The 60,107-nt window shown below is 41.6% G+C and overlaps 1 protein-coding gene across 1 annotated transcript; it reads right to left on the reverse strand.

Moving 5' to 3' along the window:
• Positions 1–4,678: 4,678 nt before the first annotated feature.
• Positions 4,679–45,580, reverse strand: LOC109905275 (neuronal membrane glycoprotein M6-a). The gene is made up of 7 exons (XM_020502558.2): positions 44,745–45,580; positions 20,757–20,949; positions 9,515–9,671; positions 8,871–9,024; positions 8,519–8,595; positions 8,182–8,247; positions 4,679–6,821 (listed from the first exon to the last, which is right to left on the reverse strand). The coding sequence occupies exons 1-7, from the start codon at positions 44,779–44,781 to the stop codon at positions 6,669–6,671; spliced, it is 837 nt and encodes a 278-aa protein (XP_020358147.1). The 5' UTR covers positions 44,782–45,580; the 3' UTR covers positions 4,679–6,668.
• Positions 45,581–60,107: the final 14,527 nt, after the last annotated feature.

Raw genomic sequence — 60,107 nt, forward strand, 5'->3', positions numbered from 1 at the left:
CAAACAGTCAAAACGTCAGTAGAGAGACAAAGTCGAGTCGCAATTCAGCAGCTTAGACACGAGACGTATGTGGCAGGGTCTATAGACAATCACGGACCACAAAGGGAAAACCAGCCGCGTCGCAGAGATCGACGTCTTGCTTCATGACAAGCTAAACACCTTCTTCTCCTGCTTTGAGGATAACACAGTGCCACCGACACGGCCCACTACAAAGGAATGTGGGCTCTCCTTCTCCGTGGCCGACGTGAGTAAGACATGTAAGTGTGTTAACCCTCGCAAGGCTGCCGGCCCAGACAGCATCCCTAGCCGTGTCCTCAGAGCATGCACAGACCAGCCGGTTGGTGTGTTTACGGACATATTCAATCTCTCCCTATCCCAGTCTGCTGTCCCCACTTGCTTCAAGACGACCACCATTGTTCCTATACCCATGAAAACAAAAGTAATTGAACTAAATGACTATCGCACCGTAGCACTCACTTCTGTCATCATGAAGTGCTTTGAGAGGCTAGCTAAGGATCACCTCCACCTTACCTGACAACCTAGACCCACTTCAATTTGCTTTCCACCCCAATAGATTCACAGACAATGCAATCGCCATCGCACTGCACACTGCCCTATCCCATCTGGATAAGAAGAATGCCTATGTAAGAATGCTGTTCATTGACTATAGCTCAGCATTCAACACCACTGTACCCTCCAAGCTCATCATTAAGCTTGGGGCCCTGGGTCTGAACCCTGCCCTGTACAATTGGGTCCTGGACATCCTGACAGGTCGCCCCCAGGTGGTGAACGTAGGAAACAACACCTCCACTTCGCTGATTCTCAATACAGGGGCCCCACAAGGGTGCGTGCTGAGCCCCCTCCTATACTCTCTGTTCACCTAAAGCTTTGTGGTCACGCACGCCTCCAACTCAATCATCAAGTTTGCAGACGACACAACAGTAGTAGGCCTGATTACAAACAATGACGAGACAGCCTACAGGGAGGAGGTGTTGTCCCTGGGAGAGTGGTGCCAGGGAAATAACCTCTCACTCGACATCAACAAAACAAAGGAGCTAATCTTGGACTTCAGGAAACAGCAGAGGTAGCAAACCCCTATCCACATCGACGGGACCACAGTGAAGAAGTTGGACAGCTTCAAGTTCCTCGGCGTACACATCCCTGATGATCTGAAATGGTCAACCCTATCATCCAGAAGGTGAGGTCAGTACAGGTGCACCAAAGCTGGGATTGAGAGTCTTCAAAACAGCTTCAATCTCAAGGCCATCAGACTGTTAAATAGCCGTCACTAGCTGGCTTCAACACGATTACTAATTAAGCTGAAGTAAAAACATTTTTTTATTAAAATAACAATAATGTGGCTATGTACACGGGGTAACGGTTTTTAGTCAATGTGCGGGGATGCAGGGTAGTCTGGGTAATTTGTACATGAACATGTACAGTTGAAGTCAGAAGTTTACATACACTTAGGTTGGAGTCATTAGAACTCATTTTTCAACCACTCCACAAATTCCTTGTTAACAAACTATAGTTTTGGCAAGTCGGTTAGGACATCTACTTTGTGCATGACACAAGTAATTTTTCAAACAATTGACAGATTTACAGACAGATTATTTCATTTATAACTGTATCACAATTCCAGTGAGTCAGAAGTTTACATACACTAAGTTGACTGTGCCCTTAAAACTTCTTAGGACTGAGATCCTGCTAACGGGATCGATAGGACAACAGCCAGTGAAAGTGCAGGGCGCCAAATTCAAAACAACAGAAATCCCATAATTACAATTCCTCAAAAATAGAAGTATTTCACATCATTTGAAAGAAACACTTCTTGTTAATCCCACCACAGTGTCCGATTTAAATTAGGCTTTACGGCAAAAGCACCACAAACGATTATGTTAGTTCTGAGCCAAGTCACAGAAAAACACAGCCCTTTTTCTAGCCAAAGAGAGGAGTCACAAAAAGCACAAATAGAGATTAAATTAATCACTAACCTTTGATGATCTTCATCAGATGACACTCGTTACACAATACATGTATGTTTTGTTCGATAAAGTTCATATTTATATCCAAAAATCTCAGTATACATTGGCGCGTTATGTTCAGTAGTTCCAAAAACATCCGGTGATTTTGCAGAGAGCCACATCAATTTACAGAAGTACTCATTATAAATGTTGATGAAAATATAAGTGTTATGCATGGAACTTTAGATACACGTCTCCTTAATGCAAGAGCTGTGTCAGATTTCAAAAAAGCTTTACGGAAAAAGCAAACCATGCTATAATTTGAGTATGGCGCTCAGAGACCAAACAAACCAAAACGATATCCACCATATTGTGCAGTCAACATTAGTCAGAAATAGCATTATAAATATTCACTTACCTTTGATGATCTTCAACATAATGCACTCCCAGGAATCCCAGTTCCACAATAAATGTTTTTTTTTTCCGATAATGTCCATCATTTATGTTCAAATAGCTACTTTTGTTAGCGCGTTTTGTAAACAAATCCAAAGTCATGAAGCGCATTCACTAGGAGCAGACGAAATGTCAAAAGGTTACGTTACAGTCCGTAGAAACATGTCAAACGATGTATAGAATCAATCTATAGTATGTTTTTAACGTAAATCTTCAATAATGTTCCCACCGGAGATTTCCTTTGTCTGTAGAAAAGCAATGGAACGTGAGCTACCTCTCATGTGAACGAGCGTCACGAGCTCAAAGCATTCTGCCAGACCTCTGACCTCTGACTCATTCGCCTCTCATTCACCCCCACTTTACAGTAGAAGCATCAAACTAGGTTCTAAGGACTGTTGACATCTAGTGGAAGTCGTAGGAAGTGCAACATGACCAATATCTCACTGTATCTTCAATAGGGAATGAGTTGAAAAACGACCAACCTTAGATTTCCCACTTCCTGGTTGGATTTTTTCTCAGGTTTTTGCCTGCCATATGAGTTCTGTTATACTCACAGCCATCATTCAAACCGTTTTAAAACTTCAGAGGGTTTTCTATCTAAATATACTAATAATATGCATATATTAGCTGGGACTGAGTAGCAGGCAGTTTACTCTGGGCACCTCTGGGCACCTTATTCAGCCAAGATACTCAATACTGCCCCGAGCCATAAGAAGTTTTAAACAGCTTGGAAAATTCCAGAAAACGATGTCATGGCTTTAGAAGCTTCTGGTAGGCTAATTGACATCATTTGAGTAAATTGGAGGTGTACCTGTGGATGTATTTCAAGGCCTTCCTTTAAACTCAGTGCCTCTTTGCTTGACATCATGGGAAAATCTAAAGAATTCAGCCAAGATCTCAGAAAAATAATTGTAGCCCTTCACAAGTCTGGTTCATCCTTGGGAGCAATTTCCAAATGGCTGAAGTTATCACCTTCATCTGTATAAACACCATGGGACCACGCAGCCATCATACCGCTCAGGAAGGAGACACTTTCTGCATCCTAGAGATTAACTTACTTTGGTGCAAAAAGTGCAAATCAATCCCAGAACAACAGCAACAGACCTGCTGAAGATGCTTGAGGAAACAGGTACAAAAGTATCTATATCCACAGTAAAACGAGTTCTATATAGACATAACCTGAAAGGCCGCTCAGCAAGGAAGAAACCACTGCTCCAAAACCGCCATAAAAAGCCAGACTATGGTTTGCATCTGCACATGGGGACAAAGATCATACTTTTTGGAGGAATTTCCTCTGGTCTGATGAAACAAAAATAAAACTGTTCGGCCATAAATACCATCATTATATTTGGAGGAAAAAGTGGGAGGCTTGCAAGCCAAAGAACTCCATCCCAACCGTGAAGCACAGGGGTGGCAGCATCATGTTGTGTGGGTGCTTTGCTGCAGGAGGTACTGGTACACTTCACAAAATAGCAAAGTAGCAGCAGTTTAAAAATAAACCGTCTGTAATTAAATCCGAGACATGTTACGTTTCGTATAGTATTAATTTGTTGATGTCCATCATCCATTTAGTATGATATGTTACAAATTATAATTTGCATGATATGTTACAAATTGCAATTTGTACAATATGTTACGGACATGGAAAATGCACAACATGTTAGAAATTTGAAAAACATATATGTTACAAATTCCAATTTGTTGTGGCTAACATTAGCTAGGTGGCTAGGTGGCTTATGATAATTTTAGGTAGCTGGTTAATGTTAGCTCTAGGGTTTAGCGTAAGTGGTTAGAGGTGAGGTTAGGGTTAGCTAAAAGTGTTAAGGTTAGGGTTAGGATTAGCTAACATGCTTTGTTTCAAAGAAGCTAAACAGTAGTAAGAGTTGCTAATTAGCTCAAATGCTAAAGTTGTCCTTGGCATTCACCTTATATGACCACCCTGCCCGAACGTCTGACAAATATTAACAAATGAAAAAATATTCAATAAGTAAAATATATTTAAAAATGTAGACTCCGTCTGTCACCAGGCCTCGACGAGTCTCCCCCTGGTGGCTTCTCTGTCACAATACATACCATTTTCTTTTTGTAGTTAGTCAGTGTTACACTGTACTGTGCTTACTGCATTAACACTAACTCTTACCCCAACCCAATTGGACATTGGAAATTACAATACTTGTTACATTGTACGTACATTAATAGTTACAGAGTATTACCAACACTGCAAAGTGTTAACAGGGAATAAACACACAAGACCCACAAAGTATTTATTAACAAGTACACAAGTCATTTTTATTTATGCAAGCACATTTTTCCAATTGAAATCCTGCTACTACTTAAGTAAGCATTCTTGTGAAAGTACAAAAGACTAATACGAGGATAAAGCCGACAACATTGTCAAGTCATTTACTGTAGAAGCAACGTTGGCACAAGAATCAGTTTAAGACATGGTTGATAGCTCATCACAAACTAAACAGAGACAACTCAAACAATACAGTCTAATATCAGTAGTATAATGCTGTTAGCGTGGGGGGGGGTAGTACTGCACATAAAGGGTTGACACGGCAAGACAGGCAAAGTGTAAATAAAATGACTTTTGAGTTAATAATTCTATACCATTAATGCATGTCCATGCCACGAAAAACATCTAAATTCACAGTCTTTACCTAACATTACAGTTATCCAACTCTGAGTTGAACATCAATGCGCTTACACCTAGAGAGAGCACAGAAATGGTCAAATAAGTTCCCAAAACTAGCTCTTAGAAATACTGATAAAACAAATATTGCCAGGCAATGAAATGGTAGGCCACCTTCGGAGTCCTATGGCATAAGCAAGACAATCAAACTTTTAACGTCATAAACAAAATAACTTACTGTTGTGACACACACTTTTCTGACGTCTGATGAATCCACCAAAAAGTGACATGTTACACCGACAACTTTTTTTAGCATCGAGATTTTTGTAAGACTGAGAGATCACTAGTGGATTCAACCACAGTAACTTATTTTAATTATCTTATGAATTGTCCTGAATTTGTAGTGCTAAACATATAAGTATGCATTTATATCTCAATATATACAGCGCAGAATCTGCAAAAACGTGTTTTATACTAGTATTTATAAAGTTCAACTTTATGAAATAAAAAAAAGAGGGTATGAGAACATATTTGCATGTGCTTGTGTGGCGTATGATTAAAGACAATCGAATCATTCCCAGTCCTTGGAACAGGGTTCTCCAACCCTGTTCCTTGTGAGCTACCCTCCTGTAGGTTTTTGTTCCAACCTCAGTTGTAACTAATCTGATGCAGCTGATCAACTAGCTAATTATTACAATCAAGTGTGCTAGATTAAGGTTGGAGTGAAAACCTACAGGATGTTAGCTCTCAGGGTTGGAGAGCCCTGCGTTACAGTAGATACACAGCTTTAAATTCGCAAGATGCCTCATATAGTAACAAAATAATAAATTGTTTATCATTTTGGGGACTAATTTCTTCCTTGATATTGACCTAAGTTTTTACTGATTAACAGGCTTGGCACAGCAAGAAAATAATATTTTTTGTTAATAAAAATTTGGTAACACTATCGTGTAACCGGAGTAAAATATTAAAAATAAATTAAAATACGATTCAAATTTCTTTCACTTCAAAGTTATGATTTAGATCCCTGGCAGTACTGGTATGTAAAGGCTTCAGGAGCTTTAAAAGTTCCCCTGTGTGATTGAAAATATTGAAGTCTTCAAAACTGATCACCCACCATTTACATAGTTCTTTAAAATCTAAATAGACACACAAACACGAGAAATGTGCTTGAAACCCTTTTAAGCCCCAACTAACCACCTCAAAAATGAAGAGAAATAAATAATACAAGAAGGAAAAATGATGACACTAGATAAAATACAAATAAAAGTTCTCCAAAGTAAAAACGTAAACGAAAAATACTGCTGCTAGCTACTTCTAATTCTACTACGTACTAAACTACCAAACACTATAAAAAACACAATAATACAGGTGATGATGATAATAATAATAATAATAATAATAATGCAGTCCATGAGAGTGATAATGGGGCTTGTCATCTGAAATGCTGTTTGGGGGGTTGTATGAGGGTCCCCCGGACCACTTTGTCATATGATGCACCAGTGACATCAGAGGGGGCGAGGACCCCGGGCGCCACCCACCCCCCTCTTCAGGGGATGGTGGAGAGGAGGGGAAGGGAGGGGGGCAGGGTGGCAGGGCCAGGCCTCACGCTGGCCTTATGTGTATGCATTGAGACGCTCCTTGGAGCGGGTGGAGTGGATGTCGTGGAGCTCCTGCTCTTCTTTGGACTTGATGTCCTCATACTTCTGCATCCTGCAAGCGTCCTTCACGTATGCCCAGTTGGCCGACAGCACCATCAGGTAGTGGATCTGAAACAGAGATAAGTCACCCATGAGTTCATTCAGGGAGAAAATAAAAAAATGTAGAAAATTATTGGTCTTTCAATTCTCCACTGACATTGATTTGGGAAAGAAGAATAGCTGCCACGAAATGGAAGAAAGTGTACCCTATTTCCACCATGTACTTAATTGGAAAACACACTTTTGGGTCCATTTCCCTTTCAAATGTGGAAAAGTCTTCACAAATGAATATAGCCCTCTAATCAAGCTCCATGCTCTAGCAGAAGAGAGATGTTCACATCATGACATCATCAGCAGAAATATAAAGTGCTATAATTGTGGCCCACATCTTTTTTTCAAGCTGAAAAAAAGAGTTACAATAGGTCTTCCCGAGGCGAAAAACAATGTTTTGATTAAATATTTTCTATTTTTGATGTACAATTGTGTAATTCCACTGACGTGCCAGCAGGTTGCAGGGTTTCCGTGGCAGCAAAGGATCCTTTGAGACACTGCCATTGTGAATGTATTGTGCTTAAACGACTGTGGTTGTTACATTGCCACACCTTTCGAATTGAATCATGGACATTATTAGCAGCCTGCTAATGGATTTAAATCTACACAAAGACCAACTGGTCTCGAAAGAATTCAAACAAAAGCTGCAGTCTCAGCTGTGAGGACTGGAATATTGAAAACACTACATCCATTCCGTTTCTCAACTCGTCTTAGTATTTTGTTTCATTAATCATTTAAATAATCATTGATCGGTGTCTGTATCTGTGTACCACCACTGTTTAATCTTGCCAGCAATTTGTTTAGTTAAATGTTGCGCTGCACTTTGCACCATCATCATTGACTAACGACCACATTCCCTCTCTTAGAAAATGGCCACTCACAAATGACTGAGTGATGTTTTCACCAAGCTCTGGACCTTTCTTCTCCCAGTTTCCATGACAACGCTGTGACATGCCTTGCATCTCTGAGAGAGCGAAAAATCTTCCCTCTCTACTCCGCCAAATACAGTCTCACTAGCCATTCCCACACGCATATAGCAAAACATAGATTTTTTACTGTAGCTATAGAAATGAACCCAGTTAACGCTTGTGTTTGACCTATTATTGTCATATATAAAATGGCCACGTCAAATCAAAACCGTGTACTTCCATTTGTAAGCCTATAGACTAGTTCAATAAAACAGACATATCTGATTCATATTTTCTCACATGAGGAACATGAGATATAATCTATACAGCGTCTTGTGCAGATGTCAGCGGTTCATACAAATGGCGTGGTCCATTAGATGTGATATTGCCCGCCAAATGGATATGAATCAACGCTGTAATGTCAGATGTATCAACAGAGATAGTACAAGTAGCTGGTTTTTGTGTCTCACCATAGCAATGACAGCTGCTCCAGCACCAGCCAGGGCACAAATGAACAGGTGGAATGTCATGTCCAGCTGTATTAAAGACAAAGGAGAGGAGATGTTAGTCAGGCTTCCCCGTGAAACTCACCTTTTACTTTGGGGTCAAATGAATTACTTGAAAAAGCAAAAGCAAAAAATGGGAATGTTTTAAAATGCATGGTTATTATGGCTTTCAAACGTCAATATTTCAATATGACTTGAGATGTTTTATTACTTTTGAAGCAAGAATCACATACTGCATAAACAAACATATACTGTACTCACATGGTATGTCAATGTTTGTCAAGTGTTTTATTTGATATACCTCATTTGATTCACACATCTTGTAAAACTTCTCAGAACCAGCGCATACAGTTTTCCCCTCCCCAATTGGCACAATACCTGAAAGGAGAGGAGAACAAAGGCCACTTAGATATTTGCACCTGTTATTTCCACTGCGGCAAATACAAGACCAAAATCAAACTAAACCATGAAGCAGTCCTTTACACATCATGCCCCCCACCAAAGCTATGTTTCCCCTTTTACAACCCATTTCTGTGCAACAGTAACAACACTTAGTAAATCTGTCCATTAGTAGCCCACCCCATGGACAATACTGTATGTAGGAAAAAATCCCAGAGAGAAGCATCAGACCAAGCTATATCCTGATTTTGTACCATACTGGCGCGGGTCCAAGCACAGAGTGGCTCCCTCCAAGATGGTGGTGTTTTGGCAAATGCTCCAGATGTTGAAGTACATGAAGACGGGGAGGGAGGTGAACGCTGTCACCCCAAGCCAAGCCAACATGAAGATGTACGTCAGCATGATGAACTGAGACAGATAGAGGAGACTCATCAGAATCCAGGTTGCATTTGTTATACCGTGCTCCAAAGCACGATTTAGGAACAACATTGTCGTCCCACCAATTTCCTATCAGGATTTATTGAGACAGAGTCTGTATCGGTGTTTCCCAAACATCACCTCAGGTACTACCCATTCCACTTACAGGTATTTGAGCTATTCCAGTACTAGCACACCTATAATTCAATTCATCATGGACTTGATGATTGGCCACTTGAAACAAGTGTGCCAGTACTGGAATAGAAAGTGGAATGGATGGGGCTACTCAAAAGACATTTGGGAAACATTATGCCCATTAACCTCTAAATTATGACAATAATTGTGATATATGGCAAAACAATTTTAAAAGCTACTTTGCCCCTAAGGGCCATCGCATTACATACAGGTCATTCATATAAAACATTACGAGATACTCTTGAATGTCAATAAACCTTTCATTCAGAGAACAGTTATCCCTTACCCAAGCACTGACGCAACGTCCACAGGTGGTGATCTTGAAGTCTCCATACAGGTCCTTGATGGCTCCGCTGGTAAAGAAGCCCTCCACCATCAACAGAATGCCATAGACAAAGAACGCTGAGGCGATGCCATAGATCACATACTTGATTATGTCAATCCTAGAGGGAAAAGGGCAAATGTGTACTTTTATTATACAGTAATTATACAAGTGACTTATTCTCCCCCACAATGAAATCGGGGAGGGGACAGTGGATCTGTTCTCACACGAGATATCTCAGACAACACTGGACTGATTTTGACAAAACTTGGGTGAATGACCTGGGTGTCTTGCCATAGAGATTCGTATTCTACAAAATTTCACTGATTGGAAAAAGATGGGTGCTATAGTACTCAACTGAAATTCCAAAATCACACTGATTGGCCCAAGGGAGGGCGCTATAGTAATCAACGGAAAAATCCAACTTTGAACAAGCATGTCTCCTGTCATGTTTGAGCTATTGTCATGGAAATGTTCATATACAATACCATTCAAAAGTTTGGACACACCTATTCATTCAAGGGTTTTCCTGTATTTGTACTATTTTCCACATTGTAGAAAAATTGTAAAGACATCAAATCTATGAAATAACACACATGGAATCAGTTTGTAACCCAAAAATTGTTAAGCAAATCAAAAGATATTTTAGATTTTTCAAAGTAGCCACCCTTTGCCTTGATGACCACTTTGCACACTCTAGGTATTCTCTCAACCAGCTTCACCTGGAATGCTTTTCCAACAGTCTTGAAGGAGTTCCCATATACGTGACCCATTTCAGGAAACTAGGCGTATGTCACGGGTCACTACTTCACAGGAAAGTCTTTTTTTTGTTTTGTTATCAAAATATATTTTGGGGTAGAAATGCCTTCTCGAAACGTGAACTTTCATGTGTTTAAAAACAAACTTGTATGCCATCTGTAAATACGAGTAAAATTGTTAACTTACAAGCCTAGTTGGTTAAAACACAGAAAAAGGGAGCAACCTTCCTGCTAGCCATGATTGGCTGAGATAAAGAGTGGGCTGGACATGCCGAGAGATGAGTTTGGATTGGTCTGCCATATAGCACGCTTCTGTCTATTTGAGCTGGTCAATATATGTAATTATTCCTGTCTAACGCAGTTTTTAGTGTATTGTGTAGTAAAACTTAACAAAAGACATCATTGCAATAGAATGTCACTGCAACAACTGTTTCAGAACACTCTCGTCTGCGGATGACTGCCTTGCCTGGTTCACCAATTACTTTGCAGACAGAGTTCAGTGTGTCAAATCGGAGGGCATGCTGTCCGGTCCTCTGGCAGTCTCTATGGGGGTGCCACAGGGTTCAATTCTCGGGCCGACTCTTTTCTCTGTGTATATCAATGATGTTGCTCTTGCTGCGGGCGATTCCCTGATCCACCTCTACGCAGACGACACCATTCTATATACTTTCGGCCCGTCCTTGGACACTGTGCTATCTAACCTCCAAACAAGCTTCAATGCCATACAACACTCCTTCCGTGGCCACCAACTGCTCTTAAACGCTAGTAAAACCAAATGCATGCTTTTCAACCGGTCGCTGCCTGCACCTGCATGCCCGACTAGCATCACCACCCTGGATGGTTCCGACCTAGAATATGTCTATAAGTACCTAGGTGTCTGGCTAGACTGCAAACTCTCCTTCCAGACTCATATCAAACATCTCCAATCGAAAATCAAATCAAGAGTCGGCTTTCTATTCCGCAACAAAGCCTCCTTCACTCACGCCGCCAAGCTTACCCTAGTAAAACTGACTATCCTACCGATCCTCGACTTCGGCGATGTCATCTACAAAATGGCTTTCAACACTCTACTCAGCAAACTGGATGCAGTCTATCACAGTGCCATCCGTTTTGTCACTAAAGCACCTTATACCACCCACCACTGCGACTTGTATGCTCTAGTCGGCTGGCCCTCGCTACATATTCGTCGCCAGACCCACTGGCTCCAGGTCATCTACAAGTCCATGCTAGGTAAAGCTCCGCCTTATCTCAGCTCACTGGTCACGATGGCAACACCCATCCGTAGCACGCGCTCCAGCAGGTGTATCTCACTGATCATCCCTAAAGCCAACACCTCATTTGGCCGCCTTTCGTTCCAGTACTCTGCTGCCTGTGACTGGAACGAATTGCAAAAATCGCTGAAGTTGGAGACTTTTATCTCCCTCACCAACTTCAAACATCAGCTATCTGAGCAGCTAACCGATCGCTGCAGCTGTACATAGTCTATTGGTAAATAGCCCACCCTTTTCACCTACCTCATCCCCATACTGTTTTTATTTATTTACTTTTCTGTTCTTCTGCACACCAATATCTCTACCTGTACATGACCATCTGATCATTTATCACTCCAGTGTTAATCTGCAAAATTGTAATTATTTGCCTACCTCCTCATGCCTTTTGCACACATTGTATATAGACCCCCCCTTTGTTTTCTACTGTGTTATTGACTTGTTAATTGTTTACTCCATGTGTAACTCTTTGTTGTATGCTCACACTGCTATGCTTTATCTTGGCCAGGTCGCAGTTGCAAATGAGAACTTGTTCTCAACTAGTCTACCTGGTTAAATAAAGGTGAAATAAAAAAATAAAAGTGTGCCAGAGTGCTGAATAACTGATGAATTTATGTTGGAATGTACAGTACCAGTCTGAAGTTTGCACACACCTACTCATTCACAGTTTTTTTTTTTTTAACCATCTTTTACCATTCAATCATGGTTGAATAATAGTGAAAAGATCAACACTATGAAATAACATGGAATCATGTAGTAACCCAAAAAGTGTTAACAAATCAAAATATACTTTATATTTAAGATTCTTCCACCCTTTGCCTTGATGACAGCTTTGCACTCTTGGAATTCTCTCAACCAGCATCACCTGGAATGCTTTCCCAACATTCTTCAAGGAGTTCCCACATATGATGAGCACTTGTTGGCTGCTTTTCCTTCACTTTGCGGTCCAACTCATCCCAAACCATCTCAATTGGGTTGACGTCGGGTGATTGTGGAGGCCAGGTCATCTGATGCAGCACTCCATCCCTCTTCGTCTTGGTCAAATAGCCCTTACACAGTCCTCACACAACATTGCACATTTGCATTCATTGTGTTACTCGTACTTTGACATATATAATAAATTCATTTCAAACTTCTTTTCATTATTGACTCAATAAGAAATCAAAAACCTTGGTTAATTGTTAAAACAATAGTATTGCTGACATAAGCCTAATTATTAACAGAAATGTGCATGAATTAGATATTCCCAACTCACTTTTTTTGCAAGTACTTGATAATAATTTAAAGTGAGTAATCAAACAGTCAAATAATTTCAAATGCCTTTAAAGCGTTTTACATGCCTTCTGTACAGACACCGTTTGCATAAGTGTAAATGATAGACAACAATGAATCAATTGTTCTCCTTTATTTAACCAGGCAGGCCAGTAGAGAACAAGTTCTCATTTACAACTGCGACCCGGCTAGGATAAAGCAAAGCAGTGCGACAAAAACAACACAGAGTTACATATAAACAAACGTACAGTCAATAACACAATAGAAAAATCTATGTACAGTGTGTGCAAATGTAGAAGAGTAGGGAGGTAAGGCAATAAACAGGCCACAGAGGTGAAATAATTACAATTTAGCATTAACACTGGAGTGATATATGTGCACATGATGATGTGCAAGTAGAGATACTTGGGTGCAAAAGAGCAAGAGGATAAATAACAATATGGGTATGAGGTAGTTGGGTGTGCTATTTACAGATTGGCTGTGTACAGGTACAGTGATCAGTAAGCTGCTCTGACAGCTGATGCTGAAAAACGTCTTAGGGCTGCAATCCCGTTAACGGGATCGATATGACAACAGCCAGTGAAAGTGCAGGGTGCCAAATTCAAAACAACAGAAATCTCATAATTAAAATTCCTCAAACATACATGTTACATCTTATACCTTTTTAAAGGTAATCGTGTTGTTAATCCCACCACAGTGTCCGATTTCAAATAGGCTTTACAGCGAAAGTTGACAAATATGTAGTGAGGGCTGGCACACGAGAGTATACAGTTCGCAGTGGTGGGTAGAATATGGGGCTTTGGTTACAAAACAGATGGCACTGTGATAGACTATATCCAGTTTGCTGATTAGAGGCAATTTTGTAAATGACATCGGATAGTCAGTTTTACGAGAGTATTATTGGCAGCATGAGTGAAGGAGGCTTTGTTGCGAAATAGGAAGCCGATTCTAGATTTAATTTTGGATTGGAGATGCTTAATGTGAGTCTGGAAGGAGAGTTTACAGTCTAACCAGACACCTAGGTATCTTCTTAAGGATAGCCCCCTTTTTTTATGCTGTCTTTCAAACCTACAAACAAGCTTCAATGCCATACAACACTCCTTCCGTGGCCTCCAACTGCTTTTAAATGCTTGTAAAACTAAATGCATGCTCTTCAACAGATTGTTGCACACACCCGCCCGCACGACTAGCATCACTACTCTGGACGGTTCTGACTTAGAATATGTGGACAACTACAAATACGTATTTAATTAAGGATCGGCATCCCATCAACGGGACAGTTGTAAATCATTCAGCGCATTATGTCAAGATCGCAAATTTTAGAGTAAGAACAAATGTCGGTACTCAGAAGTGTCTTATATCGGCTGAAAGCTTAAATTCTTGTTAATTTTAACTGCACTGTCCAATTTATGCTATTATTTGAGGAGAGCTCCTAATAATAAAACAGTTTTTTCACCGCAATAGGTTTGATAAATGTGTACTTACATTCTGAAATCTTGCTCTGAATTATCATCCAAAGGGTCCCAGAGATAACATGAAGTGTTGTTTTGTTAGATAAAATCCTTTTTCATATCCTAAATAGGTCCATATAGCATGCACTATCGATTTTGTATTTCCACTGCAAAGAAAGGAATCTGTGAAAATCTCATCCTAAACTTTGTTTCAACGAGTCAAATCAAATTTGTACCTATTCCTCAGAGATCCTAGAAGGTAACAAGACTTCACTATTTCATTAGGGGTGTAGTATATCATATAGGGACCATATTTGTTCAGAGAGCGACGCCTTCATGGCATGCCGATGACGGTTGCAGGCATCTCTTGAACGACTGTATCTTGGTCAAGTAAGCACCAATCGTGGTCTAACAAAGCTAGCTAGATAGCCAATGAGCTGGGCTTTATGGGAGTAAACTGTTTTTATGTTGTAAAATGTAGCTTCTTACCTTGTACGACACCATGCCTTTTCATTTTGGACAAAAAATATAAGGATATTCAGGGTTATGAAGTTATGAAACTGGTTGTTTTGCAAATTTTGAACTTATAATATGACTACTAATACTTGGAAAACTAAATCAAAGTCCAAGTATAAAGATTTGACGATATTCTTGCAGAAAAATGGAATATGAATGCGAATGTCTGCTAAACAATTTGCCCAAATGTACATGTGGACTTCACACTAAAAGTCTTGAGGATCAATCATACTCCAGGTTATCAATTTGAAACTTTGCACATACACTGCTGCCATCTTGTGGACACTATCGGAATTGTAACCAGGGTGATGGAAATAACAGTGACCTTTCTCTTGCATTTCAAAGATGGTGGTAAAAAAAACACCAGTTCATTTTTTCTTTGTATTTTCTTCTACCAGTTCTATTGTGTTATATTCTCCTACATTCATTTCACATTTACATAAACTTCAAAGTGTTTCATTTCAACTGGTACCAAGAATATGCATATCCTTGCTTCAGGGCCTGAGCTACAGGCAGTTAGATTTGGGTATGTAATTTAGACAAAAAAACTAACATTTTAAAGGGGGCTATCCCTAAGAAGTTTTTAATACAGTGTCCAAAGAATGGCCAGATGTATACAGAATGGTGTCGTCAGCGTAGAGGTGGATCAGACAATCACCAGCAGCAAGAGCGGCATCATTGATGTATACAGAGAAAAGAGTTGGCCCGAGAACTGAACCCTGTGGCACCCCCATTGAACCCTGTGGCACCCCCAGCTTTCAAATCTTTGGGGATCTCAGACTATATGAAAGAGAGGAGGAACAGGCTGGTAATAGGGGTTGCAACAATTTTGGCTGATCATTTTATAAAGAGAGGTTCCAGATTGTTTCCATGGTCGTTTGGGCACAGACATGGATAGTATGACAGAACTCTGCAGGCTATCTCTGCAGCAGATAACCCGAAGAATTTTATTAAGGCTTTACTCACTACCGGAGCTGTAATCCTTCTCAGAGGAATGGCCTCGGGGTATCTTGTAGCCATACACATTATCGTTAACAAAAACTGGTTACCCGATTTTGTCTTCGGTAACAGTCCGACACAATCAACCACCACATGCTCGAATGGTTCACCTATGACAGGTATGGGACAAAGAGGAGCGGGAGGAATAACCTGATTTGGTTTTCCTGTTATCTGACATGTGTGGCATGTCCGACAGAACTGAGCCACATCTTGTTTTAAACCCGGCCAAAAGAAATGTCGAAGGATCCGATCATACATTTTTGTGATTCCTAAATGACCAGACCACTGGTGATCATGAGCAAGGGATAACACATTTTGTCGAAAGGCTGTAGGAATCACTATTTGGTAAACAGCATTCCAATCTCCATCCGCGTCAACATGGGATTTCCATTTACGCATGAGGAGATTACCATCAATGAAGTAAGCCACGTTCTTCATCTTCACATCTTCCAATGAGACAACACTAGAAAAACATTTAGCAAGCTTGTCGTCAACCTTTTGGTTAGCAATCAGCTGCTCACGAGTGACTGGTAACTGTATTGCATCAGCAACAAGAATCTTTGATTCTTTCCTGGGCTGTTTGTCAGAGGTGATCAGCTTCTCAGAGGTATCACACAATCCATCTTCTTGATCAACCTCTTTGAACAGAACAGTGTTCGACAAATCTATCACGTCACCCTCTTATAGTGCCTGAGCACGAGTGACAGCACAAGCGGGGAACACATGTGGATAACTTTGTGCCAGCTCATTCGAGAGAGAGTGGTCACTTTTATCCAATACTTCCAATACGGGTACTACCTTTCCTCCGGCAATATCGTTACCCATTATAAAGGTCACACCTTTCACTGGCAACATAGGACGTACCCCCACTCTGAATATTCCACTGATTAACTCAGAGTGTACTTTCACAAAGTGCAATGGCACTGGGACAAAACCCATTTCAATACCCTGCACTAACACACTGGAACCACAGTATGTATCGTCAGATAAGGGCAACACATCAGACGTTATAAACGACTGCGCCGCACCAGTATCTCTAAGGATTTTAACCGGACGCTGAGACGCTTCGTCATTCGTTAGGGACACAAACCCCTCGAAAATGAATGGTTCATAACTGCGGTCGGGGACTGAGATTTTCAAACTGCAGTTACCCTGAGGCACCTGTTTTGTTGCAGACCTCTCAACCGTACGAATTAGAGCAACACCTGTTGGTGGCTTGGCACGAAGAGGCATCCCTTGTTTGCGTTTAAGCAGAAAGCAATCATTAATCATATGTCCTACTTTATGACAATAGAAACAGGGACGCTCATTCTTCTGGCGTGCTTGATATACTACTGCTGGCCGACTAGGGCTAAAGGTAGGAAACTCAGTGGCTCTACTCTCAGTTTGAGCCGAAAACACACTCTTGTGCGTCAACACAAACTCGTCTGCCAACACAGACGCTTCTGCCAGGGAGGATACTTTCTGTTCGTTTAGATAAACTACAATGCGTTCGGGTAAGCAATTTTTAAACTCTTCCAACAAGATTAACTCCCGGAGAGAGTTGAAATCATTTACCTTACTAGCAGCATGCCATTTATCAAACAGATTTCCCTTGTCTCTAGCAAATTCCACATAAGTCTTACTAGAAGACTTTCTATGAGACCTAAATCTCTGTCGATATGCCTCAGGCACAAGCTCATAGGCACGAAGAACAGTAGCTTTGACCACTTCATAATTCAAACTGTCCTCTAGAGGTAGCGCTGACAAAACCTCTTGGGCTTTACCAGTTAATTTACACTGAAGTAATAGACACCATACCTCTTCAGGCCATTTCAATGCTACGGCTATACGCTCAAATACACAAAAATAGGAGTCAACCTCTGACTCTCTGAACAAAGGTACTAAGGCAATCTGCCTACTAATGTCAAACGTGTTTGAGGACACAGCAGGTGAGGACGGTTCACAAACAGGCACAGTAGGAACGAAGGCTAGCCTTGCTGTCTCTGCCTCCAGCTTTTTCTGCCTCAATTTTATACATCTCCAACTGGAGAGTCTCTCGCCTAATTTGGGCTCTCTCTTCCACCTCCAGTTGGAACTGTGCTAAACGGACATCCCTCCTGGCATCACCATTTGACAGTGGGGAGAGTGGATCAAAACGGGACAATGTGGCTGGTGTTTTAGCCTCTCCCTCATTATCAGACACCAATGGGCTTACAGGAGCAGCAACATCCCCTACAGGGGTAGTACACTCAGGCAGCGGTAACACAAGCACCTGCTCTTCCAACAATACATTTAATACTAGCTGTTTAACCTCCGCCTTAACTAAACTATGCGGAATCGATACTGAATAATGGTCAGCCAAGGTCATTAAATCAACTCTACAACATTTGTCAAAAACCTCCCACGAAGGGTTATCCAAAAAGGATTTCAAATCAAAAGTAGTCATTTTACACTACTTCACAAGTGCCAAAGAAAATAGCAAACACTAATGCTACTTCAGCTATGACGCTCAACACTGAACTATACCACTACAACAATCTACATGAGCGGCATGGGTGTCAGTTATGACGTATCCCGGATGAGGCTCCACTTATGTTACGAATCCCTTTTGACCCGACAGTCTAGGGGGGATGATAATGAGACCCGTAACATAACTCATGCAAATTATAATTGTGACAAAGTAAAAGTGTGAACGAAATAACCAGGACAACTGAAATCTACCGTCAAACTCAAAGTTTATTTATAAACACACGGTAATGGGGGGAGCAGGAAAAGGGGCTGACCTGGACCCAAGGAAAGAAACAATAAATATACAAAAACACCCCTAAGCTAGACTAGCCTACTTTAACAACAGCTAACTAACTAACCAAAAATACAGTGGGTGGTCCGCCCAGTTCTAACTAGTGTATTTAACAAAGTTCACCTACGGGTAGTGTATGCCCATGGGCGACTTGTCTTGGTTTCCCCCTTTTCCAACCAGCAACAAACAAACACCATAACCAAAAACAATACTCACAGGTGATGACAAAGTGCTATGAGGTGCTCAAACAAAAGAGAGGTTAAGACACAAAGCGAGAGTGAAACACAGAGACCTACAGACATGGCATTTACAGAGAGATTGAGCTATAGAGCAAACAAATGATGGGGTTTTTAAACCATGGGGAAGGAACTGTGATAGGGTAGGAAATAGGAGGAGGTGTGTCTTCTGATTGATGATTGATTGTTGACTGATTGGGGAGTGATGATTTTCACCTGTGAGGGGAGAAGGAGAGAAAAGAAACACAGGATACACACACACACAGGATAACTGTATCCGTAACACCGATGATGCTGTGACGCACTGCCCCAGACAATGACGGACCCTCCACCTCCAAATCGATCCCACTCCAGAGTACAGACCTCTGTGTAACGCTCATTCCTTTGACGATAAACCCAAATCCGACCAACTCCCCTGGTGAAACAAAACCGCGACTCGTCAGTGAAGAGCACTTTTTGCCAGTCCTGTCTGGTCCAGCGATGGTGGGTTTGTGCCCATAGGCAACATTGTTACCGGTGATGTCTGGTGAAGACCTGCCTTACAACAGGCCTACAAGCCCTCAGACCAGCCTCAGTCCAGTCCTCAGTCCAGCCTATTGCGGACATTCTGAACACTGATGGAGGGATTGTGCATTCCTGGTGTAACTCGGGCAGTTGTTGTTGCCATCCTGTACCTGTCCCGCAGGTGTGATGTTAGGATGTACCGATCCTGTGCAGATGTTGTTACACATTGTCTGCCACTGCGAGGATGATCAGCTGTCCGTCCTGTCTCCCTGTAGCGCTGTCTCAGGCGTCTCACAGTACGGACATTGCAATGTATCGCCCTGACCACACCTGCAGTCCTCATGCCTCTTTGCAGCATGCCTAAGGCAAGTTCACGCAGATGAGCAGAGACCCTGGGCATCTTTCTTTTGGTGTTCTCAGATTCAGTAGAAAGGCCTCTTTAGTGTCCTAAATGTTCATAACTGTGACTTTAATTGCCTACCGTCTGTAAGCTGTTAGTCTTAAAGACCGTTCCACAGGTGCATGTTGATTAATTGTTTGTGGTTCATTGAAGCATAGGAAACAATGAAAATCTGTGAAGTTATTTGGATTTTTAGGAATTATCTTTGAAAGACAGGGTCCTGAAAAAGGATGTTTCTTGTTTGGCTGAATTTAGTTAGCTGGCTAGCTTCTGATGGGGGTTCCGGTTCTAAAGTATTAAAATAGCAGATCCGTACCACATTGGGTGAGGCGGGTTGCAGGAGAGTATATTCAGTCCGTAGATGGAAAGTGACATTAAAATACATGCATAAGAAATTAAAATATATATGAAGAAAACGATGTAAACACGGGACAGGACTGGACAAGACAAATACACACGTCTGACTGTTACCCCATCTTGGAAGTTATCAATGTAATGATGTCACAGTCAATTCATTGAGATCAACCATTATGTTACTATCAGTATAGTCCGACAAGACTACTATCAGTATAAATGTCTGCCCATAAAATCTAATCCTTTTTTATATAAATGCATCTCCCTTTCAAGCAGTATAGTCCATTCTCTAACAAACCGGCCATAGTCAGCTATCAACTTAAAATTTCTGGCAAAGAGAAACATTTTTTTTTTCTCTCTCTCTTTCATTAATCCATAAATCCACACAACATAATTTGGAATAATTGTCACTAATTTGAACAAGAAGGAGCGCTACATCATTCGTGGGCGGACATGTTTGTAGACTTGTTTGAGACAGTGTTCTTTTACCAGAATACAATGTTTGTCTTTTCTGCCCCGTCTGCAACTACTGTACATTTAGGTTCCTTAATGTAAGGTTCCTCAAAGTACATAGCAGCTACTTGGTATAGGAGTAACTTTCAGTTGGTACACAGCAGTACATCTTGAATGTTTCCAGTGTAGCTCCTAGGTGTGTAGCTTACTCACATGGTGAACACGTCCAAGGAATCCACGGGTCCCCGGACCACCTCAAAGTAGTTCTGCAGGATGGTGACGGTCCCGGAGAGGGCCTCGTGCCCGCAGCCGCAGAACAGTGCCACCCCAGCATACAGAAGGATGGTAGCGATGAGCGACGGGTACGGGATGCCACCCAGGCATTTGATGCAGCACTCCAGGCATCCTGAGCACACACAGAGACGTGAGACAGAGAAGGTCAGAAATCACTCATGAAAGATTAAAGAGAATTGTCACTATATACAGTACATCACAGCCATGGGAGAACAGAAGGTTGGAGAAAAACATTTGAGAGTATTTGTTGAGAGTGCTGGACAATAATCTTGATAGGAATCAATCAGACTAAGCTGGGGTCAGTTCAAGGCCTTTTATTGACCACGACAACAACTCAAATGTTGTTATGATAGTTGGTAAACATAGTAGTAGTTACCATAATCAATATAGTAACTGTTTTTAAACATAAAAATTATGTGACTGGGTGGCACACTTCATGGGGTTTCGACACAGGAGATTCTTCATCTAAGAACAATGTGGTACAGTATGGTATCTTTATACACAGTGGTCATCCTCTACACATTGGTGGTGAACTGCAGTCTAGGTCCAGAAATTGATATACAGGTTAGTATGAGGAATGAGATGAACTCAATGGAACCCCTACTGAACCCAGCAAAGCTCTGGTGCAGTTTACCCTTTCAGCCTGAGCCATAGGTGAAGTCTGACCTCTAGGCATTCAGGCCTTCCACTCTGTCTGGCCACACATCCCATGGGATCAGGGGAAATAGTTAATAGAGTTCTCCGTTCCTCAGTCTGTGTCTTTGTGTATGTGAATGGAATGGAATGGAAGGATGTATTTGACTGGATTATTGTGTTTCATATTAGGAAAGCATCACACACCCATTTAAATGTTCCTGTATGTTGGTGCTTGTGTACGTATCTGGACAGTGAGTTAATTCTATGAGTAATGGCTGCTATGCCAACATACTCTACAAATACATTTTGTACATGCATAGCTTTCTTTCAGGCTAATGCAATATGCATCAGGTTTGTCCCATTTCAATTTTATTAGTGAACCTCACTCTTTCACGGTCAGATATAAACGGATATTGAGTCAAATAGTATTTCCTCTCCTCCCACTGCACTCTGAAATATGCTCCCCAAATCAATGAACAGCGCTATTGAAATGCACAAATGTAATTTCACGCTCATATGACTGGAGCATTTCCTTCAGTGCATCTACATCACTTGATGAACTCTTCCCCATTCATCCTTATTCAATCCCCGCTCACGTTTCCCATTCAAAAAGAAAAAGTCTATAAACCAAGCCGAGTCCATTTTTATTGTAATTATCAAAGATACCAATCAATTGCATCTCCATCATCGCAGCCAGGCAATCATTTCCTCTATCACGCCTTGTGTTGAGCTTCCCTTTCTCTGTGATGCGAACGCAATAGCCCTCTTCTTCCTCCCTCCTCCACGCTCTGCTTATGTTTCTATACAGACTGTGAATGGAATACCAAGTAGTCTAGCTAGCTACCTCCGCCACAGCCTGCTAGGTTGGGGAGGGCTGAGCGTCTCAGACTGATCCTCATCCTAGGCTAGCCTATCTGCATCCTCGCAGTTGTAATCCAATGCCAGCCTGTATCGTCTTGTCGTCATGGCCGATTCACATCATTTCACAGCTATGACATCTCTATTTAGTGGCTCTCTTCACTTTATTGACTCATGTCATGTTCGTTAAAATGGTTTTATTAGGCTTTTGCATTATTCAGATATGTCACCCATAATTGGAGGACACATTTATTTGAGCTGGATTTTAAAAGGGTAATCTGAAACTTTGTTATGCTTTACACTAAGTTGTGTCTATTTATCATTACAAACCATTAGTATGTTAAACTACACAGGTTTAAAATAGGAACCTACGGTAAACATATATATAATATATATATATATATATAAAAAAACATCCTGTGGCGGACTGCAATAGCATCGAATAGTCCCCGTGATATGCAACTGTTCAGGGAAGTCCGGAACCAATACACGCAGTCAGTCAGGAAAGCTAAGGCCAGCTTCTTCAGGCAGAAGTTTGCATCCTGTAGCTCCAACTCCAAAAAGTTCTGGGACACCGTGAAGTCCATGGAGAACAAGAGCACCTCCTCCCAGCTGCCCACTGCACTGAGGCTAGGTAACACGGTCACCACTGATAAATCCATGATTATCGAAAACTTCAATAAGCATTTCTCAACGGCTGGCCATGCCTTCCGCCTGGCTACTTCAACCTCGGCCAACAGCTCCGCCCCCCCCCCCGCAGCTCCTCGCCCAAGCCTCTCCAGGTTCTCCTTTAACCAAATCCAGATAGCAGATGTTCTGAAAGAGCTGCAAAACCTGGACCCGTACAAATCAGCTGGGCTTGACAATCTGGACCCTCTATTTCTGAAACTATCTGCCACCATTGTCGCAACCCCTATTACCAGCCTGTTCAAACTCTCTTTCATATCGTCTGAGATCCCCAAGGATTGGAAAGCTGCCGCAGTCATCCCCCTCTTCAAAGGGGGAGACACCCTGGACCCAAACTGTTACAGACCTATATCCATCCTGCCCTGCCTATCTAAGGTCTTCGAAAGCCAAGTCAACAAACAGGTCACTGACCATCTCGAATCCCACCGTACCTTCTCCGCTGTGCAATCTGGTTTCCGAGCCGGTCATGGGTGCACCTCAGCCACACTCAAGGTACTCAACGATATCATAACCGCCATCGATAAAAGACAGTACTGTGCAGCCGTCTTCATCGACCTTGCCAAGGCTTTCGACTCTGTCAATCACCATATTCTTATCGGCAGACTCAGGAGCCTCGGTTTTTCGGATGACTGCCTTGCCTGGTTCACCAATTACTTTGCAGACAGAGTTCAGTGCGTCAAATCGGAGGGCATGCTGTCTGGTCCTCTGGCAGTCTCTATGGGGGTGCCACCACAGGGTTCAATTCTCGGGCCGACTCTTTTCTCTGTGTATATCAATGATGTTGCTCTTGCTGCGGGCGATTCCCTGATCCACCTCTACGCAGACGACACCATTCTATATACTTTCGGCCCGTCTTTGGACACTGTGCTATCTAACCTCCAAACAAGCTTCAATGCCATACAACACTCCTTCCGTGGCCTCCAACTGCTCTTAAACGCTAGTAAAACCAAATGCATGCTTTTCAACCGGTCGCTGCCTGCACCCGCATGCCCGACTAGCATCACCACCCTGGATGGTTCCGACCTAGAATATGTGGACGTCTATAAGTACCTAGGTGTCTGGCTAGACTGCAAACTCTCCTTCCAGACTCATATCAAACATCTCCAATCGAAAATCAAATCAAGAGTCGGCTTTCTATTCCGCAACAAAGCCTCCTTCACTCACGCCGCCAAGCTTACCCTAGTAAAACTGACTATCCTACCGATCCTCGACTTCGGCGATGTCATCTACAAAATGGCTTCCAACACTCTACTCAGCAAACTGGATGCACTTTATCACAGTGCCATCCGTTTTGTCACTAAAGCACCTTATACCACCCACCACTGCGACTTGTATGCTCTAGTCGGCTGGCCCTCGCTACATATTCGTCGCCAGACCCACTGGCTCCAGGTCATCTACAAGTCCATGCTAGGTAAAGCTCCGCCTTATCTCAGCTCACTGGTCACGATGGCAACACCCATCCGTAGCACGCGCTCCAGCAGGTGTATCTCACTGATCATCCCTATAGCCAACACCTCATTTGGCTGCCTTTCGTTCCAGTACTCTGCTGCCTGTGACTGGAACGAATTGCAAAAATCGCTGAAGTTGGAGACTTTTATCTCCCTCACCAACTTCAAACATCAGCTATCTGAGCAGCTAACCGATCGCTGCAGGTGTACATAGTCTATTGGTAAATAGCCCACCCTTTTTCACCTACCTCATCCCCATACTGTTTTTATTGATTTACTTTTTTGCTCTTTTTCACACCAATATCTCTACCTGTACATGACCATCTGATCATTCATCACTCCAGTGTTAATCTGCAAAATTGTAATTATTTGCCTACCTCCTCATGCCTTTTGCACACATTGTATATAGACTCCCCCTTTGTTTTCTACTGTGTTATTGACTTGTTAATTGTTTACTCCATGTGTAACTCTTTGTTGTCTGCTCACACTGCTATGCTTTATCTTGGCCAGGTCGCAGTTGCAAATGAGAACTTGTTCTCAACTAGCCTACCTGGTTAAATAGAGGTTAAATAAAATTTCAAAAAATATATATATAATATATATAATATATGTATTATATTATATTATATATTATGTATAATATATATATATATATATTGTAACAACCCTGGGTTTATATACTGTATATCTATATATATATATATATATATATATATATATATATATATATATATATATAAATGTTTGTCTTCTTTTCATAACTTAGATATTTTTTGGCATAGCTTGGCTTTCACACTTCCATTGCAGAAACGTTGAAAGAATTCACATTAGTGTTGATGTATACGCCTGCCATTGGAATCAATAATGAAACACCGTGGCTGCGTATGACTGGACAGAGTTAATAGGCGGTGGTGGGATTTATGGATCACTAGCCCCGACAAATACTGTTGTAATATCCCTGGGACCTGACAATGAAGACTAAAGCTATATGGGATCGTGTTGCCATGGCAACTGGGGCGGATATGGGTTGATCACACCAAACTCTGTCTCGAGGGATAGGGAATTCATGATTGGCAGGTAATTGAGGTTACGGTATGCTTTGTCAGTATAAAGGCAATTGATGGTATCATATAATGACAAGGATCGGTAGCAAATTCGCATTAGACCAATAGGCCAATAATAAACAGTATGTCATCAATATATTGTATAAATCATTTCAACGACCGTATGTATGACCAAAAGTTAATATGGCCATATTTGCATTACTCATTCAATATTTATAGGTGAAGGAGATACCATATCTTGGCATTAACACAGATTTCCATGGCACTTTTGTCTTCTAACAAGTTTTCAATCTCAACAACTCTCCACTGGAAAACAACAGCTACTCCTCCCATCATCACAGTCTAATTTCACAGCACTACATTGATCTTGAGCTCCCTGACTCAAATCTTTGTGTGTTGATGCTATGCTAGGGAAAATGACAAACTAGTGTGAATTGACTGAAAGAGCCACTGGACGCTTTCTTCATAATTGAGCAAGGCAGCACAGTAACAGCACAGCAGAGCGCCAGCCACTTCCATCCGTTATTCCACGGCGGCTGCATTGGTGTTACATTACCTGGGATGAGAAAGATCCCTGTTGAATGAGCTGCCACTGCGGTTCCAATTGATCGTGCTCACAGTGAAAGAGGATTAGGTGTGTTGTTGTTGGGTATCAACTGGCCAAGGTCAGTTTAGGTGCACTGTAAAAACGCTTCCCTGTAAAGCTAGAGCATTATAAATGCGCCAGAGTTGCCATCTTAATGCTGTAATTTTGCTTTACAGCGAATATGCTGTATTCTATTATACAGTACTATTTTCCTTAGTAAAAACATATTACAGCATCCCTGCTGTAAGTGTTTTGGGTATATGTTATGAAAAGGAGCATTCACTCTCTCTAGCGATGTATTTAGCAAGAAACCGAGGTTTGCTAGCCTACTGTAGGTACCAGTCTGTTTGTGCCATCATGACACTTCTTGCTACTCCTTGTCATGCCAAAACTGAGAGCAGCTACAGTGTTGCTTGAAGACAAGTTAAATTAACTGTTACATCTGTTTTTACAGATTGGCCAAAGGTGGATAACGGTTAACAATGACATATATTGTATTTTATAGCCTACTTAACTCATATTTATAAATCAAATCAAATCAAATTGTATTTGTCACATGCCGCAAGTTCAACAGGTACAGTGAAATGCTTACTTACAAGTCATAACCAACAATGCAGTTTAAAAAAATAACAATAATAAAAAATACCTAAAAATATAAAATAAAATAAGAATAAGAAATAAAAGTAAGAAATAGTTAAAGAGCAGCAGTAAAATAACAACAGCGATGCTAAATACAGGGGGTACCGGTACAGTCAATGTGCGGGGGCACCGGATAGTCGAGGTAATTGAGGTAATATGTACATGTAGATATAGTTATTAAAGTGACTATGCATACACAATAACAGAGAGTAGCAGCAGTGTTAAAGAGGCGGGGGGGCATAGCAAATAATCTAGGGGTCTGAAGAAGGTTTTATGACCCCTCACGCCCCTGGTAAATCTCAGGCCACAGACAAATTCCTTTGTCCTGTTACTATGGAGAACCAGCCTCAGAACATTAAACATGAAATAAAGGGACTTTGGAACCATGGTTTCCGTCCGCCACAATGGTGGTCATGACGACAGATGGAATATGAAAATGTATGTCATTTTTGTTTTGTTATTAAAGGTTAATAGATGACGTTATTACGAAAACATTGTAACGGGAAGAGTTTTCCTAGTATATGTTTGATGTTTATACATTGTACGTTGTGTGGAAAATTTCCAAATCAAAGGGAATGTTTTGGTAAAGATGAAATGTGAAGTTAGTTGTCTACAATTGGATTTGAGAAAAACCTAGACCTTGCTCTTAATTTGGTACGCCCAGAGAATTGCCCTAAAGGCGGTTACACCCACTTCTGACACGAGGGTATAAAACCTGTGAGTAAAGAATTTAGAGATAAGACTATATGTCCCAAGCTGCAGCCAAGGTCTAAAAAGTCAACGAACCCAGAACGAAACACAAGTCTGAAGACAAAGAAATATTTTTCTACCCAAGCTACGGATGAGTAGCTGTGTCTAAGCGGGGGAATTCAAGCCGGACTCCCTAGCATCCAATCCCAGGGAATCATGGTATCTAAACGGTTTCATTCCTATGCTGTGAGCTCTGAGCTACAGAGCTGTCTGTTCTCAGAAGACCCCTTCCAGAGTAAGGGTGAGGGAACAGACTCCTAAGCCAAAAGAACACTGACATCGTGAGGACGACCAGAAAGGTGCGCCGGAGAAGTGCTTCACCTGAACGGTCCACGCAGAGAATCCTCTGAGATCTTCCCCACGTAATTACATCATCATATTCTGACCCATAAGAGTGGCAGTTTGGGGCAAGGCTAGGATTAGAATAGCATAGCTGACAAATTCACCGCAATGTATATTTCTCTCATGTACTTACTTTTTCCTCTCTCTCTTTGAAATCCCCATTTTGGGTAACACGCGCCATAGTGTGTTTGCCCGTTATACTAAGTTCTCATCAATAGCCTATAATGTGTTTTGTCTATGTGTATCTTTTATTATCATTTTAGCTTTCTAGTAAATAAACTAAGATTGGGTCCGTGCAGATTTACGGACTATATGACATTCAGAACTAGATTGTAGAGGTAACTGGTTAATTAGAGGCTGTTGTAAAATCGATATTCTGATATTCTTTGAGTTAATTTGGGTAATAGAAACTCAATAAAAACTAGTTTTCCCATGGTGCCCCAGGTTAATGAGTTAATAATTGCTTGATTTAGTTAATCACGCAATTAGAAACTTTTAATCATTTGATGAGCAACAGTTGTCATATTAACTAATACAACGTCACGACAGGGGTGTGCTCAGTCCTCCTTTTCCTGTAGTCCACAATCAACTCCTTTGTCTTGATCACGTTGAGGGAGAGGTTGTTGTCCTCGCACCACACGGTCAGGTTTCTGACCTCCTCCCTATAGGCTGTATCATCGTTGTCGGTGATCAGCCCTACCACTGTTGTGTCATTGACAAACTTGATGATGGTGTTGGAGTCGTGCCTGGCCGTGCAGTCATGAGTGAACAGGGAGTACAGGAGGGGACTGAGCACGCATCCCTGACGGGCCCCCGTGTTGAGGATCAGCATGGCAGATGTGTTGTTACCTACCCTTACCACCTGGGTGCGGCCCGTCAGGAAGTCCAGGATCCAGTTGCAGAGGGAGGTGTTTAGTCCCAGAGTCCATAGCTTAGTGATGAGCTTTGAGGGCACTATGGTGTTGAACGCTGAGCTGTAGTCAATGAATAACATTCTCACATGGGTATTCCTTTTGCCCAGGTGGGAAAGGGCAGTGTGGACTGCAATAGAGATTGCATCATCTGTGGATCTGTTAGGGAAGTATGCAAATTGGAGTGGATCTAGAGTTTCTGGGATAATGATGTTGATGTGAGCCATGACCAGCCTGGAATCCTGGCGAAACTGCCATGTCATATTTCAACAACAAAGAAGTTAATGCCAACAACAAAATCTTTTTTTGTCCCTCTGACATCAATGCATGCGGATAGAACAGCAGCATATGTATGGGAGAGTGGTGGAAATAAAACAAATTGGCTACAAAGTGTAAATAGGATCATTTTGGCCATAAAGTCAGTCCCGTCAAAAACAAAGTTTGTAACAGTGCGTCCAAATGAGTAATTGAAGGTTGGGTTTGGATTATAATTATCTCAACAAATCATGCCCCTTTTCGCCAAGCTCCACAAAGGGGCATGTCCACGTCAACTTTGCTTCCCCGTTGACTGGGGATCTGTTGTTTCATCACCCCCAACCAACGCGTACAAAGGACCACTGCCGTTTGAGACTGAAAAGCCCTACATGGAGGATGAACAGCCAACAACTATGGTTGGAGCCTGTCATGATGCGGAATAGGTTGTTGGAGTTTGTTGGTCCCCAGTGGTGGTGAGTATACCAGCAGCTAGACCATAGATTGCTGGTCATGTATTTGGTCATTTTATACACCTGTCAGCAACGGGTGTAGCTGAAATAGCCAAATTCACTAATTTGTCCACATACTTTGGTATATATAGTTTATTTTTTACGAATTCTGCCAGTAACAGTAATGGCAACATTGACATTTAAAATAAATTTGACACCTGTCAGCAACGGGTGTAGCTGAAATAGCCAAATTCCCTAATTTGTCCACATACTTTTGTATATATAGTGTATTTTTTACGAATTCTGCCAGTAACAGTAATGGCAACATTGACATTTAAAATAAATTTGACCACATCATATGGAAAAGTTGTTTCATACTAATTATTTGCCTACTTGTCATCATATTTCCATGCCACTGCAACTTAGTGAAATTTAGACTAAACAGTCACCAGCATCTGAGGTGCAACCCATGTCTATGGCACAAATAAATATTGGATGCAGCTATGGTGGTACTAGCTTACTCATGTCTGACTACTATTCAACAGTGTACTAACTAGCAGCAACAAAACACAAACCAACCCAGGGCCATAGCAAAACATATCACAGTTGGTTGCATACTGTAACGTATTCACTGGCCTGAATCTAATTCAATCTGGAGCCAGTCAGTCTACATCTGGCATTATGGTCAGATTTGCCAAATGGAGGGTGAGGGAGAGCTTTGTATCCGTCTCTGTGTGTGGAGAAGTAGTGGTCTAGAGTTTTTTTCCTCTGCTTGCACATGTGACATGCTGGTAGAAATGAGGTAAAACGGATTTAAGTTTGCCTGCATTAAAGTCCACGGCCACAAGGAGCGCCGCTTCTGGATGAGCATTTTCTTGTTTGCTTATGGCCTTATACAGCTCGTTGAGTGCGGGCTTCGTGCCAGCATCGGTCTGTGGTGGTAAATAGATGGCTACGATTAATATAGATGAGAACTCTTTTGGTTGATAGTGTGCACGTTGGCCAATAATATGGAGGGTGGTGGTGGTTTACCTACTCGTTGGCAAATTCTTACAAGGCACTCCCCCTTTTTCTCCTTCTTTTCTTCACACAGGTGACTGGGATTTGGACCTTGTCTTGACATAGCAGTATATCCTTCGCATCTGACTCATTTAAGAAAAAATCTTTGTCCAGTTTGAGGTGAGTAATCTCTGTTCTGATGTCCAGAATATCTTTTCGGTCATAAGGGACAGTAGCAGCAACATTATGTACCAAATTAGTTACAAACAATGGGAAAAAACTAACAAAATAGCACAGTTGGTTTGGAGCCAATAAAAAATATGAGACACCACACAGGACGGTGTGACCACTCTGACATGTTTCCAAGGTAGCCCTATTACCACAAGATAAAATGCCGATAGCTATTGAATCGGCTGGGAATTACAATGAAAGATGAAATGTGGACATTGTTATATTAGCAGAACACTACTTCTATGGTATTATGTAAGGGTTGTTTATTCTACATGGATCTGTTACAACATTTGACAGTTATCAAAACACTTAGATTAGAATATCTACATAAATTCAGCAATTGCATTCTTCTCATATTACACTATAGGCTACTGACCTATTCAAAGCTTCCTTTGGCATCTCACCATACATCTGCCTGAAGTTATTGAACTAAACTTGCAGGAGGTTTGTTTGTTCTGCAGGCAAGGTTCTGACAGATGGGTGTGTCCTGGTGATGAAAAGGACACACCCAAGAAACACCCACATCAAACCACACCCCCAAGCCAAACAGCTGTATAATGATGTATAATTACTTAGGTGTTGCCAGCTGTGGGCATGTGGGCCGGATTAAAATGAACCCAACCCAACCCAAGGAACACTGTTACGCTACCTTTCATTCCGTGACATATAGTACCAGTCAAAAGTTTGGACACACCTACTCATTCTAGGGTTTTTCTTTAATTTGACAATTTTACACATTGTAGACTAACAGTGAAGACATCAAAACTTTGAAATAACACCTGGAATCACGTAGTAACCAATCACATAGTTAAACAAATCCTAAAATATTTTATAGAAGCCATCCTATGCCTTGATGACAGCTTTGCACACTCTTGGCATTCTCTCAAGCAGCTTCACCTGGAATGCTTTTCCAACAGTCTTGAAGGAGTTCCCACAAATGCTGAGCACTTGTTGGTGGCTGCTTTTCCTTTCCTCTGCGGTCCAACTCATCCCAAAAGATCTCAATTGGGTTAAGTTCGGGTGATCTTTGAGGCCAGGTCATCTGATGCAGCACTACATCACTCTCCTCCTTGGAAAAATATCCCTTACACAACCTGGAGGTGTGTTGGGTCATTGGCCTGTTGAAAAACAAATGATAGTCCCACTAAGCACAAACCAGGTGGGATGGTATATCGCTGCAAAATGCTGTGGTAGCCATGCTGGTTAAGTGTGCCTTGAATTCTAAATAAATCACTGACAGTGTCACCAGCAAAGCACCCCCACACCATCACACCTCCTCCTCCATGCTTCACGGTGGGAACCACACATGCGGAGATCATTAGTTCCCCTACTCTGCATCTCACAAAGACACAGCGGTTGGAACCAAATATCTCAAATTTTGACAGATCAAAGGACAGATTTCCACCGGTCTAATGTCCTTTACTCATTCTTCTTGGCCGGAGCACGTCTCATTTTCTTATTGGTGTCCTTTAGTAGTGGTTTCTTTGAAGCAATTCGACTATGAAGGCCTGATTCACACTGATTCACACAGATGATGTTGAGATGTGTCTGTTACTTGAATTCTGTGAAGCATTTATTTGGGCTGCAAGTTCTGAGACTGAACTTATCCTCTGCAGTAGTGGTAACTCTGGGTCTTCCTTTCCTGTGGCTGTCCTCATGAGAGTCAGTTTCATCATTGCGCTTGATGGTTTATGCGACTGGACTTGAAGAAACTTTAAAAGTTCTTGAAATTTTCCGCATTGACTGACCTTCATGTCTTAAAGTGTTGATTGTCTGTAATTTCTCTTTGCTTATTTGAGCTGTTCTTGCCATAATATGGACTTGGTCTTTTACCAAATAGGGCTGTCTTCTATATATCCCCCCTACCGAGCTTCTACACCTGCATTGCTTGAGTTTGGGGTTTTAGGCTGGGTTTCTGTACAGCACTTTGAGGTATCAGCTGATGTACAAAGGGCTATATAAATACATTTGATTTGATTTGATTACCTTGTCACAACACAACTGATTGGCTCAAATGCAATAATTTCCACAAATTAACTTTTAACAAGGCACACATGTTAATTGAAATGCATTCCAGGTGACTACCTCATGAAGCTGGTTGAGAGAATACCAAGAGTGTGCAAAGCTGTCATCAAGGCAAAGGGCAGTTACTTTGAAGAATCTGAAATATACAATACATTTAGTTTTGTATATCACTTTTTTGGTTACAACATGATTCAATGTGTGTTATTTCATAGTTTTGATGTCTTCACTATTATTCTACAATGTGGAATATTAAAAATAAAGAAAAACCCTTGAATGAGTAGGTGTGTCCAAACTTTTGACTGGTACTGTATATATATGTTGTCTAACTTCTCGCAAATCTCAGTTTTGGAAGAGACTGACTTTATGACCAAAATTATCCTATTTACTCTTTGTAGTACATTTTCACTCTAGAATAAATGTTCCTGACTCATATCGATGACACTAAGGTCATTTTCAAAACGAGGGGGCTATCGCTCTTTAAAGGGATAGTGGGAGATTCTGGTAGACTTCCAGTCATTGTGCTTATGCTAGTTAGCATTGACTCGCAAAACTACCAACAACTTCCTTCAAACTGCACATAGAGACATAAAAAATGTTATCCGTGAGTTCATCTAACTCATCTGCTTAATTGTCAGAATCTTGCACTATCCCTTTAAATGATGATCATACTATGCTCTTGAACTTTATTGTATGAAACCTTTTAATTAGGACACCATTACATATAAAATGAACTTACTACAGTACATAAAAACATGGCTACACATGGAGAAGCTTTAAGCTATAAATAAATGCTGAATCAAGAGACAGGCTCCACCTTCAATTGACCCTTCGCTATGCCCTGTCCCAGAATTTGGAGCAACCAATTGCAACATTCTGGTGGATAGCCTGTTGCAGACAGTCTGAGCACTGATCGAGGGATTGTGTGTTCCTGGTGTAACTAGGGCAGTTGTTGTTGAACTCCTGTACCTGTCCCGCAGGTGTGATGTTCAGTTATACCGATCCTGTGCAGGTGTTGTTACACGTGGTCTGCCACTGTGAGGACGATCAGTTGTCCGTCCTGTCTCCCTGTCCTGTCCGTCCTGTCTCCCTGTAGCATGTTCTCACAGTAAGAACATTGCAATGTATTGCCCTGACCATACCTGCAGTCCTCATGCCTCCTTGCAGCATGCCTAGGGCACGTTCGCACAGATGAACAGGGACCATGGGCATCTTTCTTTTGGTGTTTTTCAGATTCAGTAGAAAGGCCTTTTTAGTGTACTAAGTTTTCATAACTGTGACCTTAATTGCCTACCGTCTGTAAGCTGTTAGTGTCTTAACAACCCTTCCACAGGTGCATGTTTATTAATTGTTCATGGTTCATTGAACAAGCATGGGAAACAGTGTGTAAACCCTTTACAATGAAGATCTATGAAGTTATTTGGATTTTTACGAATTATCCTTGAAAGACAGGGTCCTGAAAAAGGGACGATTCCTGTTTAGATGAGTTTATATTATGAATACAACTTTCGTCTGCTGTCGACATCAGGATATGATCTGAGAGCAAGTTAACTCCAAAAGTGGTTAATAGCTTTGACTGTATGCAGTCCACCACAAAATACCCAAGAATCTTCTGATTAGCAAGGGGTAGTCTGTGTTTAATTTCACTGTGTAATACAACCTCATTTTGAGATCATTGAAGCGGTTTTAGTAGTTTGAGTGAGGAATTGGGTTTCAGAGGGAAATCTTGTCTGACGCTGCAACAGTAACCAAGGGGGGCGGGCTTAGAGAAGGATCAATTGTCTCCCGCACAAAAAGCCCCTCTTCAAAAATGTAAGCCTGTAATTTGGTCGTGACCCATCTCTCCAGTCCAATCAACAGCAGGCGTCTCTCTCTAATACAAAGAGAAAGGACACCCCCCTCCCATACCCCCTCCCCATTCCCACCTCTCTCCCATCTGTCTGCATCATGTCCGACAGTCAAAAGGGGTACACAGACACACACACAAATGCACATAGGCACACAAACGTGCACGCATGCACAAACCCATATAAATGGTTGAGGTTGCCATCATATAATGGTCACCTCTCATAAAACATTGATGATGCAAAGTTTGATGATGAAGAGGTGAGGAGGGGGGGGGGGGGCAGAGGGAGATCTTGAGAGAGAAGGAAAGAGAATACATAAGAGAAAGCAAATGAGTGTGGTTGGAGTGGCTTGTGGTGTACATAAGGTACATTTGCGCATTTATTGTTCACTAGATCTGGAAGCCTGGAGACTTACACTAAGCAGTGGGGGGTATGGTTGGATGTTTTAGTCTGTGAATGTCGGAAGAGTACGTGTCTCCACGCTCGCTTTCCCGATACCGTTAGTTCGGCCTCTTCCCCTGCCTGGAGCATGCAGGTTTTCAGAGCTCTCCCCGTCCCTTATTACTCTGCGCATGTTTAATCAACCAGTATGGTTGCCATGTCAACCACGGTGCAAAATCTGAGAATAGACAAGGGTACTTCAGAGCTGTGACCCAGTTACTGTGTGTCAACAAATTCACTAGGACAATGGTGAATGAGACTCATTACACAGATAACCCTCTGGGGTGAAGTACAGTGCAGGCCCAGGTCAGATCTGAAAGCCCAGGCATTGGTTTTGAAAGGGACTGAATTAATCAAGACCCCCAAATGATGTACATGCTTCTGTAATGTTTGGTGAAATATTTAACCATGCGAGCAGGTTTCGTGCAGTTGTCTCCAATGTGTGATTTTAAGTTCAGTCCCAAATGATTATATTTACCATTCAAATTAAATTTTTAGATGCACAATTCATATTTATATTAATATGATCACATCACATAAAGTCATATAACTTTCGGTAAAAGATAAGACATTCCCGACCGAAAAGTTATTGAAATATGTTGTCGTGTTTTTTGAGCACCTGCTGGACATTATTGTGAGAACAATGAGAAATCACTCAGACTTTGGCCAGTAGGGGAGAGTGGTGTAAGTTGAGCCGAAGTGGTCAGTTGAGCCACCCTTTATAGGAAACAACATACAAAATATATAATTTTGCCAAATATTAATGAAGAGGTAATCATTTCATGGAGTCTGTGAAGAAAGAAACCACATGGAAAAGTGGTAAGCAAGTTAGGTTTGAAAAACTGATTTTCACCAAGTCAAATGCATTTATTGGGTTAGAGGTTTCATGAAGCTTGTATCTAAACCAAAGTAGGCCATTTAAAGATCTCTATAAGCTTCAATATGAGGTCCTAAACCAGACATGAAAGTGCATTCTTGTCACTGTGTGGGCTAATAGTCTAAATGTAGTCTAAATGGGTAAGTGGCATATGTTAAAAGTGTAAACAAAAAGTACAAAGTGTTTGTTAGGTGAATGCAAGATGGCGTAGCAGTCAGATGTCTTTGTCCTGTCGTGTCCCTTGTATATATCGTTTTACATATTTTTCTTCGCATATCTTTTCAAATATTTTGCTAAACCTCAACTTCTAAATACTCTCCTGCAACCCGCCTCACCCAATGTGGCGTGGATTAGCTTTTTTTTCTAAAGTATTTATACTTTATAATTATATAGTATTTATAGCCCCCACCATTTCTCCTTTACCCAAATCCAAATAGCTGATGTTCTGAAAGAGCTGCAAAATCTGGACCCCTACAAATCAGCCGGGCTAGACAATCTGGACCCTCTCTTTCTAAAATGATCTGCCAAAATTGTTGCAACCCCTATTACTAGCCTGTTCAACCTCCCCTTCGTATCATCTGAGATTCCCAAAGATTGGAAAGCTGCAGCGGTCATCCCCCTCTTCAAAGGGGGTGACACTCTAGACCCAAACTGCTACAGACTTATATCTATCCTACCCTGTCTTTCTAAGGTCTTCGAAAGCCAAGTTAACAAACAGATTACTGACCATTTCGAATCCCACCATACCTTCTCCGCTATGCAATCTGGGTTCAGAGCTGTTCATGGGTGCACCTCAGCCACGCTCAAGGTTCTAAACGACATCATAACCGCCATCGATAAGAGACATTACTGTGCAGCCGTATTCATCAACCTGGCCAAGGCTTTCGACTCTGTCAAACACAACAATCTTATTGGCAGACTCGACAGCTTTGGTTTCTCAAATGATTGCCTCGCCTGGTTCACCAACTACTTCTCTGATAGAGTTCAGTGTGTCAAATCGGAGGGCCTGTTGTCCGGACCTCTGACAGTCTCTATGGGTGTGCCACAGGTTTCAATTCTCGGGCCGACTCTCTTTTCTGTATACATCAATGATGTTGCTCTTGCTGCTGGTGATTCTGTGATCCACCTCTATGCAAACGACACCATTCTGTAAACCTCTGGCCCCTCTTTGGACACTGTGTTAACTAACCTCCAGACGAGCTTCAATGCCAAACAACTCTCCTTCCGTGGCCTCCAACTGCTCTTTAACGCAAGCAAAACTAAATGCATGCTATTCAATCGATCACTGCCCGCACCTGCTCGCCCGTCCAGCATCACTACTCTGGACGGCTCTGACTTAGAATATGTGGACAACTACAAATACCTGGGTGTCTGGTTAGACTGTAAACTCTCCTTCCAGACTCACATTAAGCATCTCCAATCCAAAATTAAATCTAGAATTGGCTTCCTATATCGCAACAAAGCATCCTTCACTCATGCTGCCAAACATACCCTCGTAAAACTGACCATCCTACCGATCCTCGACTTCGGTGATGTCATCTATAAAATAGCCTCCAACACTCTACTCAACAAACTGGATGCAGTCTATCACAGTGCCATCCGTTTTGTCACCAAAGCCCCATACACTCCCCACCATTGCGACCTGTATGCTCCTGTTGGTTGGCCCTCGCTTCAGACTCGTCGCCAAACCCACTGGCTACAGGTTATCTACAAGTCTCTGCTCGGTAAAGCCCCGCCTTATCTCAGCTCACTGGTCACCATAGCACCACCCACTCATAGCACGCGCTCCAGCAGGTACATCTCACTGGTCACCCCTGAAGCCAATTCCTCCTTTGGTCGTGTTTCCTTCCAGTTCTCTGTTGCCCATGACTGGAATGAATTGCAAATATCTCTGAAGCTGGAGACTCACATCTCCCTCACTAGCTTTAAGCACCAGCTGTCAGAGCAGCTCACAGATCACTGCACCTATACATAGCCCATCTGTAAACAGCCCATCTATCTACCTACCTCATCCCCATACTGGTATTTATTTATTTGTTTATTTTGCTCCTTTGCATCCCAGTATCTCTACTTGCACATTCATCTTCTGCCCGATCTACCATTCCAGTGTTTAATTGCTATATTGTAAGTACTTCGCCACCATGGCCTATTTATTTCCTTAACTTACCTCATTTGCACTCACTGTATATAGACTTTTTGTTTTCTTTTGTTCTACTGTATTATTGTCTGTATGTTTTGTTTATTCCATGTGTAACTCTGTGTTGTTGTATGTGTCAAATTGCTATGCTTTATCTTGGCCAGGTCGCAGTTGCAAATGAGAACTTGTTCTCAACTAGCCTACCTGGTTAAATAAAGGTGAAGAAAAAATGTAAATGTAAATTATTAAAATGATTGAAAGACAAAAAGTGCACAACAACCTGAAATTCACGCCCTGACCATAGTTATCTTTGTTTTCGTTATTATTTTGGTTAGGTCAGGTTGTGACGAGGGTGGTATGTGTGTTTTTTTTTTGTATATCTATGGGGTTTTGGTATGTCTAAGTAAATGTAGATCCATGGTGGCCTGAATTGCTTCCCAATCAGAGGCAGCTGTTTATCGTTGTCTCTGATTGGGGATCCTATTTAGGTTGCCATTTTTCATGTTGGTTTTTGTGGGTTATTGTCTATGTGTAGTTGCTTGTCAGCACTCGTTATTATTAGCATCACGTTTGTTTAGTGTTCTTTGTAAATAAAGAAGAATGTATTCAAATCACGCTGTGCCTTGGTCTCATCGTTATGACGAACGTGCGAATGAAGTATATAGGACCAGTCAAAAGTTTGGTCAAACCTATTAATTTAAGGTTTTTTCTTTATTTCTCCTATTTTTACATTGTAGAATAATAGTGAAGGCATCAAAACTATGAAATGATACACATTGAATCATGTAGTAACCAAAAAATTGTGAAACAGATCAAAATATATTTTATATTTAAGATTCTTCAAAGTAGCCACCCTTTGCCTTGATGACAGCTTTGCACATTCTTGGCATCTCTCAACCAGCTTCATGAGGTAGTCACCTTGAATGCATTTCAATTAACAGTTGTGCCTTGTTAAAAGGTAATTTGTGGAAATGATTTAATTTAATTCTTAATGTTTGAGCCAATCAGTTGTGTTGTGACAAGGTATGGGTTGTATACAGAAGACAGACCTATTTGGTAAAACACCAAATAAGTCCATTTAATGGCAAGAACATCTCAAATAACCAAAGAGAAATTACCATCCATCATTACTTTAAGACACAAAGGTCAGTCAAGTGCAGCTGCAAAACTATCAAGCTCCATGATGAAACTGGCTCTCCAGAGGATGGCAACAGGAATGGATGACCCAGAGTACCTCTGCTGCTGAGGATAAGTTCATTAGAGTTACCAGCCTCAGAAATTGCAGCCCAAATAAATGCTTCACAGAGGTCAAGTAACAGACACCTCTCAACATCAACTGTTCAGAGGAGACTGCGTGAATCAAGCCTCCATGGTCGAATTGCAGCAAAGAAACCACTACTAAAAGACACCAATAAGAAAAAGAGACTTGTTTGGGCTAAGAAAAACAAGCAAATGACATTAGACTATGGAGATCTGTCCTTTGGTGTGATATGTCCAAATGTGAGATTTTTGGTTCTAATCGCCGTGTCTCTGTGAGATTCAGAGTAGCATTCTGCAGCGATATGCCATCCCATCTGGTTTGCGCTTAGTGGGACTATCATTTGTTTTTCAACAGGACAATGACCCAAAATACCTCCAGGCTGTGTAAGAGCTATTTGACCAAGAAGGAGGGTGATGGAGTGCTGCATCAGATGACCTGGCCTCTACAATCACTCAACCTCAACCCAATTGAGATGGTTTTGGAATATTTGGACCGCAGAGTGAAGGAAAAGCAGCCAACAAGTGCTCAGCATATGTATGAACTCCTTCAAGACGGTTGGAAAAGCCTTCCAGGTGAAGCTGGTTGAGAGAATGCCAAGAGTGTGCAAAGCTGTCATCAAGGCAAAGAGCTTTGAAGAATCTCAAATATAAAATATATTTTGATATGTTTAACATTTTTTTTGGTTACTACATGACTCCATGTGTGCTATTTCATTACTCTACAATGTGGAAAATAGTAAAAGTAAAGAAAAGCCCTTGAATGAGGTGTGTCCAACCTTTTGACCGGTACAGTGTGTAGATATCTTTGTTCGAAAGTGTTTCATATTTCCCTTGGCGGAGTGATGCTGATTATAAAAGATCAACTTACCCAACTCTCACCTAATAACTGTTATAGAAGTTTGGGGAACATTTGGGAACAATTGGTGGAATTCCCTTGACCTCCATAGGGTGGAGGGATGCAGCTGGAGTCCAAAACAATGGAAGTGGAAGAGCAGGTCAGCTGGCAGTGGAGAAAGCCAGAATTCACTGTGTGAGAAGATTAACTCCATGGATAATCAGTTCAAGATTTTGGGAGAGGGAAAACCATGTATCAAACCATGAAAAGTCACAGCCCAAGTTAGAGGGGCTCAAAATGTGCAATGCTGCATCTTACACAAATGTCCAGTTTATAGGGGACAATGGAGCATATGATGTGTGATAATGGTTCCGTACCACACATTTCATTGGTTTAAATGTAATATACTACAGCAATACAATACCTGAATTATGTAGCTTTCCTAGTTCAATTAATGTTTTAGGATAGATCTGATAGGTTCCAAGAATTTCTATTTGTTGTGGAATTTTCCCTCTATTGAGCCTTGACTCCTGAGCACATTATCACACATTGCCGATAAAACTTGATCAACCGAGTTGAACGGAAGGAGAACTAATTCCTTCGCTTGGCTCAGGTAGTCTTAACAGGTGGGCCTTACTACATTTTCCCATTCATTTGGAGCTGGAGCAGTCACAGCAGTATGTCATTACAAATGCTACCTAAAGTGGAATTGATTCCTCCGTATCAAGCTAGGACAGATGATGATGACTTAATTTTATGTTTTGACATAACAAATTCATTTGATTAAGCCATTTTATTTTGGGGAATAAGGATTGTCCGCTGTTGTTGTTGGTGACTTGTGGCACGCGGCATGAAGCGCTACATTTGGCTAACAGATGAAGAGAGCAGCTGGTGCATCTTACTCACAATCTGAGATTTTCAGTCTGAGGAGGGGGTTCAAGGACCATAGAGAACCCATAATACAATATTTTCCAATATTTGGTCAGTTTCTTGAACCCCAAAATTTTTTTAAGGCCCAATCTATAACTCTGTAATTGACATTATTATTAAGAAGTACCCCTCTTCCATTAGAAAGCTAAACTAGATCTGTAATATCAGTAGCAACATAACAGAAGATCAACACTAAGATGATCAATACCTGTCACATGACAATTGAAAGTCTCTTAAAATAGACCTTGTGAAAGAATGTGATGCAAACTATTTGTGGGTGTTTATTGTTATTTTGAGGATTTACAAAGTAGCACTGAGGGGTATAAAAATACGCTCTTTTACAATGCATGGAGAGTTACGTTGTGTCTGAAAACCATTGCATGTTATGTTACGTACAGTAGGTGCATTACATTTGCTCTTCTCTCATGTTAGCCCCCTGGCTAGTCCATGGTGCCCCTAATGCCAGGAAAGGGCTACAGATGACCTATAGAGCTCTGGTCCACATATAACAGGTGACCTCATAGAAGGTGACAGGGACAGTTGGTGGAGGAATGACCCCAGAGAAAGTGCACTTACGACTGATTGTCCTCTTAATACATCATGGACTCAGGGTTCTCTGAGGTGGGGGGTCAGATTGTGACCAGACACCCCAAAATGATAGGTTAGGTCACATAGACTATTATATAAAAGCATAACTGTTTAATGACACTTCTTCCTAAGAGGTTGCTCAGATTTCTGGTTACATCACAGAGAGCACATAACAACACTGTATATATAAGTAGGGGGAAAAAGCATGGTAAAAGCTAGGTGGCATGACTAGTGAAATCAATGCTACAGTAGCAGTGTTCCCATTCATTGTTTTCAACAATGTAAAATAATCTCCACAACTCCAAAGAACAGAAATTAATTTGTCATCTAAGAAAACACAAAACAACTGAACATTAAATATAGGCATCATAAAGCCATTTGAGAGGCCCTCAAGGCAGGGACTCCAAGTCATTAATTGTCCTTCCTCCCAGGAGGGTTTTAAATCTCCGCTGTCATGTGCTCTTAAGCCAGTCTTTCAGAACAGCAAGGTGACCATGCTGTTCTTTTCATGTGGCACCAACTTAGTACAATTTGCAGTGGTCATGTGAATAATTGTCTCATCCAAGTGACAAGAGACTTAGAACCCGTAAATATAAGAGTAAGGCCCAATCTTCACTTTATTGTAGTTGTAGTTGTAGTTTTATAGGTAGTTTATAGATCATTATTAGATAATATGTAGTCTATTAATCATTATTACATAGTTATAACTCATTGTTGTTGGTGCTTGCCAAATAATAGGTTTATTTATGGCTGCACTGTGGATTATGACTGCTATTTTTTTTAAAGTATAACATAAAACACATAACCTCACTGTGAGGGTAATACTGTGAGACCATACCACAATCCCACTCAATATGGCTACTCTAGCTGTGTATAGTCAAATGTATTTTCCTTGTGTCAGTACTTTAAATGTCATGACAGTTTTGGGGCAATTTTCTGTTTGTTTGAGGTTGTTGCTTCTTCTGTTTGGGGGGGGGGGGGGGGGGGGGGGTAGGGATTATGTTTGCATGGTGGAACCAAACTGCAATTATTAAACGAGAACCAAAATTCCATTATCTTCTAGTGGGCAAGACACACTGCATATACTGTACTGTAGCAGCCTATTACATTGGCACTTGCATTATTCATGCATTCGGACCTCATAATTGCAAACAGGAGCATCAAATCATCTTGTTTCAAGCACAAGACATCTAGCTAAGTGTCCCTAGATGAAGTTCTAGCATGTGTATCAGTGTTGCTTCCGTCCCTCTCTTTACCCGAACCTGGGCTCGAACCAGGGCCCCTCTGAACACATCAACAACCGCCACCCACGAAGCTCCATTACGTATCGCTGCACACAAAAGCAAGGGAAACAACTACTTCAAGGTCTCAGAGCGAGTGACATCACCGATTGAACACTACTAGCACATACCGCTAACTAGCTAGGCATTTCACACTGATTACACCTGGTCCCGGACCTGTTTGTGCTGTATATCCAACTCCTATGACCATTGTCATGGTTTAGCATGACGTAAGGCCAGAGGCGTTGGATATACTGCACCAAAAGGTCTGGGACCAGGTTACTGAAGTTCATCAGTCAGTGTGTTGATTCAGTGAGGAAGCAGGAAAGAAGAACATTAATGTCGAGCAGCACTCAGCCAAACTGCTTTAGTGCCATGTTTTATGTATAACTTTCCAGATTTGATGAAGAAGATATGTGTCAGTTAGCCACATTTGGGCCAGTGGGGCCGCAGCACCAGTAGTGGAAAGCGTGATTGGCTAAGTAATTATATGTGGACTAACAAGCTGGTTTCTTCAGCCAAATGAATGTATGTGGTGTACTACAGACACGAATGACTGATCGGTATTTAATCAACACTGCTATCAGGATGTTTCCGGTAGTCATCCCACAGGTTTGAGACATCATAGTCGTATAGAGTCATGAACCTGTGAAAATAGAATTCCTGAGCCAATGTAATTTTGCAGCCACTAAGTATTTCTAGGTAAACTAGCATCCGACACTCACACACACACACACACAAACACACTCATATGCACACAGACACTGAGTAAACTGATTGGCCCAGGGTACCAAAATGTCATCTGCAGGAACAGAACAGAGAGCAGAGAGTAGCTGCAGGGATGACTAGACTTGGCCAGTGCCATGGTAACTGTTTCAGCTCTCACTCATGCCTGTGAAGCACTCACTGGTTTTCAGGGATGAGAGGAAGCAGGATGGGAGGGACGGGGAGGTGGGAAGAAAAGAAGCACAGACGTATGAAGCCCTGTCACGTGCACAGAACTTGGGATGGAGGGAAAAAAGGAAGGAAGGAGGAGTGAAGGGGGAGACACACCTCAGAGAATGATAGCATCCTTTTTTCATACAGGGAGCAATTTTATTAATATGGAGGAATGCAAATTCAAACTAATGCCAGTGCCTGGTAATCATAAATGGATTTATACAGTACACAGCTATTTACCCCTCAAGCATACACTTAAACACTGGTGGATGGGAGGGGGTGGGTTTGCATTTTAAATAGCAACCCCTCTGCACAAAGCGAACAACATACCCTGCATGCACATGAACAAGAGAGAAATTCTGACATGCATCGAATCCAGATGCTTTAAAAATGTTGGGGGGTGGGGGGTGGGGGGTTGTTAAAATAATAAAATAGCTTTGATTTAAATACAATAGCTGGACATGTGGATAGCCTGGATACAATGGTTTTATTAGTGAAAGGAGCTGGCTCGAGGTCTCTTGTCTTCAATGTTCCCCTGAGCCATCTCGACAGGCATGCGAGAGCCTTACCGAGACGCCTGTGAACAAAGACAATTCTCCCTGTGCTTTCACAGTCAACGCTCAGAGAAGCAGTTCACACCACTCTCTGACTGTCTCGACAGCAGACAACACACACACACACAAATACACTTCAGTCAAGCAGACACTCAGTGGACAAAGGAACAACCAAAACAGATGCTCTTTTATACCCAGATTATTAACCAACTATTTACTCAATCCTTTCTGAATAAATAGTCCACTGACAGACAGACAAAGAAATTAGGGGAAGATTTTACTCTAAGGAAATCTCAATCCATCCACTTAAATGTAAAAAAAATACTCTTTCTCTTTCCTTACCTTTCTGAGTCTGACCGTCATCCAAATCTTCTTCCATCTTGGCTATTCTAGATGTAGAGCAACTAGAGATGTGACAGAAGCTCCTCGGTTTGCAGGTTCAAAACCCTGTTTCTTTGTGTCAAAGATAGTCCACAGAGCTCTCCTTCTCTCTCTCTCCCTCTCGGTCTCTCACTCTCCCTCTCGGTCTCTCACTCTCCCTCTTGGTCTCTCACTCTCCCTCTCGGTCTCTCTCGGTTCTGTGTTAAGACCGCTTGTCAACAGTGATTTCATTCAAGTGGTCGTGCTGAGAAAGAGATCATTGTATCTTCACAACGCTGTCCATTGCGAGCAGCTCTGGCAAGTGCTGGAAAACCTGTTTTCTACAGTAGAGAAAAGGGGGGGACCTCAGTAGGCAGTATGTTTGCAGGAGGGCGGGCTAGCAAGCGCAGGTGCCCAGAAAGCAGAGAGAGTCAATGGGAGAAACACAGTCTCAACAATGAAAACTGACCTGAGCAGGCGCTGGAGTTGCTTCGTTTGGTTGAACGTGTCCTTCGCTATCAAATAATGTTTTAAAACATGTTTTATTCAGGGTCCCTAATTTTCCACCTGTAGGCTGCCATTGCAGTACTCCATTGAAAAAACGCTTCACTTTAAACACAAAAATATCTGGAAAATGATGGTCATATAACAAAGAATTATACTATATTTAATATAGCATATCAGTTTAGCTGTTTACCTTAGGATGTGCATTAACCACAGTGATAAAATAATAGAATCCCAAAATTACACTCATAGAAAACAGGTGCCAAGAAGAACCAAAAAGGGTTCTTCTGCTTGTCTCCATAAATATATACAGTGCCTTCAGAAAGTTTTCACACCCCTTGACTCACATGCTGTGATTTTGTGTCACTGGTCTACACACAATACCCCATAATGTCAAAGTGGAATTATGTGTTTAGATTTTTTTTTTTTTACAAATTAATAAAAAAAAAAAGCTGAAATGTCTTGTGTCAATAAGTATTTAACCCCTTTGTTATGGCAAGCCTAAATCAATTCAGGAGTAAAAAGGTGCTTAACAAGTCACATAATAAGTTGCATGGACTCACTGTGTGCAAACAATAACACGATTTTTGAATGACTCCCTCATCTCTGTACCACACCTACAATTATCTGTAAAGTCCTTCAGTCAAGCAGTGAATTTCAAACACAGATTCAACCACAAAGACCAGTGAAGTTTTCCAATGCCTTGCCAAGAAGTGCACCTATTGGTAGCAGACATTGAATATCCCTTTGAGCATTATGAAGTTACTACTTACACTTTGGATGTGTATCAATATATCCAGTCACCACAATGATCCAGACATCCTTCCTAACTCAGTTGCCGGAGAGGAAGGCATTCGCTCAGGGATTTCCCTATGAGGCCAATAATGACTTTAAAACAGTTATATAGTTTAATGGCTTTGGTAGGAGAAAACTGAGGATGGATCAACATCATTGTAGTTACTCCACAACACTAAATGAGAGCGCGAAAAGAAGGAAGCGTATTTACAGAATAATTTTGGGGGGAAAACATGCATTCTGTTTGCAATAAGGCACTGAAGTAAAACTGCAACAAAAACCAAATGTGGCAGAGAAATACACTTTATGTACTGAATATAAAGCATTATGTTTGGAGCAAATCCAATGCAACACATCACTGAGTACCACTATTCATATTTTCAAGCATGGTGGTGGCTGCATCATGTTATGGGTATGCCTGTGATCGGCAAGGACTAGGGAGTTTTTTTTTAAATAAAAATAAACAGAATAAAGCTAAGGCACAGGCAAAATCCTAGAGAAAAACCTGGTTCAGGCTGCTTTCCAAAAGGCACTGGGAGATTAATTCACCTTTAAGCAGGGCAATAATCTAAAACACAAGGCCAAATAGTTGCTAACCAATATTACATTGAATGTTTCTGAGTGGCCTAGTTACAGTTTTGACTTAAATCGGCTTGAAAATATATGATAAGACTTGAACATGGCTGTTTAGCAATGATCAACAACCACGTTGATAATAATTTTTTAAAGATTAATGTGCAATATTGTACAATCCAGGTGTGCAAAGATCTTCGAGACTTATCCAGAAAGACTCACAGCTGTAATCACTGCCAAAGGTTATTCTAACTTGTATTGACTCAAATAAATACATTGAAAAACCCTTCTTGCCTTCCAAAGAATCCATCTTGCCTTCCATATAATCATCACATAACCCTTTCTTACAAAAACAGTTCTTAGGATGAAATCATTTCAAGTCACAAACCCTTCCCACATGAAAAAAATTATACAGTATACTATGGTAGAAATACTATGGTATTCACTGTAGTGAATGAAGTCCTCAAAAATACTACAGTGAAAACGGTAGTATTTACCTTTGTATACTGTAGTATTTATAGATAACTAAATACTGGATTGGATTGATGGGTTGGATTGGTGGATGGATGTATGGTAGACACTGGATGGATGGTAGACACTGAAAGTCCCCCAAGAAATGGTTGATGCTTTTAAGTCAGGGAATATGTCAGTATCAGACAGGAAGGGAATTACGTATTGTGTTATTGTATCATGTTATATAAGACAACCCTGAAGGGGTGTAATGACGCAGCATGCATTAATGTTGCTAAGTGTGTCTGAAGTGATTTCAAAGAATCACATGCCAAGCATTATTTATGTAACATACATTATATCTTAGGTGAAACTGTAAATCTGTGCGAAGATGATTCTTATCACTAGGGTGATAAAAGATAGATTACCTCAATGTCTCACCTGATATCAGTTTACCATACATTTGAAGTGGTCCCTGATGATCTTCTTGACCTTCCTGCGTAGGTGTCCTGGAGGGCAGGCAGTGTGCACCCAATGGTGCATTCGGCTGACCGTACCACCCTCTGCAGCGCCTTGCGGTCAGCAGTGCAGGTCAGTATACCCCCGATGGCGCTCCTGTAGAACAGTGTGACAGCCCTCGGGGACAGGCTGAATTTTTTTAGCATCTTGAGTTTGAAGAGATGCTGTCGTGGCTTCCTCACCATGGTGTCCATGTGGTTTGACTGTTTCAGCTCCTGAGAGAGGTGTATGCCGAGGAACTTAACATTTTTTACTTTCTCCATGGCGGACCCATTGATGAGGATGGGGGCATGTCCAACCTGGTTCCTCCTGAAGTTCACAATCAGCTCCTTTGTTTTGCTGATGTTGAGGGAGAGGTTCTTTACCTGGCACCAATCCACCAGAGTGGTAGCCCGTCAGGAAGTCCAGGACCCAGTTGCATAGGGAGGAGTTTAGTCCCAGGGCCTTGAGCTTTGTGGTGAGCTTGGAGGGCACTATGGTATTGAAGGCCGAGCTGTAGTCAATGAATAGCATCCTCACATATGCATTCATTTTGTCCAGTTTGGTGAGGGCAGCGGGCAGTGTAATAGCGATTGCATCATCTGTGGATCTGTCGGGGCGGTAGGTGAATTGGAAAGGGTTGACTGTGTTGGGGAGGGAGGAGGTGATGTGTTCTTTGACTAGCCTAGCAAAGCACTTCTTGATGATGGAAGTGAGAGCTATGGTTTGGCAGTCATTCAGTGCAGTTACTTTCCCTTTCTTGGGCAAGGGGATGAAGCAGGTGGGAGTAATTGCCTGAGCTAGAGAGAGATTCAAAATGTCTGAAAACACAACAGCTAGCAGGTCTGCACATGCTCTGAGAGCGCGGCTAGGGATGTCGTCTTGTTTGAACGACTTACATACGTCCTCCGTGGAGACCATAGCTCAGAGTAGTTATGCTCAAGCGAGAGAAAAATGTGTTTAGCTCATCCAGTAGAGGGCCGTTGGTGTCCGCGAAGTGACTGGCTTTCTTTTGTTACCCGTGATCCTTAAAAGACCCTGTCACATAAGCCTCTTGTCCGACCAGCTGAATTGCTCCTCCACTTTGTCTCTATACTTGTAATTTGCCATCTTGATCCATCTGCGTAGGTCGTATTTGTACTGTTTAACCATACAATTGTCCCCGGTCACAATCTCTCTGTTTCAATTCCCGACAAGGTTGCCATCAGTCCACGGTCGTTGATTCTTGTAAGTGTTGAAAGACACCATCGGTATAACATAATCTATGCATTTTTTAAAATAATTTGGTGACTGAGTCGGTGTATTCATTGATGTTATCCCCAGAGGCGACCCAGAACATATTCCAGTCCACGTGATCAAAACAGACTTTTTGTTTTTTTGGCGGGGAGGAGCAAAATGGAGTCATGGTCAGATTTTCCGAAAGGAGGAAAGGAGAGGGCTGGTGATGTTCTGGTAATTATGTGAGCTGGCTAGCTACAGATGTAGAATTATAATTTGAGTTTGCTACAGCAGAAAAATAACCGTGCTGCAAAAGGAAATATGATTTATTATGTGGAATATAATTACTTGACATTTTTGCAGGGGTTGATACATTGTCACAGACTGTTCTCTCTGCTACCGCATGGTAGCAGGTACCGATGCAAACGGTACCGATGCATCAAGTTGGGAACCAACAGGACCCTGAACAGCTTCTACCCCCAAGCCATGAGACTACTAAATAGTTAACCAAATAGCTATCTGCATTGCCCCTCTTTGCACTAACTCTTTTGACTCACATACGCTGCTGCTACTGTTAATTATCTATCCTGTTACCTCGTCAATTTACCCCTAACTACAGTTCATTCAGAAATTATTCTCAACACTTTACTTTTCCCGCATTTTATTGTGTTACAAAGTGGGATCACAATTGACTTGATGTCATTTTATGTCAACCATCAACACAAAATACTCTTTTAATGTCAAAGTCTGAAAATAATCCACAATATGTAAAGAAATTAGTGAAAGATTAAACACTGAAATATCTTGATTAGATAAGTCTTCAACCCCCTGAGTAAATGCACCTTTGGCAGCGATTGCAGCTGTGAGTCTTTCTGGGTAAGTCTCTTACAGCTTTCAACACCTGGATTGTGCAACATTTGCCCATCGTTCTGTTCAAAATTATTCAAGCTCAAAATGGTTTCTGATCATTGCTAGATAACAGTTTTTAGGTCTTGCCAATGATTTTCAAGCAGATTTGAGTCAAATTTGTAATTCGACCACTCAAGAACATTCAATGTCTTCTTGGTAAGCAACTCCAGTGTATATTTGGCCTTGTGTTTTTGGTTATTGTCCTGCTGAAAGGTGAATTAAAATCTCTTAGTGTCTGGTGGAAAGCATACTGAACCAGGTTTTCCTCTAGGATTTTGCCTGTGCTTAGATCCATTATGTTAATTTTTTTGTCCTGAAAAACTCCCCAGTCCTTAACTATTACAAGCATACTGCACTCATAACATGATGCCCAAAATATAACGCCTTGTACTGAGGACAAAAAGTAAATTGCTTTGCCACATTTTTGGGGGGCAATATTACTTTAGTGCCTTCTTGCAAACAGGATGCATGTTTTGGAGTATTTGCATTCTGTACAGGCTTCCTTATTTTTACTCTGTCAATTAGGTTAGCATTGTGGAGTAACTACAATGTTGTTGATCCATCCTCAGTTTACTCCTATCACAGCCATTAACTCTCTAACTGTTTTAAAGTAACTCTCTAAATGTTTAATGCCTGTAACTTTGTAGTGATTTGGTGTATTGACACACCATCCAAAGTGTAATTAATCATTTCACCATGCACCAAGGGAAATTCAATGTCTGCTTTTTTTTTTTTTACCCATCTACCACTAGGTGCCCTTCTTTGAGAGGCATTGGAAAAACTCACTGGTGTTTGTGGTTGAATCTGTGTTTGAAGTTCACTGCTTGACTGAGGGACCTAACAATGTATGTGTGGGGCACATAGATACTGTAAGGTAGTCATTCAAAACTCACGTTTAACACTATTATTGCACTCGGAGTGATTCCATGCCATTTATTTTGTGACTTGTTAAGCACATTTGTTACTCTTGAACTTATTTAGGTTTGCCATTCCAAAGGGGTTGAATAGTTATTGACCTAAGATATTGCAAATCATATCAAATGTTATTTGTCACATACACACTGTCAGCAGATGTTAATGCGAGAGTAGAGAAATGCTTGTGCTTCTAGTTCCGACAGTGCAGTAACATCTAACAAGTCATCTAATAATTCCCCAACAACTACCTAATACACACAAATCTAAAGGGGTGAATGAGAATATGTACATGTAAGTACATGGATGAGCGATGGCCGAGCGGCATTGGCAAGGTGCAATAGATGGCAGAAAATACAGTATATACATGTGATATGAGTAATGTAAGATATGTTAACATTACTAAAGTGGCATTATTTAGAATGCATTGTATAAAGTGACAACTGATACATGTATTAAAGTGACCAGTGATTGGGTCTCAATGTAGGCAGCAGCATCTCTGAGTTAGTGATTGCTGTTTAGCAGTCTGATGGCCTTGGAATAGAAGCTGTTTTTCAGTCTCTCGGTCCCAGCATTGATGCACTTGTACTGACCTCGCCTTTTGGATGGTAGCGGTGTGAACAGGCAGTGGCTCAGGTGGCTGATGTCCTTGATGATCTTTTTGGCCTTCCTGTGACATCGGGTGCTGTTGGTGTCATGGAGGGCAGGTAGTTTGCCCCCAGTGATGCATTGTGCAAACCGCAAAACCCTCTGGAGAGCCTTGCGGTTGAGGGTGGTGCAGTTTCCATACCAGGCTGTGATACAGCCCAACAGGATGCTCTCGAATGTGCATCTGTAAAAGTTTGTCAGGGTTTTGGGTGACAAACCAAATTTCAAGCCTCCTGAGGTAGAAGCAGTGCTGTTGCGCTTTCTTCACCACACTGTCTGTATGAGTGGACCATTTCAGTTTGTCTGTGATATGTACGCCGATGTGGAATATGGGGGTGCTCCCTCTGCTGTTTCCTGAAGTCCAAGATCATGACATTGATCAGAGATCGTTTTCCTGACACCACACTCCTAGTCCCCTCACCTCCTCCCTGTAGGCTGTCTCGTCGTTGTTGGTAATCAAGCCCACTACTGTTGTGTTATCTGCAAACATGATGATTAAGTTGGAGGCGTGCATGGTCACGCAGTCGTGGGTGAACAGGAAGTACAGGAGGGGGCTGAGCACGCACCCTTGTGGGCCCCAGTGTTGAGGGTCAGCGAAGTGTAGATGTTGTTTTCTATCTTCACCACCTGAGGGTGGCCCGTCAGAAAGTCCAGGACCCAATTGCACAGGGCAGGGTTGAGACACAGAGCCTCCAGCTTGATGATGAGCTTGGAGGGAACTATGGTGTTGAATGCTGAGCTGTAGTCAATGAACAGCATTCTTACATAGGTATTCCTTTTGTCCAGTTGAGATATTCAGTGTGCAGTGTGATGGCTATTGCATCGTCCGTGGACCTGTTGGGTCTGTATGCTACCTGAAGTGGGTCTAGGGTGGCCAGTAAGGTGAAGGTGATTTGATCCTTGACTTGTCTCTAGTCAAGCACTTCATGATGACAGAAGTAAGTGCTACGTGGCAGTAGTAATTTAGTTCAGCTATCTTTGCCTTCTTGGGTACAGGAACAATGGTAGCCATCTTGAAGCATGTGGGGACAACAGACTGGGATAGGGAGTGATTGAATATATCTGGAAACACACCAGCCAGCTGGTCTACGCATGCTTTCAGCTTTTCATTATTAATGAATTTGTAAAAATGTTGAAAAACATAATTCCACTTTGACATTATGTGATATTGTGTGTAGGCAGGTGACAAAAAAATCTAAATGTAATCAATTTTAACTTCAGGCTGTAGCACAACAAAATGTGGAAAAAGTCAAGGGGTGTGAATACCTTTTGAAGGCACTGTATATGAACATATCTACCTCGCCACAAGACATGCCACAAGAGGTCTCTTCACAGTCCCCAAGTCCAGAACAGACTACGGGAGGTGCACAGTACTACATAGAGCCATGAATACATGGAACTCTATATATAGCCAATTTATCATTCATTATTGTGCATGTATTCCTTGTGTTATTATTATTGTTGGGAAGGGCCCTTAAGCATTTCACTGTTAGTTTACACTTGTTGTTTATGAAGAATGTGACAAATAACATTTAATTTGAAGCTTGACATTTCAAAGTGGAATTTACAAACTTCAGATGCCTTTTTAAACCTCAAATACACTACACGTTTTACATTTCCTGCATTGAAGGATAGTTATTTTGCAACAGGGTGATCGAATCAATATCCTTCATCTGTAGCTAACAAGATTGCAATGAACCAAAACATTGTGTAGAAAATAGCTTTTAGTTGCCTGGCTTGTTCTAAATACATTTTGAAACAGATCAGGGGGGTTTTCTGTGTGAAAAAAATAGAGCATGTCATACCGTTTATGTGTTTATACTTAGGACAAGTTTAATGTCGGACAACAACAATAGAATGTTCATGATTTATTGCGTGCCAAAAGCCAGTAAGATGAAAGCAGATGCTTATACTGAGACGTTCGCGGGACTTTTACGTACAGTATATTACTGCAATCATGACTACCTCGGGTTGGCGGAAATTAAACTACAGGCTTTTCGTCTTGGTTCGAAAGGGGTATAAGATCAAATCAAATCAAATTTATTTATATAGCCCTTCGTACATCAGCTGATATCTCAAAGTGCTGTACGGAAACCCAGCCTAAAACCCCAAACAGCAAGCAATGCAGGTGTAGAAGCACGGTGGCTAGGAAAAGCTCCCTAGAAAGGCCAAAACCTAGGAAGAAACCTAGAGAGGAACCAGGCTATGTGGGGTGGCCAGTCCTCTTCTGGCTGTGCCGGGTGGAGATTATAACAGAACATGGCCAAGATGTTCAAATGTTCATGAGTGACCAGCATGGTCCAATAATAATAAGGCAGAACAGTTGAAACTGGAGCAGCAGCACGGCCAGGTGGACTGGGGACAGCAAGGAGTCATCATGTCAGGTAGTCCTGAGGCATGGTCCTAGGGCTCAGGTCCTCCGAGAGAGAGAACGAAAGAGAGAAAGAGAGAATTAGAGAGAGCACACTTAAATTCACACAGAACACCGAATAGGACAGGAGAAGTACTCCAGATATAACAAACTGACCCTAGCCCCCCGACACATAAACTACTGCAGCATAAATACTGGAGGCTGAGACAGGAGGGGTCAGGAGACACTGTGGCCCCATCCGAGAACACCCCCGGACAGGGCCAAACAGGAAGGATATAACCCCACCCACTTTGCAAAAGCACAGCCCCCACACCACTAGAGGGATATCTTCAACCACCAACCTACCATCCTGAGACAAGCCCGAGTATAGCCCACAAAGATCTCCGACACGGCACAACCCAAGGGGGGGCGCCAATCCAGACAGGAAGATCACATCAGTGACTCAACCCACTCACCCCTCCTAGGGACGGTATGAAAGAGCCCCAGTAAGCCAGTGACTCAGCCCCTGTAATAGGGTTAGAGGCAGAGAATCCCAGTGGAAAGAGGGGAACTGGCCAGGCAGAGACAGCAAGGGTGGTTCGTTGCTCCAGAGCCTTTCCGTTCACCTTTCCACTCCTGGGCCAGACTACACTCAATCATATGACCCACTGAAGAGATGAGTCTTCAGTAAAGACTTAAAGGTTGAGACCAAGTTTACGTCTCTTACATGGGTAGGCAGACCATTCCATAAAAATGGAGCTCTATAGGAGAAAGCCCTGCCTCCAGCTGTTTGCTTAGAAATTCTAGGGACAATTAGGAGGCCTGCGTCTTGTGACCGTAGCGTACGTGTAGGTATGTACGGCAGGACCAAATCAGAGAGATAGGTAGGAGCAAGCCCATGTAAGGCTTTGTAGGTTAGCAGTAAAACCTTGAAATCAGCCCTTGCCTTGACATGAAGCCAGTGTAGGTAGGCTAGCACTGGAGTAATATGATCAGATTTTTTGGTTCTAGTCAGGATTCTAGCAGCCGTATTTAGCACTAACTGAAGTTTATTTAGTGCTTTATCCGGGTAGCCGGAAAGTAGAGCATTGCAGTAGTCTAACCTTGTCACACCCTGACCATAGTTTGCTTTGTATGTTTCTATGTTTTGGTTGGTCAGGGTGTGATCTGAGTGGGCATTCTATGTTGGATGTCTTGTTTGTCTATTTCTATGTCTGGCCTGATATGGTTCTCAATCAGAGGCAGGTGTTAGTCATTGTCTCTGATTGGGAACCATATTTAGGTAGCCTGGGTTTCACTGTGTGTTTGTGGGTGATTGTTCCAGTCTCTGTGTTTTGCACCAGATAGGACTGGTTTAGGTTTTCTCACGTTTGTTGTTTTTGTTAGTTATCTCATGTGTAGTGTCTTTATAAATGAAAGAACATGAACAACCACGCTGCATTTTGGTCCGCCTCTCCTTCACCACAGGAAAACCCTTACAAACCTAGAAGTGACAAAAGCATGGATTAATTTTCCTGCATCATTTTTGGACAGAAAGTTTCTGATTTTTGCAATGTTACGTAGATGGAAAAAAGATCAGTCCCACTGTCCATGTAGTCTAATTCATGGTGATCTAAAAGGCAAAACTGATCCTAAATCAGCGATCCTACACTGAGTAGCTTGATACATTCGGGGAAAAAGACACCTTCTGTGAATGTTCTATGAGTGAAATTCAAACCATTGGTCAATGATTGGGAACATTTATTGAAATAATCTAACAACATATTCATATATTTGTTCACATCAAACATCACATCAAACAAACAATTGCAGTATCTCTGTATTTCATTGTGGTTATATTCCACTCATATCTATCCAAGTATAGGTTAAACGGGGAGTACATCTGCTCTCTACATCTGTCTTTTCCCAATGATATGCTATATTTAACTTCTATAGAGAGAATAAAAAGGGATCCATTTAGGGCCTGCTGTTACAGTGTAGGTATGGGGTCCTGTCAGAGGGCATTACTAACATGGAGTTATCTAAGGTTAGATACAGTGGCAATAGAGTGGTGGGAGGCTGCCACTAAATGTCACAAGATAGCTGAATTTCAGTTTACATTCCAAATGTCACCATATTACCCTTTATAGTGCACTACTTTTGACCAGGGCCTGTATTGGGAATAGGGTGCCATTTGGGGCAAAGCAGTGTCCTCCCACTACATTACTTTTTCATTGGACTGTCATTGTCAGTTTGGTCATTTCTGTTTAAATTTTTATCTCAGGAATAAGGGGAAATGTATTTGAGCCAGCCTTATGAGAATTTAGCATGTACAGTAAAGTAGCTGACAGCTAATTAGTCCTGAATGCATGTTGTTCTTACCAAATGTAATAAAATATGTAAATAAGCAAGTGTGGTTCATTGCCCACACAATAATGGAACACTATATTAGCATCTGCTATAAAGGATGCAGCGCTAAATAAACACACACACACACACACACACGTGTACAAACACACACACACACACAAAGCGCCCCACCCTTGGCTTGGATACCATTGCCTCACACACACAGGCCTGCCGTGGCTGCTTTGCTAATAGGGCTGGGAGATTTGCTGTTGGGGGTTGCCATCTTTTCTGGGGGAATCCTCAGCTCGCAAGCCCCCGCAATACCACCCTGGCTAGTCATGTTCCTGTCTGTGCTATCAATGAGGGGGCTGACCTCCCCCCTCCTGATGCCCACTTCCCTCCCTCTCATCCCCCCCATCCCTCCTGTTTAGCACTGTCGGTATCGATGGATGGAAAGAGAGAGAAAAAACGGCAGATGGCGAAACGCTCCGTGAGGGCATCTAGGCAGTACGCATCCCTCGTCAGTTGGCTGGCACTGCCAAGCCCTGTATTAAATGATGTGTAAGAGTTTGCGTGTGTTCGTGTGTGTCAGTGTTTGAGTGTGTGCGTGAATGTGTTTGTGTACGTGCGTCCATTTGAAATGATATGCCAGCGTTTGTTGCTCATCACAAACAGAGGGAGCCAAAGAAGCTCACAGTAAGCTTATTACTGTCCCTGGATGCTCTCCAGTTTGTGCTCTATGTGCTCACAAGTTGCCATAGCAACCAGCCCCAGATATTGTTCAATAGGAAAGATGAACAGGTATGGAATAAATAAAAACAGCTCCTCTGTAACCTCAGCCACTTGCTCTATTCATCATTATGGTTTATTCCTACTCGTTTCAGATGAACACAAAATGTGTTTGTACAGTGGCATTTTTCTCTCTCCATTGAAATCTACTGTATTATTTTCTCAACCTCGAAAACCCAGCAATTCCAATACAAATCACTGGGCAACCGAACAAGCCAAGAGAGTGTTCGGTGTTAAGTGCTAATGTGTGTTCACCCCCAGTTGAGCTGAGAGAAATCAACAGAATCTGACATATTCAAGAGGTTAAAGTTTACAGAACACCAGTGAGGAGGTTAATACTTGAATAGGGCTTTGGTTCTCTTTGACAACCATGGTAACAAGACGGGGGTTGTTTGAATGAAGCCATGGAGAGAGAATTTATGTTTCCTTTTAGGGAAAGACACCACAAAACCACTATGGGGAGTTATTTAGTATGACTCATGTTTGCTGCATATCAACTAACATGCAGCTGACACTTAAGAAATGCTGCTAGTAGTTTGCATATGATTTGTCGATAGACATCATTGGTGGGCGAAAGGGTAAAAGACCACATGCATCTCCGACGGCTTTGAGCAGATGCTGGATATCAAATAGCCTCAACGTTCAAAAGAAAAATATAAGGCTTGCCAGTATATTGTAGCAAAATGTTGACCTTTCGCTCTACCAGAAACATTGGTACAATAAACACACTAAGCTATGTACAGTTAATGCATCAAATCTGAAAATGGTAACATATACACTGTGTGTACAAAACATGAATATTGAGTTTCACCCCCTTTTGCCCTCAACCTCAATTCATCAGGGCACGGACTCTACAAGGTTTTCGAAAGCATTCCACAGGGATACTGGCCTATGTTGACTCCATTGCTTCCCACAGTTGTGTCACATTGGCTGGATGTCCTTTGGGTGGTTGACCATTCTTGATCAGTGGTGGAAAAAAGTACTCAATTGTCATGCTTGAGTAAAAGTAAAGATAACTTCATAGAAAATGACTCAAGTAAAAGTGAGTAAAATACTACTTGAGTAAAAGTATAAAAGTATTTGGTTTAAAATATACTTAAGTATCAAAAGTAAATGGAATTGCTAAAATGTACTTAAGTATCAAAAGTAAAAGTAAAAGTGTAAACCGTTTCAAATTCCTTATATTAAGCAAACCAGACGGCACAATTTTCTTGTTTTTTTGTTGTTGACATTATTTTCTTTAGTAATGTAGTGAAGTTAAAGTAAAAGTTGGAAAAAATATGAATAGTAAAGTACAGATACTCCAAAAAACTACTGAAGTATTACTTTAAAGTATTTTTTACTTAAGTACTTTACACCACTGTTCTTGATACACACGGGAAAATGATGAGCGGAAATCCCCCGTTCAGCGTTGCAGTTCTTGACACAGTCAAACCGGTGCGCCTGGCACCTACTACGATACCCTGTTCAAAGGCCCTTAAATCTTTGTCTTGCCCATTCACCCTCTGAATGGTACACATACACAATCCACATCCACAATCTCAAGGCTTAAAAATCCTTAATTAACCTGTCTCCTCCCCTTCATCTACCCTGATTGAAGTGGATTTAACAAATTACATCAATAAGGGATCATATCTTTCACCTGGATTCACCTGGTCAGTCTATGTCATGGTGTTCCTAATGTTTTGTACACTCAGTGTATATCACAGTATGCAGTCTCTCCCTTTCTTCACATTATCTCCAGGAGATCTCTAGCCAGATAGATGGGTGTCAAGCCTGAGGGACCAGACCACCAGAGCATTATCCTATTTGCTAAACCACAGGCTTCACAGACCATATGAAGGGCTGGGCACACAGACAAAAAAAAATGTATCGGGCTGTCATCCATAAAAATAAGTTTACAGCTCAATTGTAAATTGAGCATCAAGGGGTGCAGGCTGCGGTGAGATTTAGGACCTACAGAGCAGCCCATCGGGAGTTAGAATTGGCTTTCAGTGTAATCTGACTACTCTCAATCCAAATGGAAAGCAAACAGCAACAGCAGCAAGCGCTATCACAAAATATTCCCAAATTATTCAGGATTATAAGAAACTCTTCCAAACAAAAATAATAATAAGTGGTTATGAAGGTAAATCTTTACTTTAAACTTTGTACTGTACAAAATGCTGTCATACAATGACAGCAGATGTCATGACAGTTGACAGTGTATGGCAATTGCCATGACACAGTCTTGAAAAATCGTTATGATGATGCAATGCCAGCAGTAAGCAGGCATATTAGCTGACCTAACAAAGGTTTGAAAGCATCTGCTAAATGGCACATTTTAAATACAATTTTAACAAGTGTATAATCAGCTGATATAAGCAGACACCAGCTCTGGCAGTTGAAATATCAGATCAGTTCCAATCAACTAAACAGTTGTGTAAATAAAATAACATCCTAATAATTAGAAGCATGGTTCTGTTCATAGCTGTGGAAAGTAGGAGTGCTGAGGGTGCTTTCTTTTTTACAAAAGTAGTGCACTGGGCCTTTACTAATCCTGTATTCAGGGCTGGTCCTCGCCATTCTGCTGCCCTAGGTGATACAAAAATATTTTAGTCGCCACAAAACTAGAATTGTCTCAGTAAGCAAAATGACATATAAAATAGGTTCGGAATGAAAGGTGAAAGACGTATTTTGCAGACGTTGAAATCAGGTTAATTTTCGGTTCTGAATGAAAGTTGAAAATATGTATTTTCCATTAATTGAAAATACATATTTTCTGGACAATTAAAAAATACATATTTCCGTATGTTGAAATCAGGGTCATTTTCAGTTCTGAATGAAAGTTGAAAAGAAATCCATGTCTATATTTCAACCAAAACAAGGCCGATTCAGACGAATTCTGAACCAAACACAGAGGTCTATGCTTGGGACAAATCAAGGCTGGTCTGGACTAGACCAAAAACCAACGCGCGGGGAAATCAAGGCTGGTCTTGAATCTGCTACATGATTTATGCCTCTTTCCAACAGCACCCTAGAGCTCTGGGAATGAAAAAGCAACATGTTTTGCGCCTCTGCCCTTGACAAAGTGGGCACTATTGATCACAGGACGGCATCAGCGCTCATCCAAAAAGCGCATATGCCACTGGTGGAGAGAAATTGTCATTGGGCTGAATTATGTGAGGTTTTATGTGTTGTTGGAGGTGCGTCTTGGTCAGTTCAGTTCAGAAAATGTCTGTCTCTTCAATCTGCCGCCATAGGAGGCCGCCTAATTCTGACTAAATAGCGTGCCTGCCTTGCCTGTATTAGCGGACCGATATAGCCCGTTGTATAAGCTGTGCAAACAAAGCACACAATGGATTCAAGACAAGGTCGTGTTTATTGATCCC

The sequence above is a fragment of the Oncorhynchus kisutch genome, linkage group LG15, assembly GCF_002021735.2.
Source record: "Oncorhynchus kisutch isolate 150728-3 linkage group LG15, Okis_V2, whole genome shotgun sequence".
NCBI lineage: Eukaryota > Metazoa > Chordata > Actinopteri > Salmoniformes > Salmonidae > Oncorhynchus > Oncorhynchus kisutch.

Coding starts and splice junctions, on each gene's coding strand:
- LOC109905275 (XM_020502558.2), bottom strand. CDS start 44,781: ATGGAAGAAGATTTGGATGACGGTCAGACTCAGAAAG. Junction 20,950..44,744: donor TGACGGTCAGACTCAGAAAG/GTAAGGAAAGAG, acceptor GTGTGTGCTCAG/GATGCCTGGAGTGCTGCATC. Junction 8,248..8,518: donor AGATGTGTGAATCAAATGAG/GTATATCAAATA, acceptor TCTTTAATACAG/CTGGACATGACATTCCACCT.